We start from the raw sequence: 72,089 nt of genomic DNA on the forward strand, positions 1-72,089 counted from the left end.
ACAAAAACAAAAACAAAACAAAACAAAAAACTAATGATGTACTGTATGGTGACTAACATAACACAATTAAAAAAAAAATGTCTATACTGCCTAGAGCAACCTATACTTTGAATGCCATTCCAATCAAAATTCCACTGGTATTTTTCAAAGAGCTGGAGCAAATAATCCAAAAATTTATATGGAATCAGAAGAGACCCCGACTCACTAAGGAAATGTTGAAAAACAAAAATAAAACTGGGGGCATTATGTTACCTGACTTCAAGGTTTACTACAAAGATGTGATCACCAAGACAGCATGGTATTGGCATAAAACAGACACATAGACCAGTGGAACAGAGTAGTGATCCCAGATATGGACCCTCAACTCTATGGTCAAATAATATTCGACAAAACAGGAAAAAATATACAGTGGAAAAAAGACAGTCTCTTCAATAAATGGTGCTGGGAAAACTGGGCAGCTATATGTAGAAGAATGAAACTCGACCATTCTCTTACACTGTACCCAAAGATAAACTCAAAATGGATAAAAGACCTCAATGTGAGATAGGCAAACTCTTTAAAAACGTTAGTTTATACTCTTTTATTTTTATACATGGCAGGTATTTCTGCAATGGTTAGATTTTACAAGAGCACCATAAGATCTTGGTTTTTATTTTCAAAGTCATTCTTTTTTTTTTTAAAGATTTTATTTATTTATTTGACAGAGAGAAATCACAAGTAGATGAAGAGGCAGGCAGAGAGAGAGGAAGGGAAGCAGGCTCCCTGCTGAGCAGAGAGCCCGATGCGGGACTCGATCCCAGGACCCTGAGATCATGACCTGAGCCGAAGGCAGCAGCTTAACCCACTGAGCCACCCAGGCGCCCCATTCAAAGTCATTCTTAAATACTCTTGATTTTCGTGTGGCAGCAATGACATCTTTACAAGTTAATACCTTTTCAGATACACAGGTGACAAAATCCCACTTTCTGTCTCGTCCAACTTAATGTCTGTTTGTAGAATGACTTCACATTAAATTAATCCATGGTCTAACTGACACAGAAGATACTATTTCCTGGGCATGTTCACATTTTGTTCCCATCTCCTCAGCATGAACTGTCTCTCAATCATTTCTCCTTCACTTTCCAACACCCATGAAAGTCTCCAGTGGATACCTGAAAGTTGCACAGATGTCCACGCTGGAAGCTCTACTATTGCTTATCTCCAACTCCCCCTGCTGGGAGCCAAAGCAACAGTTTGTTGTGAAGAGTTGTACAAACAGTAATTATTTATAAATTCTTTTTTTGCACTTTCACGTATTTTAAAACCTCGTGTAGAGGGTGCTTTCAGGCAGCAGGCTTGAGTCCTGGAACTCTGAGTAAGGAAGAAGGACCCGCGGTGACCGCCATTCTGAGGGCAAACGGGCATATCAGGAAACCCATCTTCAAACAGCCAGAAGCCCTAACTTCTGACCAATGGGCTACTTATGTCTGGGCACAGGTACCAAAAAAGAAAAATTCCCTATGTTTCCATACCTCCTCACTCCCCCACTTCCAAGCAGCCCCACCACCACTGCTTCCTGGGCAACAGTATCTCCTTTGCTGTCCTGCCCACTGCTCCCTTGCAGCGTATTCCATAAACTTGTATTTCCTCTGTCCAGCTTGGCTGAATTCATTTACCACTGGAGCTGCTGGTCCCGCACTGGGACTTCTACAACTGCTCTCTAGAGTCTTTTCTGGATGGTAGTAGAATATACAGTAGCACCAAATGACACTTAATTTCCACAGGAAGAAAAAGGTTTAGCATACATGTGTGCATCGTATAAATTGTAATAAAAAATTGAAATGCCCCAGAACAATGAATTTTTATCAACCAGGCATTTTCCTACAAGAAGAGAACCACAAAGACATCATTGGCTTGGCTTTCAGTCAATTAGGAGTCGCCATGGTTGTATAAGTGATTCTCTGAAAAAAGCACCAGATAAAACTCACACTTTTAAAAGCAAAATAGTGACTAAGAACAGAACACACAGCTCCACACCCTTATCCATCTGCTCAAGGTCAAATAACCAGCAATTCTCTAGAAGGACTCTACTCATATTTTGGTATTATTACCACAATAACTACAATTTTCAAGCAGGAAAAAAAAAAAGTGTAATCACAAATAAGAGAATGGCAGCCTGATGAAAAACTGTTCATCATCACTAGCCCTCAGGGAGATTCAAATTAAGACCACATTGAGATACCACCTTACACCAGTTAGATTGGCCAAAATTAGCAAGACAGGAAACAACATGTGCTGGAGGGGATGTGGAGAAAGGGGAACTCTCTTCCACTGTTGGTGGGAATGCAAGTTGGTGCAGCCTCTTTGGAGAACAGTGTGGAGATTCCGCAAGAAATTAAAAATAGAGCTTCCCTATGACCCTGCCATTGCACTACTGGGTATTTACCCCAAAGATACAGATGTCATGTAAAGAAGGGCCATCTGTACCCCAATGTTTATAGCAGCAATGGCCACGGTCGCCAAACTGTGGAAAGAACCAAGATGCCCTTCAACAGATGAATGGATAAGGAAGATGTGGTGCATATATACTGTGGAATATTATGCCTCCATCAGAAAGGATAAATACCCAACTTTTGTAGCAACATGGATGGGACTGGAAGAGATTATGCTGAGTGAAATAAGTCAACTATCATATGGTTTCACTTATTTGTGGAACATAACAAAGAGCATGGAGGACATGGGGAGTTAGAGGGGAGACGGGATTTGAGGGAAATTGGAAGGGGAGGTGAACCATGAGAGACTCTGGACTCTGAAAAACAATCTGAGTGGTTTGAAGTGGGGGGGAGCTGAGAGGTTGGGGTACCAGGTGGTGGGTATTATAGAGGGCACGGATTGCAAGGAGCACTGGGTGTGGTGAAAAAATAATGAATACCGTTATGCTGAAAAAAAAAAAAAAAGTGAATGGCAGCCTGAGTAGAGTTCTCTCTCTTTTTTTCTCTTTCTTTCTTTCTTTCTTTCTTTCTTTCTTTCTTTCTTTCTTTCTTTCTTTCTTTTTTCACCTGAGTATAGTTTTATTGCTACAATGTCCAATTGTCTGGTCAACCCACACTGCAGAGACACTGCAGAGACACAAGGAAAACCACCATTTTTGTTCTCAAGTTTCACACAAGAACTCTAGATTCTGATGAACTAACTGAGAATTTTGGAGGGGAGGGGTTTGGGAGGTTGAGTGAGCCTGGTGTGGGTATTGTGGTGGACAAATATTGCATGGATCACTGGGCGTGGTGCATAAATAATGAATTCTGGAACACTGAATAGAAATTTAAAAAATAAATAAAAATTAAAAAATAGCAACAACATGGCAAAAATTAAAAAAAAAACAGAGGAAAACAGAAAAAAATAAGAAAGAAGCATACAAGAAGTAAAAAAGAACAAAACAATACACTAGATTCTGGGTGTTTGGTGTGTTTGTTAAAAGACACAAGGACCGGATGAGTATGAGGGGAGGAGTCAAGATGGCGGAGAAGTAGCAGGCTGAGACTACTTCAGCTAGCCGGAGATCAGCTAGATAGCTTATCTAAGGATTGCAAACACCTGAAAATCCATCGGGAGATCGAAGAGAAGAAGAACAGCAATTCTGGAAACAGAAAAACAACCACTTTCTGAAAGGTAGGACCGTTGGAGAAGTGAATCCAAAGCGACGGGAAGATAGACCCCGGGGGGAGGGGCCGGCTCCCGGCAAGTGGCAGAGCAATGGTGCACAAAATTAGGACTTTTAAAAGTCTGTTCTGAAATGCCAATTGAATATTACCCCCACCTTAAAAGACCACCAGAGACGTGAGTCAAAGCCAATCAGCAAGGGTCGTTTATTGCAGGTTCGAACCTGGACCTCTGCTGCGCTTGTTGCTGATAACGCCGAGAGGTCCAGAGCTGGGTTGGTGCAGGGATTTTATAGACAGGTACAAACAAGTTTCGGGTGGGGCTGAGCTGACTGATTGACAGTTTGAACAGGCATAATTGGCGTCAGTGAATTGGGTCAGGGGACCCCGCGCGAAAGCAGACAAAGCAATCTTACAGAAGCAGAACTGGCCAGTTAGCGCACGCATGCGGAAAAAAGCACTATCAGGATATTGAAGGACTGGTTACTATCAAGTAAAGACAACTGGGAGTCTCCTGGTGGAATGTTACATTCCTGCTATCAAGCATCCTTGTTAATGAGATTTAGGTTTAGAAGAAATTTAACTTTATTTACTTTTCCTTCTACCTCTGCCTCCTTCCGTTTTTCATGGAGGGGAGGGTGACACTAGGGCTATTGATAAGGAAACTTCTTTGTTGTAAATCTCAAGGACATTTGCAAACCACGGGAGACTCCTACCTTGCAGGACTGTGATCTTTGCAAGTTAACTATTTATCATTTTATGGCAGTCAGGGGTGCCTGAGGAATGGTACACATATGGAGGGGAGCGAATGAAGGGGGGGGTGCAAGGCTCCAGCCTTTCTTTGTCCTCAGGCATACTCCTGCTCCTTCAGTTCCGCTGAGGGACATCGCTCCAGAGGCTAAACCGGGGCAAAGCCCACGCGGGGTCAGCGTGGCCTCAGGTCCCACAGGGTCACAGAAGGATCGGGGTGTCTGAGTGTCGCAGAGCTTGCGGGTATTGGAACGGGAAAGATGGCTACAGAGACAGAGCCAACAGTAAGCTCACAGCTCGGTGTTACCTTGAACCGGTCGCAGGCTCGGTGAGCTCGGAGTGCGGCCGGAGGTCAGGCAGACGGCAGTAACTGGGTGCTGTTCTCTGAGGGCGCACTGAGGAGTGGGGCCCTGGGCTCTCGGCTCCTCCGGGCCTGAGACCAAGAGGCCGCCATTTGTATTCCCGTCCTCCGGAACTCTACGGAAAGCGCTCACGGAACAAAAGTTCCTGAAAGCAAACCAGAGCGGATTACTCACCTCGGGCCCTGCTAAGGGCGGTGCAATTCCGCCTGGGGCAAAGACACTTGAGAATCACTACAACAGGCCCCTCCCCCAGAAGATCAACAAGAAATCCAGCCAACACCAATTTCACCTACCAAGCAGTGCGGTTTCAATACCAAGGAGAGCAGCAGAATTCCAGAGGAGGAGAAAGCAAAGCACGGAACTCATGACTTTTTCCCTGTGATTTTTTTTAGTCTTGCAGTTAATTTAATTTTTTTCTTTTTCATTTTTTTCTCACCTCCTTGTAAATATTTTTTAACTTTTACCTTTTTCTTTTTTGACGTTTTTTAACTAGTTTATCAAATATATATATTTTTTCTTTTCTATATTTTTCTTATTTGTTTTCTTTTTTTAAATTCTTTTCTTTTCTTTTTTTTCTTTTATTTTTTTCTCTTTCTTCCTTTTTGAACCTCTTTCTATCCCCTTTCTCCCCCCTCACTATTTGGGATCTCTTCTAATTTGGTTAAAGCACATTTTCCTGGGGTTGTTGCCACACTTTTAGTATTTTACTTGCTCCTTCATATACTATTATCTGGACAAAATGACAAGACAGAAAAATTCAACACAAAAAAAAGAACAAGAGGCAGTGCCAAAGGCTAGGGACCTAATCAATACAGACATTGGTAATATGTCAGATCTAGAGTTCAGAATGATAATTCTCAAGGTTCTAGCCGGGCTCGAAAAAGGCATGGAAGATATTAGAGAAACCCTCTCGAGAGATATAAAAGCCCTTTCTGGAGAAATAAAAGAACTAAAATCTAACCAAGTCCAAATCAAAAAAGCTATTAATGAGGTGCAATAAAAAAATGGAGGCTCTCACTGCTAGGATAAATGAGGCAGAAGAAAGAATAAGTGATATAGAAGACCAAATGACAGAGAATAAAGAAGCTGAGCAAAAGAGGGACAAACAGCTACTGGACCACGAGGGGAGAATTCGAGAGATAAGTGACAGCATTAGATGAAACAACATTAGAATAATTGGGATTCCAGAAGAAGAAGAAAGAGAGAGGAGAGCAGAAGGTATACTGGAGAGAATTATTGGGGAGAATTTCCCCAATATGGCAAAGGGAACGAGCATCAAAATTCAGGAGGTTCAGAGAATGCCCCTCAAAATCAATAAGAATAGGCCCACACCCCGTCCCCTAATAGTAAAATTTACAAGTCTCAGTGACAAAGAGAAAATCCTGGAAGCAGCCCGGGAAAAGAAGTCTGTAACATACAATGGTAAAAATATTAGATTGGCAGCTGACTTATCCACAGAGACCTGGCAGGCCAGAAAGAGCTGGCATGATATTTTCAGAGCACTAACCGAGAAAAACATGCAGCCACGAATACTATATCCAGCTAGGCTATCATTGAAAATAGAAGGAGAGATTAAAAGCTTCCAGGACAAACAACAACTGAAAGAATTTGCAAATACCAAACCAGCTCTACAGGATATATTGAAAGGGGTCCTCTAAGCAAAGAGAGAGCCTACAAGTGGTAGATCAGAAAGGAACAGAGACCATATACAGTAACAGTCACCTTACAGGCAATACAATGGCACTAAATTCATATCTCTCAATAGTTACCCTGAATGTGAATGGGCTAAATGCCCCTGTCAAAAGACACAGGATATCAGAATGGATAAAAAAAACAAAACCCATCTACATGTTGCCTCAAAGAAACTCATTTTAAGCCCGAAGACACCTCCAGATTTAAAGTGAGGGGGTGGAAAAGAATTTACCATGCTAATGGACATCAGAAGAAAGCAGGAGTGGCAATCCTTATATCAGATCAAATTATATTTTAAGCCAAAGACTCTAATAAGAGATGAGGAAGGACACTATATCATACTCAAAGGGTCTTTCCAACAAGAAGATTTAACAATTTTAAATATCTATGCCCCAATGTGGGAGCAGCCAACTATATAAACCAATTAATAACAAAATCAAAGAAACACATCAACAATAATACAATAATAGTAGGGGACTTTAACACTCCCCTCACTGAAATGGACAGATCATCCAAGCAAAAGATCAGCAAGGAAATAAAGGCCTTAAACGACACACTGGACCAGATGGACATCACAGATATATTCAGAACATTTCATCCCGAGGCAACAGAATACACATTCTTCTCTAGTGCACATGGAACATTCTCCAGAATAGATCACATCCTCGGTCCTAAATCAGGACTCAAACGGTATCAAAAGATTGGGATCATTCCCTGCATATTTTCAGACCACAATGCTCTAAAGCTAGAACTCAACCACAAAAGGAAGTATGAAAAGAACCCAAATACATGGAGACTAAACAGCATCCTTCTAAAGAAAGAATGGGTCAACCGGGAAATTAAAGAAGAATTGACAACAATCATGGAAACAAATTATAATGAAAATACAATGGTTCAAAATCTGTGGGACACAACAAAGGCAGTTCTGAGAGTAATGTATATATAGCGGTACAAGCCTTTCTCAAGAAACAAGAAAGGTCTCAGGTACACAACCTAATCCTACACCTAAAGGACCTGGAGAAAGAACAAGAAAGAAACCCTAAGCCCAGCAGGAGAAGAGAAATCATAAAGATCAGAGCAGTAGTCAATGAAATAGAAACCAAAAAGCAATAGAACAAATCAACTAAACTAGGAGATGGTTGTTTGAAAGAATTAATAAAATTGATAAACCCCTGGCCCGACTTATCAAAAAGAAAAGAGAAAGGACCCAAATAAATAAAATCATGAATAAAAGAGGAGAGCTCACATCTAACACCAAAGAAATACAAACTATTATAAGAACATACTATGAGCAACTCTATGCCAATAAATTTGACGATCTGGAAGAAATGGATGCACTCCTAGAAACATATAAACTACCACAACTGAACCAGGAAGAAATAGAAAGCCTGAACAGGCCCATAACCAGTCATTAAATATCTCCAAACAAACAAAAGCCCAGGGCCAGACGGCTTCCCGGGGGAATGCCACTAAACATTTAAAGAAGAACTAATTCCTATTCTCCTGAAACTGTTCCAAAAAATAGAAATGGAAGGAAAACTTCCAAACTCATTTTATGAGGCCAGCATCACCTTGATCCCAAAACCAGACAAGGATCCCATCAAAAAAGAGAGCTATAGACCAATATCCTCGAGGAACACAGATGCGAAAATACTCAACAAAATAGTAGCCAATAGGATTCAACAGTTCATTAAAAGGATTATTCACCACGACCAAGTGGGATTTATTCCAGGGCTGCAAGGTTGGTTCAACATCCGCAAATCAGTCAGTGTGATACAACACATCAATAAAAGAAAGAACAAGAACCATATGATACTCTCCATAGATGCTGAAAAAGCATTTGACAAAGTACAGCATCCCTTCCTGATCAAAACTCTTCAAAGTGTAGGGATAGAGGGCACATACCTCAATATCATCAAAGCCATCTATGAAAAACCCACCGCAAATATCATTCTCAATGGAGAAAAACTGAAAGCTTTTCCGCTAAGGTCTAGAACATGGCAGGGATGTCCATTATCACCACTGCTATTCAACATAGTACTAGAGGTCCTAGCCTCAGCAATCAGACAACAAAAGGAAATTAAAGGCATCCAAATCGGCAAAGAAGAAGTCAAATTATCACTCTTCGCAGATGATATGATACTATATGTGGAAAACCCAAAAGACTCCACTCCAAAACTGCTAGAACTTATACAGGAATTCAGTAAAGTGTCAGGATATAAAATCAATGCACAGAAATCAGTTGCATTCCTCTACACCAACAGCAAGACAGAAGAAAGAGAAATTAAGGAGTCAATCCCATTTACAATTGCACCCAAAACCATAAGATACCTAGGAATAAACCTAACGAAGAGGCACAGAATCTATACTCAGAAAACTATAAAGTACTCATGAAAAAAATTGAGGAAGACACAAAGAAATGGAAAAATGTTCCATGCTCCTGGATTGGAAGAATAAATATTGCGAAAATGTCTCTGCTACCTAAAGCAATCTACACATTTAATGCAACTGCTATCAAAGTACCATCCATCTTTTACAAAGAAATGACATTTAATGCAATTCTTATCAAAGTACCATCCATCTTTTTCAAAGAAATGGAACAAATAATTCTAAAATTTATATGGAACCAGAAAAGACCTCGAATAGCCAAAGGGATATTGAAAAAGAAAGCCAACGTGGGTGGCATCACAATTCCGGACTTTAAGCTCTATTACAAAGCTGTCATCATCAAGACAGCATGGTACTGGCACAAAAACAGACACATAGATCAATGGAACAGAATAGAGAGCCCAGAAATAGACCCTCAACTCTACGGTCAACAAATCTTCGACAAAGCAGGAAAGAATGTCCAACGGAAAAAAGACAGCCTCTTCAATAAATGGTGCTGGGAAAATTGGACAGTCACATGCAGAAAAATGAAATTGGACCATTTTCTTACACCACACACAAAAATAGACTCAAAATGCATGAAGGACCTCAATGTGAGAAAGGAATCCATCAAAATGCTTGAGGAGAACTTAGTCAGCAACCTCTTCGACCTCAGCCACAGCAACATCTTCCTAGGAACAACGCCAAAGGCAAGGGAAGCAAGGGCAAAAATGAACTATTGGGATTTCATCAAGATCAAAAGCTTTTGCACAGCAAAGGAAACAGTTAACAAAATCAAAAGACAACTGACAGAATGGGAGAAGATATTTGCAAACGACATATCAGATAAAGGACTAGTGTCCAGAATCTATAAAGAACTTAGCAAACTCAACAGCCAAAGAACAAATAATCCAATCAAGAAATGGGCAGAGGACATGAACAGACATTTCTGCAAAGAAGACATCCAGATGGCCAACAGACACATGAAAAAGTGCTCCATATCACTCGGCATCAGGGAAATACAAATCAAAACCACAATGAGATATCACCTCACACCAGTCAGAATGGCTAAAATAAACAAGTCATGAAATGAGAGATGCTGGCGAGGATGCGGAGAAAGGGGAACCCTCCTACACTGTTGGTGGGAATGCAAGCTGGTGCAGCCACTCTGGAAAACAGCATGGAGGTTCCTCAAAATGTTGAAAATAGAACTGCCCTATGACCCAGCAATTGCACTATTGGGTATTTACCCTAAAGATACAAACGTAGTGATCCAAAGGGGCACGTGCACCCGAATGTTTATAGCAGCAATGTCCACAATAGCCATACTATTGAGAGAACCTAGATGTCCATCAACAGATGAATGGATCAAGAAGATGTGGTATATATACACAATGGAATACTATGCAGCCATCAAAAGAAATGAAATCTTGCCATTTGCGGCAACATTGTTGGAACTAGAGCGTATCATGCTTAGTGAAATAAGTCAAACAGAGAAAGACAACTATCATATGATCTCCCTGATATGAGGAAGTGGTGATGCAACATGGGGGCTTAAGTGGGTTGGAGAAGAATAAATGAAAGAAGATGGGATTGGGAGGGAGACAAACCATAAGTGACTCTTAATCTCACAAAACAAACTGAGGGTCGCTGGGGGGAGGGAGTTTGGGAGAAGGGGGTGAGATTATGGACATTGGGGAGGGTATGTGCTTTGGTGAGTGCTGTGAAGTGTGTAAACCTGGTGATTCACAGACCTGTACCCCTGGGGATAAAAATATATGTTTATAAAAATAAAAAGTTAAACAAAAACAAAAACAAAATACAGTCTAGCAGTGGAACAAAAAGATACGTATCAACCCATAAAGCAGAATAGAGAGTCCAGATTTAAATCCCAACATAAATGGCCAGCCAATATTGTATAAAGAAGCCAAGAATACCCAATGGAAAAGGGATAGTCTCTTCAAGAAGTGGTGCTCAGAAAACTAGAAAAACACAAGTAGAACAATGAACTCTTTGGATCTTGCACACTTTTGGAAAAGATATAAAATGCAAGAGAATATACATAAAACATCAGGGAAGGATTAACAAACACATTGTTATAACATTGTACAGATTATAAAAAGGAACACAACCAATATGTTTAAAAGAGATAAGATTAAAAGCTTATATGATAGAAGTTCTTACATAACATTAAAAAAAGAAGTCCTAATATGATTTCTTTCTATCCCCCTTCCCCCTAGATTTCTGGAGCAGTCCTAGTGCTTGTATCCCCCATTTGGTGCCATTTGATTAGAGCTCAGCTGAGCTGTGGCATGACCTTGCTCCTGCAGGTGTTGGCCACCTAACCATGTGACTCTGGGCAAGTCCCCTCCTATTATTAAGCTTCTGTTTCACAACAATCAAATGAGGAAAGACTCTCCTCTCAGGTCTCAAGGAAGTAATTTGCTGAAATAAATTTACCTAACATTCAGAATAAAATAGTGCCAGCATATAGTAGGCCTGAATATTTGGTGAAGGTCAGCAACAATTGGGAGCCTGGTCTCAGGACTTTATCTACAGCTCAGTCTATGGAGACACGTCTCCCTGACAGGGAGGAACAAGGTGTGCAACATCTTGGGGACTGTTGGTGTCAACCTCTCAGGGTTGGTCAGGGACTCTCCTGCCTTTTCTGTCCAAGGCCTCCCTCCTCTCATTCTTTCAAGGTGAAAGACCAAAGTGCCAGGCCTGCAAGCCCTTTCCCATAACTCGGCACTCACATCCTTCCCACCAGGACTTGCTTGCTTCAGTCTTAACAAAGGGAGAGTGAATAAATTCATCCCAGGTCACTGACTTGGTCACCCACGTGGGCAATTGGTGCACTCATTCTCAGCAAATCATTTACTGACATCGCAGCGCCTGGGGAATGTGCTTGAGACACTTGAGCAGATCTGAGTCTGATCCAGGTGCTTGTCCCCAGATATATCAAGGATGAATGCCAGGAGGAATTTGCTACTTCTTTTTTTCCCTCTTCTCCCCTCCTTCCCTCTGTTCTTTCTACCTCCCTCCCTCCATTCTCCTTTAATCCCTCCCTTTCTCCCCCTCCTCCTATTTCCATTCTTACATCATCTTTATTTCTGCTTCCTTTTCTTGAAATTTTTTATTTGCCTATTGCTGACTAATGAGTATAATAAATTTATTGAAGTTTCTATCACAATGACTTTGTCCTTGGTCTAAGTCCTTTGCCTTCATAAACTCAGGGCTTGAGTGGGAATGTTGTCTTCTCACTTTCTCTGGAAACTGAGACTTTGGGAGCAGAGTGGATGGCCCACTTATAGAGTACTGGGGCAGGAGCCCCTGGCCTTGTGCACCTGTAGCCTATCTCTAGGTCGGTCTGAGCAGGTGCCAACCCTTGGGAGTGATAAGGATCTTAAGGAGTTCTTAAAGGTACCTTTGATGGGTTATTTCAGTTATGGGATGACAGTCTCCATTGGGAGTGTCTGTGCACACCTGAGGGGCAGATTTGTGGACTCAGAGGATCCTGATTCTTCCTGTTGTGCCCTTGAGCTTCTCCTTAGCAGGCTTCAAGGATAGAATTCAGCTTGCTAATGAGGTCATACTGGTTAAAAGAGGAGGATGAACCCGAATGTCCAAACAGATACTATCAATGTGCATGTATGTGCGTGTGTGTGTGTGTGTGTGTGTGTATCCTGTCATATTCCACCTGTTTCCAGATAGCAAACAGAAACCAGTTCTTTTTTTTTTTTTAAGATTTTATTTATTTATTTGAGAGAGAGACAGTAAGAGAGAGCATGAGCGAGGAGAAGGTCAGAGAGAGAAGCAGACTCCCTGTGGAGCTGGGAGCCCGATGCGGGACTCGATCCCGGAACTCCAGGATCATGACCTGAGCGGAAGGCAGCCATCCAACCAACCGAGCCACCCAGGCGTCCCAGAAAACAGTTCTTTAAACATTTGCCTGCAGTGGGAGATAATCCAGTGAATCCTTCATCTTCACAGGGTCAAAAGAAATGAAGTTCTTTGCAAGTCAGAAGCAAGTGACATAATACATACACAATGTTGAAAGGGGAAAAACAAAAACCCTACAACCAAGAATAATCTATCCAGTAAGATTATCATTCAGATTTGAGGGAGAAATAAATATTTTCCTAGAGAAGCAAAGGAAATAGAAATCTATTACCAAGAAACCAGCCTTACAATAAATGTTAAAGGGACTTTTTTCCACTGGAAAAAATGTTCATAAATTGAGTGCAGTATAATGAATAAAAGATTTAAAATACAAAGAAAAGATGTGAAATACAATAACATATACATAGAACATGAAGGAGTGATTAAAAAAGTTCTTTTTTTTTTTTTGAAAGATAGCATGGAGGGCATTAGGAGAAGGAAGGGAAAAATGAAGGGGGAAAATCAGAGAGAGAGATGGACTATGAGAGACTATGGACCCTGGAAAACATAATGAGGGTTTCAGAGCGGAGGGAGTGGGGGCATGGGTTAGCCTGGTAATGGGTATTAGGGAGGGCACATATTGCAATGATCACAGTGTGTTATATGTAAACAATGAATCATGGAACACTATATCAAAAACTAATGAAATACTGTATGGTGACTAACATAACATGAAAAGAAAAAAGAATAAGGAACTTACATAGCAATAAAGAAAAAAAAATACAAAGACTGTATTTGACTGAGTGACCGTTCAATTAATATAGACTGCTATAATCTAGGATATTATATAAAATCCTCATGGTAACTATGAACCTAAAACCTATAATGAATAGATGAAATTAAAGAAAAAGAAAGCCAAGCATAACACTATATAAAGTCATCTATCATGAAGAAAGAGAGGAAGACATGGAGAAAACACAGAGAAGAATTACAAAATCAACCACAAAACAAATAACAAAACAGTAGTAAATATCTACCTATCATTAATTACTTTAAATGTAAGTGGTGTAAATGTTGCAATCAAAATACAAAGTGTAGAGAAGATTGAATAAACAAGATCAATCTATTTGGGGTCTATAAGACTCATCTCAGATGTAGAAACACATACAGACCAAAAGTGAAAGATGGAAAACAAACACCATGCAATTGGAAGCAGAAAACCGAAAAACAATACACACATACACACACACACACACACACACACACACACACACAAAACGAAAAAAATAGAAAGCAACCTGGAGTAGGAATACTTAAATCAAACAAAACAAAACAAAACAGAGTTTACAAAATAGAGTAAACAAAGGTAGAGTATACAAAATAGAGGTTTTTTTTTTTTTAAGGTTTTATTTATTTATTTATTTGACAGAGAGAAATCACAAGTAGATGGAGAGGCAGGCAGAGAGAGAGAGAGAGGGAAGCAGGCTCCCCGCTGAGCAGCGAGCCCAATGCAGGACTCGATCCCAGGACCCTGAGATCATGACCTGAGCCGAAGGCAGTGGCTTAACCCACTGAGCCACCCAGGCGCCCACAAAATAGAGTTTAAAACAAATTAGAGTTTAAAACAAAAGAAAATTAAAACACAATACTAAACAAGAGACAAAGGCAGTAACAAGAGATAAAGAAAGACATTATTTAATACAAAGGGATCAATTCTACAAGAGTATATAACAATTTGAAACATCTTCCCATCCAACACTGAAGCACCTAAATACGTAAAGCAAATATTAATAGACATAAGGTGACAAAGCACTATAACACAAAAATAGGAGGGGATTTTAACCCCCCCACACACATTAACTGATAGATCATCAAGGCAGAAAATCAATAAAGAAATGGTGTCTTTGAATGACTAATTAGACCAGGTGGACACAACAGACGTATAGAGATGACCAGCCCACAAAAAAAGTAAGATGCACATTCTTTTCAAGTACACATGCAACATTGTCTAGAACATATCGCTTCTTAGGGAAAAAAATAAGCCTTAATTAATTTAAAAAAGATTGAAAATGGGGCACTGGAGTGCCTCAGTCTGTTAAGTTTCCAAGTCTTGATTTCGGCACAAGACATGATCTCAGGGTCACTAGATTAAGCCCTCTTTCAGCGCTGCACTGGGCATGGAGTTAGCATGCGATTCTCTGTCTCCCTCTCTGCCCCTCAGCACTCCCTGCTCATGCACTCTGTCTCTAAAATAAAATAAAATAACTGAAAGTATACCATACAAGGTTTTCTTTTTGAATCTAAAGGTATGGAACTGAATTTAATCACAAGAAAAGAAAAAAAAATCTGAAAACCAAAGAAACATGATACAAAACAATTAGTGTGTCAAGAAAGAAATCAAAGAAAAGAAAAAAAAAATACACAGAAACAAAAGAAAATTAAAACACAATACTAAAGTCTCTGAAACAGCAAAAGCTGTTCTAGGTGGAAAATATTGATGGGTACAGCCTATTTCAAGAAACAAGAAAAAGCTCTAATAAGCAAGCCAACTGTTCCCATAAAGGAACTCGAAAAAGAAGTACACATGAGGCTCAAGGTGAGTAGATGAAAGCTCAATGAGACCAAGAGCTGGTTGTCTGAGAAGATACACAAATATTGAAAAATCTGTTAGCCAGACTCTTCAGGAAGATAAAGGCCCAAATAAATAGTCATAAGTGAGAGAGGAGAAGGAACAACTGACAGCACAGAATGCAAGGGATTATAAAAGAACACTATGATAAACTCTCTGCCAACAGTTGGACAACCTAGAAGAAATGGATAGATTCCTAGAAGCATACAATCCTCCAAAATAGAATCAGGAAGAAATAAAAATTTGAACAATCCTATTACAATTGAAATAGAAATAGTAATTTTAAAAAACTACCAAACAACTAGGGTCCAGGAGAGGTGGCTTCATGGATGAGTTCTACCAAACATTTACAGAAGATTTATCAACAATTCTCCTTCAAATTATTCCAAACAACAGAAGAGGAAGTAAACTCCAAATAAACTTGATGAGGGCAAAATTAAGCTGAAATTGAAGTCAGGGTAAAAAATCATAGAAAAAGAACACACAGGCCAATATCCCTAATGAACATATAGGCAAAATCTTCCAAGAAGATATTAGTTAACCACATTTAGCAATACATTAAAAGGACCGTTCACCATTATGAAGTGAAATTTAGTTTGGGGATGCAAGGATACTTCAATATTTGCAAGTCAATCAGTGTGATAAATTTCATCTACAAAATGAAGGAAAACATTGTATGATCATGTCAATAGATGTAGAAAAAACTCATTTGGCAAAATTCAACATCATTTTATTCTTTTTTTTTTTAATTATTCATTTATTTGTAAGAGAGAGAATGTGAACAAGCAGGCAGAGTGGCAGGCACAGGCAGAGAGAGAAGCAGGCTCCCCACTGGTCAAGGATCCTGATGTGGGATTCGGTCCCAGGACCCTGGGATCATGATCTGAGCCAAAGGCAGCTGTTTAACTGACTGATCCACCCAGGTGTCCCCTTTCATTCTTTTAAAAAATATTTTATTTATGAGAGAGAGACACACACACAAGAGAGAAAGAGAGAACAAGCAGGGAGAGTGGGAGAGGGAGAAGCAGACTCCCCACTGATCAGAGAGTCCTATCCAGGGGCTTGATCCCAGAAGTCTAGGATTATGTCTTGAGCCAAAGGCAGATGTTTAACCAACTGAGACACCCAGCTGCCCCTCAAAATCCATTTTGATAAAAACCCTCAACAAAGCAGGTTTAGAGGGATTGTTCCTCAACATAAAAAAGGTCATCTATGAGAAACTCACAAATAATATTTTAATGGAGAAAAATTTAGAGGTTTTCCTCTCAGATCAGGAGTAAGACATGGATCATCACTCTCTCCACTTTTGTTCAAGAGACACTGAAAGTCCTGGTTATAGCAATCAGACAAGAAAAAGGAAATAGAGGCATAAATATTAGTAATGAAGAACCTACACTGTCATTCTTTGTAGATGAAATAATAATGTACATAGAAAACTCTAACAGCTCCACCATAAAACTCCTAGAAATAAGAAATGAATTCAGTCAAGTTGCAGGATCCAAAATTAATACCTACAGTTCAGTAGAGTTTCTGTTACACCAATAACAAGTAACAGAAAGAGAAATCAAGAAAACAAATCCATTTACAATTGTGCCTAAGAGGCTTAACCAAAGAAGTAAAAGACCTGTACTCTGAAAACTACAATATATTGATGAGAGAAAAATAATATGACAGAAACCAATGGAAAGGGAGACATGTTTGTGATTTGGAGGCATTAATATTGTTAAAATGTCCATATCTACTACCCAAAGCAGTCTACAGATTCAAGTAAATCCTTATAAGTATTATGGACATTATAAAAATATCCATAGCATTTTTCTCAAAACTGGAACAAATAATAATAAAAATTTTATGGAACCACAAAAGACCCTGATAGCCAAAGCATTCTTGAAAAAGAAGAACAAAGCTGGAGGTATCACAATTTCAGATCTCAAGACATATTACAAGGTTGTAGTAATGAAAACAGTACACTACTTTGAAAAACATAGACACATAGGTTAATGGAAGAGAATAAAGAGCAAAGAAATAAACTCACAAATCTGTGGTACGTGAACCTATGACAAACAAAGCCAGAACATACAATGAAGAAAAGACAGTCTCTTCCCAAAAAGATGCTTGGAAAAGTGGGCAGCTGCTTATCATTGAATGACACTGGATCACTTTGTGGCACAGTATACAAGAATAAAGTCAAAGTGGATTAAAAACTGATTTCGGTGAGACCTGAAACAACAAAACTCCTAGAAGGAAATACAGTAGAGTGCCTGCATGGTTCACTCAGTTGAGAGTCTGCCTTTGGCTCAGGTCATGATCTCATGGTCCTGGGATCAAGCCCTGCTTTTGGATCTTTGCTCAGGAATGAATGTGCTTCTCCCTCTCCCTCAGTGCCTTTTCCTCCACTTGTGCTCTGTCTCTGCTTCCTCCTTCTTTCAAGTAAATAAATGAAAAAGAAAACATATAGAATAATTTCTCTGACATCAGCCATAGAAATAATTTTTCTAGATATTTCTCCTCAGACAAGGGATAGGGTAAGAAATACAAAGTATTGGGAATACATGAAAATAAAATGCTTTTGCATAGCGAAGGAAACCATCTTCTTTGGGAGAAGATATTTGGAAATGATCTATTCCATAAGGCATTAATATCCATTATAGATAAAGAACCCATACAATCAACCCCCCAAAACCCCCAGTCAAACCAATCAACCAATGCACAGAGGACCTAAACAGATATTTACCAAAGTAGACATACAGATCACCAGTGGTTACATGAAAAGATGCTCAACATCACTCATCATCAGGGAAATACAAATCAAAACCATAGGAGATGATCACCTCACACCTGTCAGAATGGCAAAAACCAATACAAGAAATAAGAAGTATTGGTGAGAATGAGGAGAAAAAGGAACCATTGTACACTGACGGTGGGGTTGTAAGATGGTACAGCCAGTGTGAAAAACAGTATGGAGTCTTCTCCAAAAATTAACAATAGAAAAACCATGTGATCCAATAATAATGCTATGGTTATTGATGTGAGGCCAGTGAGCAAACAGTCAAAAAATAATTCTTGAAATGCTTTTGGTGCAAAAAGATGCTTAGCACAAGGATAGGACCCATGGGCAGAAAGAGGTCATGGGTATTGTGAGATGCAACTGATTATATATATATTTTTTTATTTAGTGGTGGTTAGGAATAGTGTTAAGTCTCTAAGGAATTTGGAAGCAAGACTTCCAGGACCTTGAGGGGCTTTCTACTATTAAGATAAGATGATTTACTACTGTCACAGGGAAACAAAACTAAGAAGAACAGAGCTATACCGTTAAAGATTGAAAGGAAGTCCTTGAGGGAGCTGCAGGAGTGTTACCTTCTATAAGCCTGGAGACACAAGCTGAAGCAAAGTCGAGCCTTTGTTCTGTTTTCTCTCATCAGGTATTTACCTAAAGGAAATGAAAACACTAATTTGGAAAAGATGTATGCATCACTATGTGTACTGCATCATTATTATCATAGCCAAGATACAAAAGCAACTTAGGAGTCCACTGACAGATGAATGGATAAGGAGGAGGAGGTCTATAACCAATGGAATATTATGTATGCAGCCAAGAAAAATGATGAAATCTTGCTGTTTGTGACAACATGGATAGACTTAGAAAGTATTAAGCTAAGTGGAAGAAGTCAGACTGGGGAAGACAAATATCATATGATTTTACTTATATGTGAAATCTAAAACACAAAACAAATGAATAAACAACAAACAAAAGCAGAATCAGATCTATAAACACAGAGAACATGCCCACACATTTTGATTTAAGTCAATTATGAGTTGCCATGGTTATATAATTGATTCTCTGAGAAAAGCACCAGAAGAAACTCACACTTTTAAAAGTAAAATGGTTGAACCATGAGAGACTATGGACTCTGAAAAACAATCTGAGGGGTTTGAATTGATGGGTGGGTGGCAGGTTGGGGTACAAGGTGGTGGGTCTTATAGAAGGCACGGATTGCATGGAGCACTGGGTGTGGTGAAAAAATAATGAATACTGTTATGCCAAAAATAAATAATTAAAAAAAAAAAAAGTAAAATGGTTGGAGCACATGGGTGGCTCAGTGTGTTGAAGCCACTGCCTTCGGCTCAGGTCATGATCCCAGGGTCCCAGGATGGAGCCCCACATCGGTCTCTCTACTCAGTAGGGAGCCTGTTTCCCCCCCTCTCTCTGTCTGCCTCTCTGGCTGCTTGTGATCTCTCTCTGTCAAATAAATAAATAAAATCATAAAAAAAAATTTGGTGACTAACTACAGAGCATACAGCTCCACACTCTCTTATCCATCTGCTCAAGGTCAAATCACCAGCAATTTTTGCTAGAAGGACTCTACTAATATTTTACTAGTATTGTAGTAAACTACAATTTTCAAGCAGGAAAAAAAAAAGTGTAATCACAAATAAGAGAATGGTGGACTGAGTAAAGTTCTCTTTTTCTTTTCTTTTCTTTTTTTTTTTTCTTCCTGAGTAAAGTTCTATTACTACAATGTGCAATTTTCTGGTAAACCCACACTGCAGAGAATCAATGAAAACCACTGTTTTGGTTCCCAAGTTTTACTCAAGAACTCTTATGAAATATTTCAGATAAATGAGTTTTAATCCTCCCCTTCCTCCACTTCCTCACGCTGGTTAATCTGGAAGGTAACACAATTAGCAACTCTCTTTGCTGTTAGCAACTATGTGCACACAATCACGTAGATGATTATTCTTCAAATACTTTTTAGTGAGATATTTCAAATACCTTTTTGGAAAAAGGCACCTCAGAAGCTACAGTGATCTTGCTCCTTTTAATGGTTACAAACCCACCACCAAGACTCCCAGCTTTTCCATTCACTGATTGTCTCTTGAAGAAAATGTTTAAAATTGGCAGCATCCAAGATTCCATCTTCTACTGCGTGGGTGCACTCAAGGGTAAACTTCAGAACTTGCTTCTTTCCCCTTCTCCCCCTTAACCACAAGCTTTTCCAAGGATTCAATGGCAGCAGCAGAGGCAGAAAGGAAGTTCCCTTCTGAGCTTTTATCCACCTCCAGCCTTGTTGGAAGCCCCTCCTCTATCCTGCCTCCCCCACTCCCTTCTCCTGTATCTGCACCACCATGGGTGTAGCTTGTACAACCAGCTTCTATACAATACTAGGTGCCTCCATCACCCATCGGCTGCTGCTTCTCCTACTCTCACTATCTGGGAACGAACAGCACCCTCTTGGACTTAAACCACCTACTTCAGATTTCCCTATAGGTGCCCCCAGGTTGAAAAGAAATGACAGTGGGGAACAAATTGATTGACTTTTAAGTGGACATAGGTGCAACATATTCTGTATTAAAGTTAATTTGAGGATGGGACAAGATGGCGGGGAAGTAGGAGGAAGCGCCTTTTAAAGCTGTACCCTAAAGTGAGCTGATTACCTGCCAAAGAACTCCAATCACCCATGAAATCAACCTGAGATCAGAATTATACACATCTGGATCTCTACAGGGGCAGAAGACGCCAGTGGGCAGGTAAAGCCCAGTGGGAAAGGCGGACTGATATCGGAAGATAAACAAAAGGGGGAGGGAGCCACCAAAGGTGACCCTTTGGAAAGTAATACCCCTAATACGAACAAGAGTGCCCTGCGTCTGGGGACCAGCATTAACTTGGAGACTGGTTGAAAGCACTCCAAAAGAGCAAAGGATTACGGGGAGGAAATTGTGGGAATTGGGGAGGCCAGGGACAGGGGCTTAAGTGCCTGGTCCCAGGACAGCCTCCCCTGGTGCTGAGTCAGAGAGAGTGAGGTGGAGAAACCAGGTCTTGGTCCCTGAACCACCAGCGCACCTGAGATTGCATGGGTTCTGGCTCCTGTGAGGGGAAGGGAGCCACACTGGATGGCAGAACACGTGAGCCCTGCTTCAGAGCCTGAGACACGTGTGTTCCTCATCCTCTCCTGAGAGAGGTACAAAGGCCCAGCCAGCGCTCTTTGCTACGCGCCATTGTTTCAGAGCCTAAGACGCATGCCCCAAACTCTCCCCCGAGAGAGGTGCACAAAGGCCCAGACTGGTGCTTTCGGATCTGCACCCCATTCTCAGAGCCTGAGATGCCTGTGACCCACAGCCTCCCCTGAAAGAGGTGCACGCAAGCCGGGTGCTCTTAGACCCAGAAAGACCAGGCACTCCCAGCCCAGGCCAGCGGGAAAATATCAGTGTGTGATCACTGCTTGGAACCTCTCTGGCAGTCTGGATCTCCCAGACAGCCACTGCTGCCGTGGTTTTGGGTAAAAGCAGAAGATCCTGCGTCCCCAGGGACCGCGACTTGGAACCTGCTCTGCCAGCGGCCAAGGGGAAATTTATATGGGCTCTGCAACACCCACAGAAGAACAGACTGAGGCTTCTCTCTGAGAGGGAGGTAAGAGTGCAGTTTGCTTTCCTCTAAACCTACAAAAACCATCAAAAGCGGTCAAAGCGAGGGGAAGGGGGGAAAGGTGAACAAACATAAAAACCTCCAGAGAACAAAATCCTGAAAAACTGGTTTCCTCAGAGCCCACCCCCTAGAGGAGGGCTGGAGGACTTCACTCAGGGAACATCATTGACTGAAAACACACGTGGCAGGCCCCTTCCCCAGAAAACCAACCAGGAAAAAAAAAAAAAAAAAAAAAAGACTACAAAAAAACCACTACCATTACTTCATAGGACAACTTTTATTTTTAATTTGTTCCCACTATTCTGGCTCATTTTTTTATATAAATATTTTTTAACCTATTTGCCATCACAGTCAGCTGTCCAGTACATCAAATTCCATAATAACCTTCTAAACTGAACTTTTTGATGCACATACCTGTGTTTCTCTTTTGCATTTTATTTTTTGAATTTTTTTTAAATTTTAGTTTAGTTTAGTCTCGCTTATTCCTTTTTTATTTTCTAATATTCATATAGAGTTAAACTTCAAAGTAATCCCCTTTTCCCAATAAATACTACCCCTATAGGTAAACCAATTTTTAATCCCCCTTTATCCCAGGAAAGTTGAGTCCTTTAACAAAGATACCAAGATACATCCAGGAAGGATCAAAACAACCTTCCTCGCTGACACTGAGAATTTATAACCACTCTCCCATCTTTTTGTTTTTGTTTGTCTGTTTTTGTTTGTATACCTCATAAATCTTACCTTGGGGCCCATTTTCATCTTCCCTTTCTTTCCTGTCTGTCTGTCTCTCTCTCTTTTTTTTTTTCTTTTCCTTTTCTTTTTTTCTCTCATTTGGGTGGGGAATCCTGATTGCTCATAAGTGTTCCCAGGTACACCCTGACTGCACCACGGTCGATACATCCAGCTATATCTGTTCAGTCATCTCTCACAAAAATGACTAGGAGGAGAAATACCCAACAGAAGAAAAATACAGAGGATGGACCTTCTGAAACAGAGCTAATGGCTATCAACATAGACAATATGTCAGAAAGAGAATTCAGGCTAACAATTATCCAGGCAATAGCTAGGTTGGAGAAAGCCATGGATGACAAAACGGAATTGATTAGGACCGAGCTGAAAGCGACCAGACAGGATGTTCACAATGTTAGGGCAGAGCTAAAAGCTACCAGGGCTGAGGTTCACAGTGCTCTAAATGAGTTCCAGTCTAATCTAAATTCTCTCAAAGCTAGGGTAACTGAGAGATTTGCAGGACAAACAGATAGAGAGAAAGGATCAAGAGGAAGCCTGGAACAAACAGCTTAGAAGCCACGAAAACAGAATCAGGGAAATAAATGATGCCATGAAACATTCCAATGTCAGAATTATTGGAATCCCTGAAGGGGAGAAGAAAGAAAGAAGTCTAGAAGATATAGTGGAACAAGTTCTTCATGAAAATTTTCCCAATCTTGCGAATGGAACCAGCATTTTTGTACTAGAGACTGAAAGGTCTCCACCCAAGATTATAGATTCCAGAAAAACATCAAGACACCTGATAGTTAAATTGAGGAATCATAATTGTAGATACAATCTATTGAAAGCTGCTAAGACAGAGGCTCCTTACTTAGAGAGGACAGCCCATCAGAATAACGTCAGACCTGTCCACAGAGACCCGACAAGCCAGAAAGGGCTGGCAAGATATTTTCAGGGCATTAAATGAGAAGAACATGCAGCCAAGAATACTTTATCCAGCAAGACTGACATTCAAAATGGATGGAGAGATAAAGAGTTTCCAAGACCGGCAAGGATTAAAAGATTATGCAACCACCAAGCCAACACTGCAGGGAATATTAAGGGGAGTTCTATAAAAGAGGAAAAATCCAAAGAATAGCATTGAACAGAAATACAGAGACAGTCTACAGAAAGAAAGACTTCAAAGGTAACATGATGTCAATAAAAATGTATCTATCAATAATCACTCTCAGTGTGAATGTCCTAAATATGCCCATAAAATGGCATAGTGTTGCAAATTGGATAAAACGACAGGACCCATCCATATGTTGTCTACAAGAGACCCATTTTGAACCTAAAAATACACCCAGACTGAAAGTGAAGGGATGGAGAAGCATCTTTCATGCCAATGGGCCTCAAAAGAAGGCTGGGGTAGCGATTCTCATAACAGATAAATTAGATTTTAAACTAAAGACTGTAGTCAGAGATACAGAAGGACACTACATAATCCTTTAAGGGACTATCCACCAAGATGATCTAACAATTGTAAATATCTATGCCCCCAATATGGGAGCAGCCAATTACATAAGAAAACTGTTAATCAAGATAAAGAGTCATATTGATATGAATACATTAATAGTAGGAGATCTTAACACCCCTCTCTCAGAAATAGATCACGGAAGCATAAAATCAATAAAGAAACAAGAGCATTTAATGACATTGGACCAGATGACTTCATGGATATATATAGAACATTCCACCCTAAAACAACTGAATACTTATTCTTCTCAAGTGCACATGGAACCTTCTCAAGGAGAGACCACATATTGGGTAACAAATCAGGACTCAACCGATACCAAAAGATAATAATAATTGAGATTATTCCTTGCATATTCTCACAATACAATGCTTTGAAACTGGAGCTCAATCACAAGGAAAAGATCAGAAGGAACTCAGACACCTGGAAACTAAAGACCACCTTGCTTAAAAATGCTTGGATCAACCAGATCAAAGAAGAACTGAAATAATTCATGAAAACCAATGAGAATGAAGACACATCGATCCAAAACCTATAGGATACAGCAAAGGTGGTCCTAAAGGGGAAATACATAGCCATCCAAGCATCCCTCAAAAAAATTAAAAATCCAGAACACACCAGCTGTCTCTACACCTTAAAGAACTGGAGAATCAACAAGAAATCAAAACAACTCCACTCATCAGAAGGGAAATCATCAAGATTAGAGCTGAGATCAATGAGGTAGAAACCAGAGATACAGTAGAACGTAACAATGAAACTGGAATCTGGTTTTTTGAAAGAATCAATAAGATCGATAAACCATTGACCACACTATTTGAAAAGAAAAGAGAGAAAGCCCAAATTCATAAAATTATGAATGAAAAGGAAGAGAACACAACTAACACCAAGGAAGTAGAAACAATCATCAGAAGTTATTATCAACAGTTATATGCCAATAAGCTTAGCAACCTAGATGAAATGCATGCATTCCTGGAAAACTATAAGCTCCCAAAATTTAACCAGGAAGAAATTGACAACCTGAATAGGCCGATATCTAGTAACGAGATTGAAGCAGTGATCAAAAACCTCCCAAAAAACAAAAGCTCAGGACCTGCTGGATTCCCTGGGGAATTCTACCAAACTTTCAATGAAGAAATAACACCTGTCCAGTTTTTCCAGCACCACTTATTGAAGAGACTGTATTTTTTCCACTGTATATTTTTTCCTGTTTTGCCGAAGATTATTTGACCATAGAGTTGAGGGTCCATATCTGGGCTCTCTACTCTGGTCCACTGGTCTGTTTCTGTTTTTGTGCCAGTACCATGCTGTCTTGGTGATCACAGCTTTGTAGTAAAGCTTGAAATCAGGTAATGTGATGCCCCAAGATTTATTTTTGTTTTTCAAGATTTCCTTAGTGATTTGGGGTCTCTTCTGATTCCATACAAATTTTAGGATTATTTGCTCCAGCTCTTTGAAGAATACCGGTGGAATTTTGATAGCAATGGCATTAAAAGTATAGATTGCTCTAGGCAGTATAGACATTTTAACAATGTTTATTCTTCAAATCCAAGAGCATGGAATGGTCTTCCATCTTTTTCTGTCTTCTTCAATTTCTTTCATGAGTGTTCTGTAGTTCCTCAAGTACAGATCCTTGACCTCTTTGGTTAAGTTTATCCCCAGGTATCTTATGGTTCTTGGTGCTATAGTAAATGGAATTGATTCTCTCATTTCCCTTTCTGTATTTTAATTATTAGTGTATAAGAAAGCCACTGATTTCTGTGCATTGACTTTGTATCCTGCCACGTTGCTGAATTGCTGTATGAGTTCTAGTAGTTTGGGGGGGGAGTCTTTTGGGTTTTCCATATAAAGAGTCATGTCATCTGCGAAGAGAAAGAGTTTGACTTCTTCATTGCCAATTTGGATACATTTATTTCTATTTGTTGTCTGATTACTGTTGCTAGGACTTCTAATACTATGTTGAACAAGAGTGGAGAGAGTGGGAATCCTTGTCGTGTTCCTGATCTCAACGGGAAGGATGCAAGATTTTCCCATTGAGGATGATATTTGCTGTGGGTCTTTCATAGGTAGATTTGATGAGGTACAGGAATGTTCCCTCTATCCCTATACTTTGAAGTGTTTTAATCAGGAATGGATGCTGGATTTTGTCAAATGCTTTTTCTGCATCAATTGAGAGGACCATGTGGTTCTTCTCTCTTCTCATATTAATTTGTTGTATCACATTGATTGATTTGTGAATGTTGAACCATTCTTGTAGCCCAGGGATGAATCCTACCTGATCATGGTGGATAATCTTTTTAATGTGCTGTTGTACCCTGTTTGCTAGGATCCTGTTGAGAATCTTAGCATACATATTCATCAGTGATATTGGTCTGAAATACTCCTTTTTGGCAGGGTCTTTGCCTGGTTTGGGGATCAGGGTAATGCTGGATTCATAGAAAGAGTTAGGAAGTTTTCCTTCTGCTTCAATTTTTTGAAACAGCTTCAGGAGAATAGGTGTTATTTCTTCTTCGAAAGAATTCTCCGAGGAATCCATCAGGTCCTGGGATCTTGTTTTTTGGGAGGTTTTTGATCACCACTTCAATCTCGTTACTAGATATGGGTCTATTCAGGTTGTCAATTTCTTCTTGATTCAATTTTAGGAGTTTATAGTTTTCCAGGAATACATCAATTTCCCTATGACCCTGCCATTGCACTCCTGGGTATTTACCCCAAAGATACAGATGTAGGGAAAAGAAGGGCCATCTGTACCCCAATGTTTATAGCAGCAATGCCCACAGTCGCCAAACTGTGGAAAGAACCAACATGCCCTTCAACGGGCGAATGGATAAGGAAGATGTGGTCCATATACACTATGGAGTATTATGCCTCCATCAGAAAGGACGAAACCCAACTTTTGTAGCAACATGGACGGGACTGGGATTATGCTGAGTGAAATAAGTCAAATAAGTCAAGCAGAGAGAGTCATTACCATATGGTTTCACTTATTGTGGAGCATAACAAATAGCATGGAGGACATGGGGAGATAGGAGAAGGGAGTTTGGGGAAACTGGAAGGGGAGGTGAACCATGAGAGACTATGGACCCTGAAAAACAATCTGAGGCATTTGAAGTGGAGAGGGGGTGGGAAGTCAGGGTACCAGGTGGTGGGTATTATAGAGGGCATGGATTGCATGGAGCACTGGGTGTAGTGAAAAAATAATGATACTGTTATGCTGAAAATAAATAAATAAATAAAAATAACTCACTATTATTCTGCGTGAAGATACTGATTTAAAGTCCCTTGGGATGGTTTCAAGTATTATTGAGCAATTGGTAATAATTCCATTTATGATTAACCTACCTCCGGTTAATGGGAATGTAATTTTTTTTTTTTTTGAGACTGTAATTTTTAAAAGAAATCGACAGGAAGCAGAAAAGGTATTTGAGATATTTGAACCTGTTGCAAATCCATTTATGTGCCACGGTTTAATTCTTCAGAGCACATTGAGAGTAAAGGTATGAAAATAAAGGACATTATGTATTTTGCTCCATCTGTGAAACACTTCACTCAGTACATATTCACAGAAATGCCCAGAGTGTCTCAATCTCATTCCTCAATCCCTGGGATGTCAGTGAATCTTTTGCAGAGAGCAAGTGTGACCTGGAAGAATGTACTCACTCTCTCAGTCCCATGCAGGTCAGGCCCATCCAAGGTCAAGGCTGAAATGGGAACATCCTGGGGGGAGGGATGTAGGTGCCAAGTTATGGGAAAAAGCCTAGAGAACTGGCACTTTGGCCTCTCACCTTGATAGCATCAAGGGAGCGAGACCTGGGTCAGAAAAAGCAAGGGAGACCCTGACCAACCCTGAGAGGCTGATTGGAATCACCCTGTGTCAGAGTCTCTGTCAGAGAAACTTATCTGCAGAGGCTGGACTATAGGCTGAAACCATGAGGCCAGAATCCTGCTCTCTGCTGACCTTCATCAAATAATCAGGCCCACCATTCACCAGGTGCCATTTCACTCTGAACGTTATGTACTTTATTTTAATAAATAATTTACTCTAATCCTCAGAGGAGAGTCTTTCCTCATTTTAAATCTGAGTGACAGAAACTCAACAATAGGAGAGAACCTGCCAAAGGTCATTTGGTTGTGTAGCCAAATCCTACAGGAGCCAGGTGCACCCCAAGCTCAGCTGAGCTCTAAACAGAGGGCATCAGATTGGGAGCACCAACAATAGGAGTGCTCCAGATCAGACAGGCAGGAGGGGAGACAGAGATCATATTCGAACTTCTACTATAAAAAAGGGAACTTCTATTAGAAAGCTAGCAACTAGCGTACTTAACTCTCTTAACATGTTGCTTCAATTTCTTTTTATAATCTGTATAATGTCTGTACATATTTACTAGTTGCACATTGAAAATATATTCTGAAAGGAGTAGATGATCCAAAGAGTTCATTGTTCTGCTTGTGTTTCTCCAGTGTTCCCAGCACCATTTCTTGAAGGGACTATACTTTTTATTCAGTCTTCTTAGCTTACTTACCTATTATTGGTTAACCACACGTGTTGGGATTTAATTCTGGGCTCTCTATTCTGTTCTATTGGTGCATATGTTGCTTTTTTTTTTTTTTGCCATTACCACGTTGGATTCTGTTACCATGGCTTTGAGGTATGGTTTGAAATGAGGAAATGTGCTACCTCCAGCTTTGCTCTCTTTTTGCAGGATTACTTTGGCTATTTGGAGTCTCCTACTCTTCCACACAAATTTCAGAATGATTTCTTCTATTTCTATAAAAAATGCCTTTGGTATTTTGATTGGGATCAGATTGACTCTGTAATGGCTTTGTGTAACATGGTCATTTAAAAAGTATTAATTATTCAAATCATAAACATGGAAGTGTTTCCAATTGTTTGTGTCTTCAATTTCTTTCAGAAAAGTCTTGTAGTTTTCATTGTACAGGTCCCTCACTTCCGTGGTTTCTTATATTCCTATTTTATTGCTTTTGATGCTGTTTTCATTTTCTGATGCTTCACCATTAGCGTACAAGTATGCCACTAATTTTTGTAAGTCCATTTGTAATATGTCACTTTATTGAATCATTGATTACTTTCAACAGATTTTTTTATCGACTCTTCAGATTTTTCTGTATGTAAGATGATATTTGCAAAGAGTGAAATTTTCACTTCTTCTTTCCTGATATGGAAGGTTTTTTATTTCTTTCTCTTGCCTAACTGCTCTAGCTAGGACTTCCGCTACCATATTGAATAGAGGTGGGGAGTGTTCTTCCTTGTTATGTTCCTGTTCTTAGAGGAAATGTTTTCAATTTCTCTTCATTGAGTAGGATGTTTGCTGTGGGTTTCCTGTAGGTGGTCTTTATATGTAGAGGTATGCTCCTTCTATATCCAATCTATTAAGACTTTTATCATAAAAGAATGGTATATTTTGTCTAATTTCTTTGGGCAACTTTTGAGATGATTATATGATTTTTACCTTTCATTTTCTTGGTGTATTGAATTACACTTATTGATCTTTGTAGGTTCAGCTACACTTGCATCCCACAGATAAATCCAATTTAGCCACGGTGTCCAATTTTTTTAATGTGTGAACTCAGTTCGATAACACTTTGCTGAGAATATTTCCATCTGTATTCATCAAGGATACTGGTTTATTGCTTTTTTCTTGTGGTGGTATCCTTATCTGGTTTGCTATCAAAATAATACTGCCTTTGTAGAATGAATTTGAAATTGTTGCCTCTTCCTTAACATTCTGGAAGAGTTTGAGGAGTATTGGAGGAGTATTGAGGAGTATTAATTTTCCACTGCATGTTCATTAGAATTCACTAGTGAAGCCATTTGACCATAAGTTTTTCTTTTGGGAGTTATTGGGTTTTTATTTTGTTTTGTTTTGTTTTTAAATTTTTAAATTTTTTTAATAAACATATAATGTATTATTAGCCCCAGGGGTACAGGTCTGCGAATCATCAGTTTGATACACTTCACAGCACTCACCATATCACATATCATCCCTGATGTCCATAACCCAACCACCCTCTCTCTACCCCCCTACTCCCAGTCACCCTCAGTTTGTTTTGTGGCAGTAAGAATCTCTTATGGTTTGTGTCCCTCCCGATCCCATCTTCTTTCATTTATTCTTTTCCTACCCCTCTAAATCCCCCACATTGCATCTCCACTTCCCCACATCTTGGAGAGAATATGACAGTTGTCTTTCTCTGATTGACCTATTTCGCTAAACATAAAACCCTCTAGTTCCACCACATTGTTGCAAATGGCAAGATTTCATTTTTATTTGATGGCTGCATAGTATTCCATTGTGTATATATATATACCTCACCTTCTTTATCCATTCATCTCTTCATGGACATCTAGGTTCTTTCCATAGTTTGGCTACTGGGGAGATTGCTGCTATAAATATTTGCGTGCATGTACCCCTTCAGATCACTACATTTGTACCCTTAGGGTCAACACCCAGTCGTGCAATTGCTGGGTCATAAAGTAGCTCTATTTTCAAATTTTTGAGGAACCTCCATGCTGTTTTCCAGAGTGGTTGCACCAGCTTGCATTCCCATCAACAGTGTAGGAGGGTTCCCCTTTCTCCACATCCTCACCAGCATCTGCCAGGCACTCCAGCCAGGGCTGCCACAATCTCATTACAATAACCTGGGAAGGACTCTTCTGGGAGGATGATGTTGGGCCCTGAGCCATGGTAGGAACAGAGGGTCAAGTTCTGGTGGTGGAGGGCATGGGGGTCCTGTAGGCTGCTAAATGGCCCCCTGTCCTCTAAAAATAAAGGTCCCTCTGAAAAGCTGGGAGGTCCAACACCAGGCTGATTGATGGGCTTCAATGCTAAATAGTTCTTGCTGCTGAGACAGAGTGTGTGCATGCCAGGGGACAAACAAGTCAGAGCAGCAGTCATCAAAGAGTACACTGTGAGGAAACAGGTTTCCCAGGCTGAAGTCCTTCACCAGCTGATGGTAAAATGCTTGTTCATGCCCATTAAGCTGGGTGGGTATAGTGTCCCACAGTGTGGTGAGCTTCCCAGATTCTGCCCACCTGAAGGTGCTTTGAGCACGCCTGAGAGGACATCAATGGATGCTATAGAGGCTTTGAGGTAGGTGGCTGGGTGTGCAGAATCAAATTTGAGGGGGCTGTATGGGTATGGAGTCAGCCTCTGGTCAATGGACAATGTGCTGATATCCAGGGGACACCCTGAATGAGGCAGGACAAGGCATGTGTCATTGTTGTCAAAAACTTTTTGGGCAGCTGCTCTTGGGTGTCAACTGAGCCCTTGGGCAACTTCGGGCAGCTGAGGGGCACATGGTAGTGGCAGGAAGGGATTCCAGGTGAAGAAGCTGGGTAGGGTGGTACCCAGCACAGGAGAGGAAGTTGAGGGGGAGGAATTGGATGATGCGAGAACCAGAGCAGTGAGTGAGAAGGGAGGAGGCTGACAGTGAGGGGTAGCTATCAGAGCCTTGAACATGGGGGTGGGGAATGCTTCAAGAAGCCTAGGGGTTCAGATTGCTCAGGGAAGACCACAGGATGGGTAGCTGAGCAGGGAATAAAGTCCTGACTCATCATAGCCCAAGCTTGGTCCAGGCACTGGCTCCCACTGATCCTGAGGTGGATCAGGCTGTGTCTTAATTTAGAGGTACTGATGCCCTCACTCAGGCTAGGGTAGACTGTCTCAGTGCCCGGGGGTTGGGAAGTGCCAGGGGAAAGTGCAGGTTGGTGAGATCAGGTAAGGAGCTTCCTATGTTCGTGGCTGTTGGAAGGCAGGCACATTGGCAGGCTGGTCAGAGAGCACATGGTGCCCTGATGAACATGAGAAAGGTGTTAATTGCAGGGAGTTCACAGGACTGAGATCAGGAAGAACATAAGAACAGCTTCCAAGCATGGCATGGCTTCAACAATCCTTTGTCGTCTAATAAGTAGTCTTCAATAACAGGGACTTTGGAGTGTACTTTGCCATTCAGGAAACCTCCATGGTGGCTGTGCAGGATGCTAGAAGAGGCGGGGCCTGGATAAGTGTCCTGAAGGCTGGGGTTCCTCACACTGGTGTGAAGGCAGAGTCAGTGCTTGTCCTATTCAGTCAGATAGTAGTAGAAAGCCCTTCTCTTCTCTGCAGGGACATTGTCCCAGGGCACATCCTCCACCAGCTGGGCTCTGGGGGAAGAGACAAATAGGCAGGACCACAGGGAGAGCTGTCTTTCTGGCAGGGATAGCGATGGAGTGGGGGCACCATTTTTCTGGAATCTGACTGTAACTGTTCCAAAGCTCCTGGTGCCCAGGGCTCCACAATGAATACAGAGGCAAGTTGAGGGGGCTTGTGGAACTCAGCCAGGTCAGAGCTAATCTGTTTATCAACGGGCAGAGAACGGCCATAAGGAGAGATCCTTGTGTATGCCAGTCGCAATCTGGGGGCCTGTAGGCCCCATGTGTTCCTCAACCCCAGGCTCTCTGGTGTCTGTGCCTCCCCTACAAGCCTGTCTTCCTGCCCTTCAGCCTCCACCTGTGCCTCTCAGATGACTACACTGGTCTGTTCAGGTTTTCTGCGTCGTCCTAAGTCAGTCTTGGTAAGTTGTGTTTCCTTTAGATACATAATTTGTTGGTATGAAATTATTCATAGTCTTTCATGATTCTTTCATGTTTTCATTTTCTTGTCCTATCCATTACAATAACCCTCTTTTATTTCTTCTTTTTTTAATTATATTAGTCACCATACAGTACTATGTCTCTTTTTTTTTCTTAGACTAGCTAACTTTTTGCCAGTTTGTGTTCATCATCATCTAGAACCAGCTTTTAGTTTCATTGATCCTTTCTATTGTTTTTCAGGTCTCTATTTCATTTACTTCTGCTCTGATTTTTAGTATTTCTTTCCTTTTGTTAACTTTGGGCTTAATTTGTTCCTCTTTTTCTAGTTAATTGTAGTGTACAGGTAGATCGTTTATTTCAGATCTTTCTAATTTTTTTTTTTTTGCTCTAAACTTCCTCTCTGAACTGCTTTTACTGCAACCCACAAAATTTGATATATTGTATTTGATTTTCACTTGTTGGAGACCATTATTTTATTTCCCTTTTGATTTCCTCTTTGACCTATTGATTGTGTTACCAAACTCAGACTAGTTGAGCACCCAATGCCCAGTAAGCCAATGTCTGAGACATGGGTTTTGAGGCAAAGAAAGCCTCATTATCACAAGGAAAGCCCAGTGAGAAGGCTGGCTATCATTCCCAAAGCTGCATTGCCCTCTGGAGGAAAGGGGACAGCCACTACTTGTTTTGGGAAGGAGGTGAATGTATGAGAGGAGGATGAGGTGTTTCTGGAAACCTTAAGACATTGGGCCTTGAAAGAATCTGGAGCTGTATATTCCTCTGGAAAATAAGGCACCCCATTCAAGACCTGGAATGATCAGGTATGTCAGATAATTTTGAGACAAATGTTTCTTTCCACTCCCCATTAGGTTCCTATAATCAGTGGGTAAACAGAGAGTCGGGGTAAAAAGCAAAGTAAATGATTGATCATGCATGAGGTTAAGAGATGCAAAAACATTCTCAGTAGGGAATAAAATATGAAATGCAGCTAAGGTAATAATGCAACTAATACAATATAGTTCTGCATATGCTTTCAAGACTAGTCCAAGAACCAGGTGTCTCGCCTCAGATGTTTAAAATTTTGTCATCTCGTTCCCACATATTTTTAGGTCTACTCAATTTCCTCTTATTCATTTTTACTTTCATACCAACGTGGTCAGAGAAGTTGGCTAATATGGTTTCAGTCTTCTTAATTTTGTTAAGATTTCTGGTTTTCATCAGGGGATCGATCCTGGAGAATGTTCAATGAGAAGAATATGCATTTCTCTGCAACTGGACAGAATGTTCCGTCAATGTCTATCATTTTTTTTCTTGAAGTGTGGTTACCTTCTGTTTCCTTGCTGATTCTCCATCTGGATGATCCATCCATTGTGGACTGTGGGGAATTAAGGTCTATTTCTCCCTTAAGATCTGTATTTGTTTAATGTATTTCAATACTCAGGTGTTAAGCTCATGTATTTACAACTGTTATATCTTCTTTTTGGCTTGAAGTGTATCTTGTATGATGTACACATGGCTCCACCTGCTTTCTTTTCAGTAACATTTTCGTGGGTTATGCACATCCGTTCCTCCACTATAAACCTACATTTGTCCATTGTACAGCAAAAGACCCTTTTGGAAGGATCACAAACTTGGGTCTATGTTTTTAATTTATCAAGGCACCCTCTGTCTTTTGATTGGTAAAGTCAATCCACTTATGTTTAAATGATTATTGATATGTAAGGACTTACTATTGTCATTTTATCTTTTCTTTTCTGGTTGTTTTCTATCTTTATTATTTCTTCTTCTTTGTGTTTCTGTCGACTTTTATCACTTGCTGGTTTTCCATGATGATTCCCTAGTTTCCCCCTTTTTAAGGTTCTCTCTGCTGTAGACCTCTAGATATTCTTTTTTCTTACCATTAGTTTTGTATAAACTGTTTCATAGATTAAATGGTGATTTCCTGCTGTTGGCAACTTTTCTTCATTTGCCTACATATCAGTTCTCATTTTCCTCTTCTGCTTTTACATTTTTGCTGTCACAAACTCTTTTCCTGGTATGGGTTTGTTACCAACTGTAGTAGCTCTAGTTATTTTTAATAACTTTAGCCATTGCTGTTATCATTAAGTGTTTAATGCCCTATTCTAAAATAAGGTTACAGTTTCTGACTCTATCTGCCAGCTTACTCAGAGGCTCTGTACCTTCATCTTTTCATTACAGTATTAAAATTCTGCTCAATATGTCTTGGAGGCAGGACTAGTGGTGGTGAATTCCCTCAAGTTTTTTCTGGGAAAGTCTCTATTTCTCCTTCATGTCTGAAAGATAAATCCTGGATACAGATTTCCTGTCTGGCAATATTTATTTGTTAATGTTATGAGTATGTCATTCCACTCTCTCCGGGTCTACAGAGTTTCTGCTGAAAAATCTGCTAATAATCTCTCCTGGCGGGGGGGCTCGTTTTTACATTAATTTCTTTTATACTTTCAAGATTCCTTCTTTATCTTTTTTTTATTAATTTTTTTTATTTTTTATAAACATATATTATTATCCCCAGGGGTACAGGTCTGTGAATAACCATGTTTACACACTTCACAGCACTCACCAAAGCACATACCCTCCCCAATGTCCATAATCCCATCCCCTTCTCCCAAACCCCCTCCCCCCAGCAACCCTCAGTTTCTTTTGTGAGATTAAGAGTCACTTATGGTTTGTCTCCCTCCCAATCCCATCTTCTTTCATTTATTCTTCTCCTACCCACTTAAGCCCCCATGTTGCATCACCACTTCCTCATATCAGGGAGATCATACGATAGTTGTCTTTCTCTGCTTGACGTATTTCGCTAAGCATGATACGCTGTAGTTCCATCCACGTTGTCGCAAATGGCAAGATTTCATTTCTTTTGATGGCTGCATAGTATTCCATTGTGTATATATACCACATCTTCTTGATCCATTCATCTGTTGATGGACATCTAGGTTCTTTCCATAGTTTGGCTATTGTGGACATTGCTGCTATAAACATTTAGGTACACGTGCCCCTTTGGATCACTACTTTGTATCTTTAGGGTAAATACCCAATAGTGCAATTGCTGGGTCATAGGGCAGTTCTATTTTCAACATTTTGAGGAACCTCCATGCTGTTTTCCAGAGTGGCTGCACCAGCTTGCATTCCCACCAACAGTGGAGGAGGGTTCCCCTTTCTCCGCATCCACACCAGCATCTGTCATTTCCTAACTTGTTGATTTTAGCCATTCTGACTGGTGTGAGGTGATATCTCATTGTGGTTTTGATTTGTATTTCAATGATGCTGAGTGATATGGAGCACTTTTTCATGTGTCTGTTGGCCATCTGGATGTCTTCTTTGCAGAAATGTCTGTTCATGTCCTCTGCCCATTTCTTGATTGGATTATTTGTTCTTTGGCTGTTGAGTTTGCTAAGTTCTTTATAGATTCTGGACACTAGTCCTTTATCTGATATGTCGTTTGCAAATATCTTCTCCCATTCTGTCAGTTGTCTTTTGATTTTGTTAACTGTTTCCTTTGCTGTGCAAAAGCTTTTAATCTTGATGAAATCCCAATAGTTCATTTTTGCCCTTGCTTCCCTTGCCTTTGGCGTTGTTCCTAGGAATATGTTGCTGTGGCTGAGGTCGAAAAGGTTGCTGACTGTGTTCTCCTCAAGCATTTTAATGGATTCCTTTCTCACATTGAGGTCCTTCATGCATTTTGAGTCTATTTTTGTGTGTGGTGTAAGAAAATGGTCCAATTTCATTTTTCTGCATGTGGCTGTCCAATTTTCCCAGCACCATTTATTGAAGAGGCTGTCTTTTTTCCGTTGGACATTCTTTCCTGCTTTGTCGAAGATTTGTTGACCGTAGAGTTGAGGGTCTATTTCTGGGCTCTCTATTCTGTTCCATTGATCTATGGGTCTGTTTTTGTGCCAGTACCATGCTGTCTTGATGATGACAGCTTTGTAATAGAGCTTAAAGTCCGGAATTGTGATGCCACCCACGTTGGCTTTCTTTTTCAATATCCCTTTGGCTATTCGAGGTCTTTTCTGGTTCCATATAAATTTTAGAATTGTTTGTTCCATTTCTTTAAAATGATGGATGGTACTTTGATAGCAATTGCATTAAATGTGTAGATTGCTTTAGGTAGCAGAGACATTTTCGCAATATTTATTCTTCCAATCCAGGAGCATGGAACATTTTTCCATTTCTTTGTGTCTTCCTCAATTTCTTTCATGAGTACTTTATAGTTTTCTGAGTATAGATTCTGTGCCTCTTTGGTTAGGTTTATTCCTAGGTATCTTATGGTTTTGGGTGCTATTGTAAATGGGATTGACTCCTTAATTTCTATTTCTTCTGTCTTGCTGTTGGTGTAGAGGAATGCAACTGATTTCTGTGCATTGATTTTATATCCTGACACTTTACTGAATTCCTGTATAAGTTCTAGCAGTTTTGGAGTGGAGTCTTTTGGGTTTTCCACATATAGTATCATGTCATCTGCGAAGAGTGATAATTTGACTTCTTCTTTGCCGATTTGGGTGCCTTTGATTTCCTTTTGTTGTCTGATTGCTGAGGCTAGGACCTCTAGTACTATGTTGAATAGCAGTGGTGATAATGGACATCCCTGCCATGTTCCTGACCTTAGCAGAAAAGCTTTCAGTTTTTCTCCACTGAGAATGATATTTGCGGTGGGTTTTTCATAGATGGCTTTGATGATATTGAGGTATGTGCCCTCTATCCCTATCCTTGCTGATCTTTTGCTTGGATGATCTGTCCATTTCAGTAACGGGAGTGTTAAAGTCCCCTACTATTATTGTATTATTGTTGATGTGTTTCTTTGATTTTGTTATTAATTGGTTTATATAATTGGCTGCTCCCACGTTGGGGCATAGATATTTGAAATTGTTAAATCTTCTTGTTGGAAAGACCCTTTGAGTATGATATAGTGTCCTTCCTCATCTCTTATTAGAGTCTTTGGCTTAAAATATAATTTGATCTGATATAAGGATTGCCACTCCTGCTTTCTTCTGATGTCCATTAGCATGGTAAATTCTTTTCCACCCCCTCACTTTAAATCTGGAGGTGTCTTCGGGCTTAAAATGAGTTTCTTGGAGGCAACATGTAGATGGGTTTTGTTTTTTTTATCCATTCTGATATCCTGTGTCTTTTGACAGGGGCATTTAGCCCATTCACATTCAGGGTAACTATTGAGAGATATGAATTTAGTGCCATTGTATTGCCTGTAAGGTGACTGTTACTGTATATGGTCTCTGTTCCTTTCTGATCTACCACTTGTAGGCTCTCTCTTTGCTTAGAGGACCCCTTTCAATATTTCCTGTAGAGCTGGTTTGGTATTTGCAAATTCTTTCAGTTTTTGTTTGTCCTGGAAGCTTTTAATCTCTCCTTCTATTTTCAATGATAGCCTACCTGGATATAGTATTCTTGGCTGCATGTTTTTCTTGTTTAGTGCTGTGTAAATATCATGCCAGCTCTTTCTGGCATGCCAGGTCTCTGTGGATAAGTCAGCTGCCAATCTAATATTTTTACCATTGTATGTTACAGACTTCTTTTCCTGGGCTGCTTTCAGGATTTTCTCTTTGTCACTGAGACTTGTGAATTTTACTATTAGGTGACATGGTGTGGGCCTATTCTTATTGATTTTGAGGGGCATTCTCTGAACCTCCTGAATTTTGATGCTCGTTCCCTTTGCCATATTGGGGAAATTCTCCCCAATAATTCTCTCCAGTATACCTTCTGCTCCCCTCTCTCTTTCTTCTTCTTCTGAAATCCCAATTATTCTAATGTTGTTTCATCTTATGGTGTCACTTATCTCTCGAATTCTCCCCTCGTGGTCCAGTAGCTGTTTGTCCCTCTTTTGCTCAGCTTCTTCATTCTCTGTCATTTGGTCTTCTATATCACTAATTCTTTCTTCTGCCTCATTTATCCTAGCAGTGAGAGCCTCCATTTTTGATTGCACCTCATTAATAGCTTTTTTGATTTCAACTTGGTTAGATTTTAGTTCTTTTATGTCTCCAGAAAGGGCTTTTATATATCTCGAGAGGGTTTCTCTAATATCTTCCATGCCTTTTTCGAGCCCGGCTAGAACCTTGAGAATTGTCATTCTGAACTCTAGATCTGGCATATTACCAATGTCTGTATTGATTAGGTCCCTAACCTTCGGCACTGCCTCTTTTTTTTTTTTTTTTTTTTGTGTTGAATTTTTACGTCTTGTCATTTTGTCCTGATAAGAGTATATGAAGGGGCATGTAAATACTAAAGGGGTGGCAACAACCCCAGGAAAATGTGCTTTAACCAAATTAGAAGAGATCCAAAATCGTGAGGGGGGAGTAAGGGGATAAAAAGTCGTTCAAAAAGGAAGAAATAAAAAAAAAAGAAAGAAAAAAAAAAAGAAAAGAACAGAATTAAAAAAAAGTAAACACCTTTCAGAAAGTGCTTGTTTTTCTGCTTCCAGAATTGCTGTCCTTCTTCTCTTCGATCTGCCGATGGATTTTCAGGTGTTTGCAATCTTTAGATAAGCTATCTAGCTCATCTCCGGCTAGCTGAAGTAGTCTCAGCCTGCTACTTCTCCGCCATCTTGACTCCTCCCCCTCCTTCTTTATCTTTGACCATTAACAGTGTCATTGGAAAGTGTCTTGGAGATTCTATTTTTGTATTGAGATAATAAGGTTTTCTATTAACTTCACAGACTTCTCTGTCCAGGTGTTTCCCCAGGATTGGGAAGTTCTCTGACAACACTTTGTAATAACAGCTCTGCCCCTCTTCTCCTTCTCTTTTCCTTTGATATACCCACTATTCTTAACTGGCTCTCCCAATGGAAACTGGTAGCTCTTGCAGGATTTCTTCATTTTCTTTTTTTCTTTTTTTTAAATTTTTTAATTTTTTATTTTTTTTATTAATTTTTTATTTTTTACAAACATATATTTTTATCTCCAGGGGTACAGGTCTGTGAATCACCAGGTTTACACACTTCACAGCACTCACCAAATCACATACCCTCCCCAATGTCCATAATCCCACACCCTTCTCCCAAACCCCCTCCCCCCAGCAACCCTCAGTTTGTTTTGTGAGATTAAGAGTCACTTATGGTTTGTCTCCCTCCCAATCCCATCTTGTTTCATTTATTCTTCTTCTACCCACTTAAGCCTCCATGTTGCATCACCAATTCCTCATGTCAGGGAGATCATATGATAGTTGTCTTTCTCTGCTTGACTTATTTCGCTAAGCATGATACGCTCTAGTTCCATCCATGTTGTCGCAAATGGCAAGATTTCATTTCTTTTGATGGCTGCATAGTATTCCATTGTGTATATATACCACATCTTCTTGATCCATTCATCTGTTGATGGACATCTAGGTTCTATCGGGATTTCATCAAGATCAAAAGCTTTTGCACAGCAAAGGAAACAGTTAACAAAATCAAAAGCCAACTGACAGAATGGGAGAAGATATTTGCAAACGACATATTAGATAAAGGACTAGTGTCCAGAATCTATAAAGAACTTAGCAAACTCAACAGCCAAAGAACAAATAATCCAATCAAGAAATGGGCAGAGGACATGAACAGACATTTCTGCAAAAAAAAGACATCCAGATCGCCAACAGACACATGAAAAAGTGCTCCGTATCACTCGGCATCAGGGAAATACAAATCAAAACCACAATGTGATATCACCTCACACCAGTCAGAACGGCTAAAATCAACAAGTCAGGGAATGACAGATGCTGGCGAGGATGGGGAGAAAGGGGAACCCTCCTCCATTGTTGTTGGGAATGCAAGCTGGTGCAGCCACTCTGGAAAACAGCATGGAGGTTCCTCAAAATGTTGAAAATAGAACTGCCCTATGACCCAGCAATTGCACTATTGGGTATTTACCCTAAAGATACAAACGTAGTGACCCAAAGGGGCACGTGCACCCGAATGTTTATAGCAGCAATGTCCACAATAGCCAAACTATGGATTTGTTCATTTTCTAAGCTTGTTTTTCTTTTAAGTAACCTCTACCTGCAACATAGGGCTCCAGGTCACAACCCAAAGATCAAAGGTCAGATGCACCACTAACTGAAGCAGCCACACACCTCAAGGTTTCTTCACTTTAAAAAATAATAATAAACCTTAGTTCTCTTCACTTCTACCTGAATCGTTTCTAGATTCCACCTTTCGGATCAAGTATTCTCCCTTCCACCTGATCTGCTCTATTTCCAATGTTTCTAATGCATTCTTCAACTCATTTACTGAGTTCAGCTCCAGAATTTCAGTTTGGTGCTTTTTTAGAAATTCGGTCTCTTTGGTAAAGTGCTCCTTCTATCCATTCATTTTATTACTGAGTTCATTGAATTGCCTGATTCTCTTGTATCTTGTTAAATTCCGTTCTGGCCGTTATTTTGAATTCTCTATTACTTAGATCACAGTCTTCTGTAAATGTACGTTTGGTGGCTGGAGAACTGTCATTTCCTTTTAACAAAACGATATTACCATGATTTTTCATGCTGTTTAATGAGATTTTTCTCTGCTAAATAGTTTGAAGTAGCCAACACCTTTTGTATGTAGGCAAAAATTTGTTAACTATGATTCTAACATTTCATGGGTGGGAGGTTAGAGGCCCTTCTTTAGTATTACAGCAGGTTGAAAAAGAGCACAAGTTTTTGCTTTTTCTTACCATAGTAGCCCTGGTAGCTGTATAGACCAGGCTCAAAGGAAAAAAAAAAAAAAAAAAAAAAGAAGGAGACTGGCAACTCTATGGGGGGCTAGTATGTACTATGTCCCTTGGATTTGGGGCATGCCCCACACTCCAGGAGGAGGATCCTCAAGTTCATGAGTCCCATGGAGCTGGGAGCTCTCTTGCTGAACTCTCAGGGCAGACAGTGAATAAAGTGTTTCTTCTTCTCTGCCTCCTTCCTTCCCTTGCCTTTTTCTTCCCCCCACTGTCCCCTCCTGGTCACAGATGTCCTACCTCAGAGGACCCTGCTCTGTGGCTTCACAGCAGGGGGTCCTCCAGAACATCCCACAGGACCAAGTAGCCTTTCACTCACTCATTTTCACCCTCACCTTCTCGGTCACAGGAGTTATTGGTGAGTGTTACCACTACTTTAAAAGCCAGGGTAACAGGCCCCACCATGCTGCCTGGGCTCTGGTCTCCCTGAAGACCAATCCACACCCTCTCAGATGTAAACATGAATGGATCTCATTGGTGTCTCGTGTGCTGTCCAGAGGAGCCTTTGTTGGCTTTTGGAATCCTACTAGTTGTAAAGAGAAAGGGGGAGACAAAGGGAAGGACTCATTCAACCATGATGCTGACCTCACTCCTCCCAAGAATGATGGTTTTAACCATTCTTTCTGGAATTACATGGGCAGCTGGTCCACTAGTTTCAAAAGATTCCTCTTTTTTTGTGTGAATAATTCCTATCACATGCATACCTTCATTTCCTCTCCATTTCAAAGGAAACATACCCATAGCCCATCTAAAAGGAATCCAGTGTCATAAAGCCACAAGGTAGACTGTAAGAGGAGATGAACATGTCAGATAATATATTAACACATAGAGTGTTTTAAAAAATATACAAAGGTCCCAAAGAGTATATTTATGACTTTATTGTTGGGATAAATATTTTAATAAATTTGAAAATTCTTCTACTACTCTTTCCCATGTACTGTGAGCAATGCAGTGCCCTCCTCCAACATACAGTTCAGTTTAAATGTTTGTATCACTCAGTGTTCAGTCAGGAGGCAGAAACCACATCACTCATGTTAACAGGGAAAATATGATATAAAGAATTATTAAGAAAGAGGTATTTAATTATGAAAGAGATAAAAGAAGCCCTATGGAAAGCAGAAGCAGAAGATATAGGAAGCAGACTTTACATCTAGGGCTGAGGTAGAGCATCCAAAAGACAATACATTTGAAAGAATAAGACTGACATTCTGTTTATTGGACAAGGTGGGACCAGAGTCCCCAGGAAGGAAAGAAATTCACCAAGACACTGCAGAACAAGCCTGTTGGGTAGGAAAACTCTCACTAGAGAACTGACAAGAGTCCCTGGGAGGCAGCACTCTAGTACATAACTTGTTACAATGCCATACTCATTCACCCAAAGGCAAAGGAAACTAAGTCTTCTCCGGCCACTCTCAGTAGCATTGTAAGGTCAAGGGGGAAACAACACCAAAAGTGGGACACCTAGGTGGCTCACTCAGTTAAATGTCTTCCTTCAGCTCAGGTCATGATCCCAAAGTCTGGGGATAGAGTCCTGCTTTGGGTTCTCTGCTTAGCTGGGAGTCTGCTTCTCTCTCTGCCTGCCACTCTTCCTGCTTGTACTCACTCAATCTCTCTTTGACAAATACATAAATAAAATATTTTTTTTAAAAAACACGAGAAGAAAAAAGCTTTTTCTCCTGCTATGTCTTGCTGTGTTCCCTCTGGTGCTATGTAGGAATTCAGTGTCTGCACAGATGAAATATGACTTGCATACACCTCCCTGGATGAGACTAACTGAAAAACAAAGGAGGAATGCCTAGAAATTTATGCCTCCATTGAAATTTCTTGGCTGAAATTGGCCACATTCTTACTGCAGCTCAGTTCTCTCATCTAGGAATAAATGTTTAAGTTTCAAGGAAAAACAGGCACATGTGGTGCTCATGTACTTCATGAACTCCTACCTCCTTGCCCTTACCACATGCTGTCCCATATATTACTGTCCTTTCCATTAAGGCTACACTTTCCTCCTTGCTTTGTGCTTGCACGTGCTGTATTGATATGACCCCAATGAAACTGGAGACAAAGCTTGGCTGGAGGCCTTTTGCCGCTAGAGTGTCTGGTCCCTAGGCCTCTCTTTTATCCTATGAAGTTGTCTGGAGTAATCTTTTCATTTGCCATCTCAGGGTTTGCTGGCCAAAACCAACAGTGCACTGACTGACAAAGGTGATGCCAAATGTGCCACATGGCAAAAATGAAACATTTATGACCTCCAGTATCAACAATTAGGGCACATACAGGGTAGATTTGAATCAAAAGACAATTAATTGAAAAGGGGCAGATTTCACACTTTTAGTTCCTCAACTTCCACATAAACCATTTGCTCACATTGGAACTTGCATATAGCAACACAACAACTCCACATTTTCACCCATCTGCAGGGCTACACTTAAAAGTGAAAAAGTTCTCACTCTTTTCCCAAAATGTAATAAACAGGCAGTCTCAGGCATTGAATCAGTTATATTTATTCCTTAAGTCCAGCCACACTCATTTGACTCCTCTGTTATCTAGAGATTACATTTGAAATATTACCATGGACAACTTGCATAAAATCACACTGGTAAGAAGGGAGTATGAAAATAGATAATTAATACAAATGACAAATCTACATGACAAGATAGAAAAATATGCAAAGGGACTCCAGTCCTTTTCCTACTTTTGGTCACAGGAAGGAATTGAGATCTGTGACCTCCTTCTTCCACTTCCAATTCCGTGTCTTCTCATCTGTCCCAGAACTACAACAAGTCGGCGTTCTCTACTTCAGGAGCCAACAAACCTTTATTCATCAAGGTCTGAGTCCTCAAGAGTCTGGCTTTCTTCTGTTTCCTGTGGGTTCCATCCACCTTTACAATTGGACTAAAAGTACTGAGAAGCCGTACATAGATCCTGGAACTGTGCTTATAGTCAAAGCTTTGAAAACATACATTTTCATTTACCTCTTTATTCTGGTAGTAGTTCTGTTCTTTCCAACTGCTGCTGACTCACAAGGAAAACCAAACTCTCATTTTTCCATTCCCTGAATTAATGCAACACCAGTATTTCAGAAAAAAAACCCAAATATTTACTAAGTTTCATTAAGATAAGTATGTCTCATCCATTCCAAAATAGGAAGCCTCTACAATAGAATTCTACACTCCACTACAATAGAATTCTTCAAGTCCATTAGCCATACATTTCTTCAGAAATGTTCAGATGGACAATGTTTTTTAGTCAGAGTGCACATTTCCTAAATAGAGCTTGTAACCCACCCATAGTCTCTGGGTTTAACTGCATGGCTCAAACTATATAAAATAAAAACTACTTAATTCTTCAGAATAATTCAGACCTCATCTCATTTCATATCAAAACAATACAAAGACTCCATGAAATAATGCTCATGATCAAAAGAAACATGACTTCCAATAGCAAAATTCAGCCAACCCCATTACAGCTGAAAAAGTCAACATTTATCTTCTAATACCTGAGCATAAGGCATGAACCAACTATTCTCATAACCTCACCCCAGCAGTCTATACCCAGAAAAGAAGGGCAAGACACCCGGTCATTCAGGACTAACTTCAGAGGCTATTACCCCTGGGAATCTGCAGCCCCAGGAGGAGCCACCATGAGGAATCTGGGACAGTGTTGGAGCATTATGGGGACATAGCTTCAGGACCAGAGGGGAGTAATGGAGATTCATCAACACCACAGTCTGAACTGAGCCCCTGCCCTGAGAGGCTCACAGGCTCCTCTGAAGAACAAGGAGGGTTGTTAACGGGTACAGGGGTCTGCATGGGCCCACCCACCCCAGAGCAGATGGTCAGGGACACAACTCCTGACCTCAACCTGAAGTATGGAAACAGAGTCCCAGAGGAGGAAGCAAGAGGGAAGGAGAAAAGGTGGGAACCATCAGTCATGTTGTAGAATGAGACATCCCCTTCATTCAGGTCCAGGAAAACCCCTAACCTCTGGGGAATTGGCACAATGTGTTCTCCATTAGCAGGGAGGGAACCGAATATATTATCATACATCCCCACAACCCAGAATCCCTTTTCTGGGGATTCCCAGTACCAGCCTTTCCTCTCCACATCTCTCCTACAAACCCCCAGGGCCCACTCACTTCTTTCTGCATTCCTGATCTCTACCTCCCAGTAACAACACCCTGAAGTGATGCCTTCATGACTCAAGACACTATAGACTCCATCTTCTGAGCACTTGGGTGAGTCCTTGAATGTCACACTAGTCTTGTCATCAGAGACAGCAAGCCTGGAGTGGGCAGACTCTGGATCCAGACTGACAGTCACTGCAGAGACAGTTAACAATCATTCAAGGACTTGTCCTACCACATAACAAGACACATAACCACCACCCCACCACCCCCAGACACCCAGCTGCATGCAGGGAGGACTAAACCTCATGAAATGAGAGCCTTAGACATGTCACAGGGCACTTGAGGGCCAGACAGGACTCCAACACTAAAGAATACCTATTTATATCCAGTATCAGTTACACCCAGTAATCTCAGCTACATGACTTTCACTGCTCCATCCCACCCCACCACCATTGATGATGCCAGCATCTGTATCACCAGAGCAAGCTGAAGGAGATGTCAGCAGCCATAGAATAGCAGTAGGAGCACCCAAACAATAGAAGTAACTCACAGGCCTGGAAATTCTCCTTCCGCCAATCTACAAAAAAACCACATTGCACAAATGTGAACAACAAGTCATGAGGACTTGAGGAAACTGTACAGGCCATTGTTGGTACCTATCTCTGAAATACACTGAACCAAGAGTTATAGGGGAAATTGTTTTGGAAGCATTCACCTGATGAATTTATTGTTCATGCACGTTTATTTTCTTTCTAACACACTCTCCTTCCCTCTCTCTGTCTCTCTCTGTCCTCTCTGACACACACACACACACACACACACACACACACACACACACACCCTCTCTCTCTCTCATACATCCAGCCATCATGCTACACTGTTTCCATGAAACTGAGGCCATAAAGCTTAACACCACTGAGGTACTGGGTACTGACCTAAAAAGAAGGCTCTTTGCACAGATTTCATTATCAAAGTAAGCTTTCTCAATCCCTAGCCACACATCCATCCTGAAAAGTAAGTTTTCTTTTGAGAAAGAACTGAGGAGATCAAAATTTCTGAGGCCTCCATTTAATTATAACAAACTGGCTGAACAAAACTTGCAGGCTGACTCAAAACCATGGTAGAGGCAATACAGCTGGGTGGAGCTGTACTTGGAGGATGACTATCAGCCATGGGTGAGGAGAGCTCAGGACATGGCACCAGAGAAATCTTGCCCCATCAAGATGTAATGGAGAAGATTCAAGGAAGGAGAGAGAGAAGTTCAAAGCAAGAAAGTAATGTATTTGCTTCCCTTTATCATGGAGTATTGCACGGAAAAACATCCCTGTGTGTAAGGGGAAACCCAAAAACATTGAGTTTAGTCATCTTCTTCTCCTTATAATCACCTAGATAGTTCAAAAGCAGCAAGAGACACCACACATGATCAGCCCCCAAATATGGCTGTGTCCTATGTCCCAGAAACTGTAAATATGTTTTGGCAGAGAGGACTTTACACATGTGAGTAAGGTTAAGGAACTGGAGATATGAATGGGGCAGGGGTAGAATTACAATTTCTCCATAAACCTAGATGGAACCTCAAACCCAATTATCCTAAAGACCATATCAAGCTACCCTCTATAAAGTGAGGTCCTGAAATGAGCAAGAGAAGAATACAGGGACCCTGTCTCTCAGTGATGCAAAGTATGAACTCCTCCAACCTTCATACTCCCCTTTGGGAAGAAGAAAGGAAGCTAACTGATCCCAGCAAATGTATATCTGTCATAAGACCCTGATAAGTCTGCATGGTAAAGCTGTTACCTCCAATAGGACAGAGACTCCAGAACAAAATTAGAATGATTATAAAATAAGAGCAGGACACTTTCTTGAATATTTGCCAACAATATGGGACTCCTATTCTCCCACAGGTTTATTCAGATAAAGTAGTATGTCCAGCTCTGTTGATTTGCTTATACCAACAGATCCCATGAAATGGGTGGACATGTCACATTTTGGGAAAAGGGAACTTTACTTGTTCTTCAGTAAGACATTAGCTGACAGCAAACTCTACATTTCTACATGACAACTGACACAGATTAGCAAAGAAGAGGAATCAGGAGGAGAAGAAGGAAGAGGAGAAAGGGAGTTGGTGTTCCATTCTGAGACTCTACAGAGCTATGCTGTGCACCTCCATGGTCCAACCACACTCTTCAACTCATTTCCACAGCAAGCTGTTTATTAGAAATTACTCTTCCAATTTCATGAATAAGTTCAGATCAGACATTTGGTCACATCACATTATGAGCCCAGCAATGTGAAAGTGCTGATTTTATTGAAAGGGTGTCTGTCTTTACAAAATAAAATGAATGTATATAAGGTATACTTTGAAAAACAGGCATTTCAATCCAGCAGAGAATGGGGTGATGCTAAAAGAAGACTATTTAATCCACATTTTTAACTGATAAGTCCCAAGATTCAGTGAAGCTCTCTAAAGAGTTTTTCTCACACATCTGGTCCCCATAGATTCTTACACCCCTGTCTCCCCCTTCTCTGTTCTCACAGGATGTATCCCTCATCAGAAATAGAAACAGCCAGGACAGAAAAGGCACACATTATGGATTTAAATGGCCTAGATTTATAACCCACCCCAGTGCTAGAGGGTGCTCTGGATAACCTTTCATTGCATTAGCAACTCTAAGATCACACTCCTCCCCCGAGCTACTACAGCAAGGGTGAGATGGTCTCCTTATCTGAAGCAAATCCAGTCAGAAAATTACTTCCAATATTAAATACATATTTAATATTAAAATAAATATGTCTTTTCAGAAAACTCTCAGACGAGTATCAAGGAGTTTATTACTTTTTGCTCATCCAATAACTTGCATGCCCTTTGTGTACTTCCAGTTCTAACCACCATGGCTTTCATTTGTGGTCTCTCTTCTACCCAAAGCCACCCAAAGTGTCTCTGAGAGGAATCACAGGCTCTCTACTTTCCTTCTCATCTCCTCCACTCTTCTCCAACCAGCTATTCTTTCCCTGATTTACTCCCAAATTTTCTCTGGTAAACAATTTTCACTTCTCTGAGCTTCTCCTATTGCAATCCTCACACATTGCCTCTAATAAATCTAACCAGTACTGAGCCTATCAGGCAACCCAGAATTCTCCTAAAAGGAGAGATAATGGTTGTGAACAACTATAAGTTACTGTCCTTTAAAAAATTAATTTCTTAATGCTGTAATACAAACATGTACATAAGATTTCGTATATAATGGCCAGTATCTCACAAATCCACTACCAGGACTGCCTAAACATCCTGGAGGCTCTGGATCTGAGAATCAGAAGAGCTGAGCTAAAGATAACTACTTCCAAAACAAACATGGAGGTTTAGAGGAAGATACCTGGCTCGGACAAGGAGTCAGAGCACGCAGAAGCAAAATGAAGACTACCATTCCGGAGAAACAGCAAAAAACCAACCAAACAAAAAAACCAAAAACAAAAACAAACAAACGAACAACAAACCAGGAAAACCAAAGCAAGATCTAAAAGAGATAGGAATTTCAGGGTAAAATGGATTCAGAAAAAGGATTCCTTATGGAAATACTGAGTCCTAAGCAGGCAAGCTTGATTTCTGAAATCTTCCAGAGACAGCAAATTCTGAAGTACACCGTCAATGCCACGGTCCAACTGCCCTTACAAATGACCACTTTGCTGTCACTGGACCAACAAAATATCAGTTGAACAAGGTGCATTCAGATGTTGCTAATTCTAACAACATCCTACAGTAGAGGATGGGTCAGAATAGAGGCAGATCTGTGTTCCCACGGACAGTCCCTACAGTCCTCAGAAGGATACAACAAACATAACAAGGAGATCAGGGACACCAATCCCATCCTGGTGTGAGGTCCAATGACAGAGAAGGTGGCACAGTGGAAGCTGGGGAGGTAAAGCCACGGGAAACTGAGTCACTTACCTGCATACAGTTTTGCCTTCTTCAGGGCTGAAAGGGAACACACCCTGGTGAGACATGGGCCAGAACAAGTCTGCATATTATTGATCTACTGGCACTTGACTCCTCTCTGTGCTGCAGGTAACACTATAACAGGGTAAGGAGAGAGGCTAGAGAGGAGATGCCCTTCTGACATGGGAAGACAATAGGATGTTCTGGGAGTTCCCTGGACCGCAGGTCAGAGAGTTGGCATTGCAGGCTGAGTTCCATGCCTGCCAGTTGCTGCTGTGTGACCTTTGCCAAGTTAGTGCCCTGAGTCTTAAAAACCACAACATTAAAATACAAACTCTGAGAAACAAACTGAGGGTTTGGGAAGGGGGAGGGGTGGGAGGTTATGTGAGCCTGGTGATGCGTATTATGGAGGGCATGTGTTACATGGATCACTGGGCATGCTGCATAAACAATGAATTCTGAAACACTTAAAAGTTTAAAAAATTAAAAAAAAATAAAAGATGTCAAAAGCTTCTACACAGCAAAGGAAACAGTCAACAAAACAAAGAGGCAACCCACAGAATGGGAGAAGATGTTCACAAATGACAGTATGGCCAAATTTTTGATACCCAGGATCTACAAAAAACTCCTCAAACTCAACACACACAAAACAGATAATTATATCAAAAAATGGGTTGAAGACATGAAGAGGCACTTCTCCAATGAAGACATACAAATGGCTATCAGACACATGAAAAAATGTTCATCGTCGCTAGCCATCAGGGAGATTCAAATTAAAACCACATTGAGATATCACCTTACACCAGTTAGAATGGCCAAAATTAACAAGACAAGAAACAACATGTGTTGGTGAGGATGTGGAGAAAGGGGAACCCTCTTCCACTGTTGGTGGGAATGCAAGTTGGTGCAGCCCCTTTGGAGAACAGTGTGGGGATTCCTCAAGAAATTGGTGTTGGGTATTATGGAGGGCAAGGATTGCATAGAGCACTGGGTGTGGTGAAAAAATAATGAATACTGTTATGCTGAAAATCAATTAATTAATTTAAAAAAAATTGAACTTCCCTATGACCCTGCAATTGCACTACTGTGTATTTACCCCAAAGATACAGATGGAGTGAAAGAAGGGCCATCTGTACCCTGATGTTTATAGCAGCAATGGCCACGGTCACAAACTGTGAAAGAACCAAGATGCCCTTCAATCAATGAATGGATAAGGAATATGTGGTCCATATACACTATGGAGTATTATGCCTCCATCAGAAAGGATGAACACCCAACTTCTGTATCAACACAGAGGGGACTGGAAGAGATTATGCTGAGTGAAATAAGTCAAGCAGAGAGAGTCAATTATTATATGGTTTCACTTATTTGTGGAGCATAACAAATAACATGGAGGACATTGGGAGATGGAGAGGAGAAGGGGCGGGGGGTGGGAGGTTTGGGGGAGCCAGGGGGTGGGTATTATGGAGGGTACATATTGCATGGAACACTGGGTGTGGTGCATAAACAATGAATTCTGTTACACTGAAAAGAAATTAGAAAAAAAAAAAAAGATGCTTTTTATCCCATACAGCTGAATTGGCATCTTTAGGAAAAATTTTTAAAAATAAATAAATAAATAAAGGATACATGTAGTTGAATAGTAAAACCATCAAAATAAGAGTTATATTAGAAATCAAAAGCACTTTTAACTATTAAATTTCTATTCTCCTACAGACAAGAAGACATAAAGGTTAACCAAGAAAAACAATTTTAACCAGAAGAGACAAAATTAAAAATATAATCTAAGGTGAAAAAACTCTTAAGTTATTCATTCAGTTTTAGAAACACAAGCATTGCAAGGCCAGTTATCTATATGCATTTGATTTTATGAACAATAGAAGAGACACAACTTCTGTGGAAACACTGAACCCATAAGAGTCAGGTAGATCTCCTGGGGCCAGTGGAGAAGAATTTTAATCTCTAAAGAAATTTCATGTTTAAAAAAAATTGGTAGCAGTGTGGGAGGTACTTAGCTTAAATACAGTCAACATCTAAATCTGTTTCTTCTCTTTTTTATGGGGTGCAGCAGGATTCAACAATATGTCAAAACGTGCATTTCAAATAAATTTTTGATAAAAAAATAGTATTCCTTCAAAGAACAATACACTATGTCCAACTATTCTTGATTACCAAAAGAAAATACATAATACTAACAAATATCATCCACAGAATTTTTCTGAAATGAATGCCAAATCAATTGCATCCCAAATAAAGAAATTGTCACATGGAAAGAAAAACATGCAAAATTGTTATTCCATCTGCTTTCAATTTGGTTTAAAGGTCAAAAATTATACAATGTATGAAAATGTTTTAGGGAATAAAGTATACATTATTCCATGAATGTAAGAAAACATTATTACATCCAATGATTTCCAGGAAAGAGAGATATGGGAAATAACAGGGGAAATGAAATAAGGACTGGGATGTTAGGTGAGCTCTATGGTAAAAGTGGCCCGACATTCTCAGAAAACACATCACTGGACCAGTAACAACTTATCCCATGACATTTCCACCCAAGCTCTTCCCAGTCCTCTACCCAACACTTTGTGATCAGTACCTCCAGGAACTGGAAAGAAAAGACTCTTCCACGATGGTGTTGAATGGAGGGATCACAATCCTGAATTTAATGACCCCCATTTATTTATATAGTTTCTCTAAAATATTCCAGAGTATTCAGAACAAGCTGCATTGAAAATTAAAAGCTACAGAGGGGAGGAGTCAAGATGGCGGAGAAGTAGCAGGCTGAGACTACATCAGCTAGCAGGAGATCAGCTAGATAACTTATCTAAAGATTGCAAACACCTGCAAATCCATTGGCAGATCAAAGAGAAGAAGAACAGCAATTCTGGAAACAGAAAATTAAAAGCTACAAAGGAGGCGGGTAGATCAACCCAAGATGCACAACAGACTCCAGTGACCACCATCATTCCAGGTTTCAAAGCACCATGTGCGAAAAAATAGCCCAGATGGGGAAAGCCCATGGAGCAAGTTTTGCCTCCCACAAGTTTCCACTTGTCTCTGCATGAAACAGAGAGGGGACACTATGGCTTAGGGGACAAGAGACCCAAGGATATCCGGACAGTCACTCACCGGCCAGGAAAACAGATTTCCTCCAGTCTGAAAGGCAACACAGGAAACAGGTGAGCTAAGAACCAGAATGTGTCCTACAAACATGACACAGAAACTTCTGGGAAAAAGACACAACATACCAAGATCTGCCTGGAGTTCATCTGAAAAAAAAAAAAAAAGTGAAAAATATACATAAACTCCCATCACTAAGAACAGCAAAGGCTGCACCTTGAAAACCCACAAAAGCATCTATATGTCTCCATGAAGATTTAACTCCAGACCCCTCAAGCCTCCACAGACCCACCTGTCCTCTCTGGTCCTCCTCAGCCCCCCTCTTCCTGGCCAAGGGCCTACTGTCTGCTTCTCCTCTGCACCAGTTTCCACACTTGTCGGCCTTGGCCCTGTCCTGCCTTACCTCTGGCGTTCAGTGCCTCTTCCTTTATCTGCTGGTCCTCCTCCTTGTCTCTGTGCAGTTTCTCCCATTCCTGCATCTCCTGGAGCTTTGCAGTATGTTCTCTCATGATATAGAAGACAGCCCCAAGGTGTAGGATCATCAGCGCAGTCAGGATCACCATGAAAGCCAGCTTCCAGGGAGAACTCCGAGGGAAGAAGGGTTCTGTGCCCAGCCAGACACCCCATCAGGGCACTGCTCAGGACGGCCCAGCCCGGCATACACAGGGACCCACAACCAGATAATCCCATCCTTCTAGGAGTGGGAAGTAGTACTGACCTGGGATGTAAATGGCCATTGCCTTCTCCTGGCCCAGGATGGGGTTGAGGACTGAGCAGGTCACATTCCCTAAAGAGCTGTCCCTCACCACAAGAGTGGCCTCTATGGTGAACAGCCCTTCAGCATCTTGGGCTTGAGTCTCAGAGAACATCAGGAACTTCTCTCCACTTGGAGCTCTCCACTGCACTTGGGGATTTGGGAACCACCCCGAGGCCATGCACACAACTTGGACCCCATCCTCCTCTGGCCCTGTGATGTGCACATGAGGGGCAGAGCCCACACCTGAAGAGAGAAGGTAGAGAGCACAAGGAGGACACCCAGAGCCCAGGGATTCCAGCAGAACCTTCCTGTACACAACTCCATGCACAGCACTGCATTTTGGGGGCTCTTTGTTGGGAGTGGTCCCTACAAGGATTATTGTAAGGGGTCCTGCCATGGAGAACAGAAGGAAGGATCATGGAGACCTGTGGCAGGCCCAGAGAGCAGGCTCTTTTCCCCAACCATGAGGGTGGGAATTCCATCACCCAGAGGGATAGAAGGAGAAATTTGTTTCCAGGATCCATCCTTCTCTACTCTTCTCAACTCACACACTCTCCAGGGAGTCTGCGGGCACACCCACTGCCACTCAGTCATCACTTCCACCAACCTACATACCTCCTGAGCTCGCTCCCTAATATCCACATCTCTGGTTTAGCTGTGCCAGGATTCCTCACAGATGCTTCAGACTCAAATCATGAACTAACTCATGTTTGGCTCCATCTCTGAGGATAAAGATGAAAATACCCCCAATCTTTCAGCCTTCTTTACATCCAGCCAGCCCTCTGCCACCTACTATTAAGCCTTCACACTCTGCTTCTGGGCTCCATCCTGTGACTTAACTGAGCCACTGAGAGTTCAGGGAATGTGACTCTAGTAGAGGTTGGAAACTGCTTGAGCCATTGCCCTGTACTCTGCCACAGGACAGACATCTTCAGGCTAGCACCGCCTTTCCAGCTGAAGCTGTCCTAGATCAACAAATAGCCACCTGGACAACACCAGCTGAGCAAACCCAGCCAAGGTCCACTGTCAGAACAAAATATATTAAAAGTACAAGTTTAAAAAAAAAAGTACAAGTTTTATTGTCCCTATTGAAAATAGGGAAAGAAAGCCCCTTCCCATCTTTTTCTTACAGCATTTATTTGAGGAAACTTGTGATTCTGGGTGTTTTCTCTCCTCTTTGAAATGTATATAAGTACTTAAAAAAAAAAAAAAAAAAAACAGAAACAAAAACAAATAGGCCTTTGGCAGCTCCATAAGCTAAGAATGTGTTTCTCAAGGACCTGGGAACCCTCTCTTTGAACTACTCACACCAAAGAAGACAGCAACCCTCTCTCCCCCTTCTCTGCCAGGGTAGGAGCCTAACCTCAGTGGGCACCATGATCCACGTGTAAAATCACCGCCCATCATCATAATGGGAGAATTGGTAAAAAAACACACAAGCAAACAAATACCAAAAACCAAAAACAAAAAACAAAAAACAAACAAGCAAACAAAAAAACTCCACTACTTTATCATTTATTTGTCTGGGAAACTCTTCATTTCTCCTTATATTCTGAATGATCCCCTTGCTGGTTTCATGGCTACAATTTTTTTTTTCTTTTTAGCACATTGAATATATCACACCACTCCATCTCCATTCTGGCCTGCAGAGTTCCTGTTGAAAATTCCACTGAGTATATGTGAAAGTGTTGAATCACTATATCACACACCTGAAATGAATATAACACTCTATGTTATCTACACTGGAATTTTTTTCTTATTTTTACAATAGGTGAATTTGTTTTTCCTCAGGATAAAGCCAATTATCTAGCTTACATGATCATCCAATTTCCAAGCAAATATAAGGTGAACCATCTAGAACAAATGGTGCTGGCAAGTCCACCTACTTGAGGGCTCATAACTGTTGATCCTGAGAACGTGTATGGAATGAGTTCTGTCTGAATATGGAAAAGATGAGATTTCTTCTGTCTTTGCATTTCTTGATAGAATCTCTGTGATGCACAGCACATTGTGGTTAATGCTAATTTAATAATAAAAAGGATCTTTCTTCCTACTATCTTAGAAACAAGATTATGGGTTGAAAGATTATGTTTTTAATTATATTTCCCCTACATGACTGAAGATTTATGAGTAAGACCTGTTAAGATTAGCCAAACACAGCCCAGATGAGCTGAACTCCCTGAATGCCAGATTTTAAAAATGCTCTTTGTTATAGGCCACTGAGATTTCTATGTCTGTGTTACACAGAATTGTGGCAGCAATCTATAGCTTACACATAAAATCAATATTTCTACCACTAAACAACCAAATTTAAAAAAAAAAAAACTGTGAGTACCTAAAGTCCCTTGTCCCCAAATGTCCTCACTCAGCTGGGTCTACATCCAAACCTCTCTGATGCTGGAGTGCTCCTTTCCCACCACACTGCCTCTACATGAATGCAGGGGGCCATCCTCTTCACCCCATAACTACATCCAGGCCTCCAATCTTGCTCACCTTCCATACACCTTCCATTACAGCTGCCAAAGCAAACCTGCCCTCACACACCTCGCTCCACTGCTCTGTTGAAAATTCCCTCAGCCCTGCATCTAAACGACATAAGAGCACACAAAACCTTTGATGGTCTGGTATTACCACCCCCACTACCCCACAAATGAAACTCCTATCCACTTCCGCCCCAATCCCACCATCTGCACGTGTCAGAGAGTACACAGTCCAGGCCCGGGACAATTCGGTTGATTGCTCAGAACCACAATCACCATGCTGTGTATGCCCCACACAGATCCATCAACCAGAAGGCCATTTCAGAACACTGTCCACTTCACTCAAATGTCTGCTCAAGTGTGCATTACTCATGGGCTTCTCCTGATAAACCCTTTCTCTGTGCAACTGGACCTAGAACACCTCTATATTCTGAATAGTCACTTCTCACCACCCTCCCATTCACCTTCACACCAATCATGTGGCCTCTCTCTCTGCCCAGACTCACCAGCCACACTCCTCCCTCAGGTGGATTACATGGGTTGTTCTTTTGCTTGGAACTCTCACACCTAAAATATTTATTTGGCTAAATCTCTACTCACCATCATCTAACATTGTCTATATCCTATCTATTTCTTTATTTATTGTCTGTATAATATAAACTCTACAGGTCAGGGACCTTTATTTGTTACACTGAGATATCCAGGTGCAGAGAACATTGCTATCACGTACCAGAAGTTCTATATATTTAAACTGAATAAATGAAGAGTGAAAGACCCACTTTCTCTCTTGTATAAATTGAGGGCTATTAATTTAGATCCTGAGGTGGCTCCAAATTCCAGTACTGCAGGTGAATAAACACCAATCAGCAACCCACCTGCCACCTTCAGTTCCAAACCAGCCTCTTCATGGAAGATTCCCATTCTGAAGAAGCAGGTATACAGCCCGTTGTCGAAAGCCTGGACATTGTGGATGCGCACAGCAGCCTCCCCCTGGGTGAGGAAATCCTTCACAAGTGAGGTTCGCCCTCTGTACTGAGGCAACTGCTCTTCTCTCTGCTCCCGCTGGTTTTGATAGATGAACACTGCTTCTGAGAACTTGGAGCGGAACCACCGCAGCTCCATATTCTCCACATCCATGGTTGGGGACACAAGACATGGCAGCGTGACGTCCGCACCCAGCACTGCCACGATGGGTTCGGAGGGGCCAATCACCATAAACTCCTCTGTGGACACAGACAGAAGTGAGAGAGCTCCATAGATGCAGGACAGGAAAGGAAACGCACTGGCAGGAGGGAGGCCCTAACTGAGGGACTCAGCTGTCACAACTCCTAATGGGACAATTTTATCCTACAACAACTTTGAAACACACAAATGGTGTCAAAGAGACTCCTCAGCAGCCTGTGCTCCTGACTCCAGGCCCTTCCATGAAGGACTCTCTAACTTAGTAGGTCCAACCTTACCACAGGCATCACAATCACCAGGAAAGCCTGTGAAACACAGACTGGTGGGCTCTACCCCCAGGCCTCCTGGTTCAGTAGGTCTGGAGTGGGTCCAAGAATGTACATTTTAAGGAGGTGGTGAGAAGCTGATACTGATGTCCAAGGGACCACACTCTGAAAACCACAACTCTAATCTGCCTCCTCTTAGGACAGGACTGAAAACTCACCAAAAAACACTACTGTGGCCAGGTGGTAACATCCTATTCACTGCACCACACCTGAAACTTTCCTACACCTGCTCCTAAATTTATTATTTCTGCCTATGTCTTTGTTCTCTGCTGAATTTTATGTGCACTAAAAACTAGTCCTCACAGCTACTTCCATTAAAACCTGCCTTCACTCCACTGCTCCCAGAACCCAAATCACTACTTGTTCCCAAAGAAGGTTCATCCCACTGTCCCCAGCCCCTCGGAGGCCTTGGTCTTCTAAGACCTGGTCGATATGTCACACCAGGACACTTCTGCAGGACAAACCCTACCAGACAACCAAACACTGACTTCTCAGCTCCTGTGCTACTCAAATTTGGCTGAGTCACTATCTGTCTCACCTGGGGGATGACAATTACTAGTCTCCCTGTGACATCCTCCTTCCAGTCAATGTCTGTGAACCTTTAAACCTGAAACCAAAACCATTTCCTTCCTCTACCAAAGCCCTTCAATGCTTCTGCAGTTGCCCAAGTGATCCCGAGCCCATTAAGGAAAACCCTCCCTGCTCTCTGATCCCCAACTTCTGCTTCTCTCCCCCTCATTCACTCTGCTCCGCCCAACATTCACCTCCTCTGCTCCTTGAACAACCAGGCACACTGCCAGCTTTGTCTGGCTGCTCCTCACTGTGGAGAACCTCTTTCCATGGGATCCAGACAGGCTCCTCCCCGCACCTCCATGACTTTGTTTCCATCTCACTGCATACAGTGACCACCTTATGGAGCACTGCTGCCAGCCCACTTGCCATCCTGCAGCCCTGACTGCCCCACCTGCTCCACATCCTTGTCCCATGCTCTCCACTCTTCTAACAGACATAGACTGTACGGGGTTGTGGTGTTCAGTACTCGCTGTCCCTGCCAGAATGTAAGCTCTATAAAGACAGAGACTGTCTGCTTTGTACAAAGTAGCACCTAACATGTACTCAGTGCCCTATAAATATTTATGAAATGGAAGTACCAGTAAACCCAGGAAACAAAAAGCCAATAAAGCCAGGAAACAAAAAAAATAAAGAGAAAATTATTTTCATACTATTCATAGTGAAATTCACATTTTTTTGCTTTAGAGACATAAACTCATTAGAGCACTGCCATGCTCCCCTGCCCTTATTTTGAAGTTCTGGGATTCTTCTTATGTGTTTAATTTCAAATAGCAGTTGGGGATCTCCAGAATCTGTATAGAGCCAGGGACTCCACCAATAGCCATTTGTCCTGATGGAGACAGCAGCAGAGTTCCGGGGGCTCTCACCCACCCCAGGGAGACACAGAAAGGGGGAGGGGACACACTCACCTGCAGAGCCCCCAGCAGGCACTTGCAAGAGGAGAAGCAGGGAGGAGAGATGGGAAAGCAAAGAGCCCCTGCAGCAATTCTCCATTTCCTCAGACCTGGGGTGACACAGGGCAAGGGGCAGGTGACACATCCAGAGGAAGGAGGGCCAACTCAGAGCTCTGGGCCTCAGAGCAGACAGGAGGGCTCAGGGCTGGCAACAGTCCACAGCAAGAGCACAGCCTTTCCTACTGCTCAGTATGCTGATGAGGTGGGGGACCCACAACCCTGATGCCAAGAAAGCCCTCCCAGCCCTTTTGAAACTTTCCCAGCCTGATCTGCCCACAGGACCAGACCCTTCCCGCCTCAGCACAGAGGCCTCCTCCATGTCTGCCTAAGTCACAGGCCACTACAGAGGTCCAGGGACACAAGGTGTAGACTCAGGGCCCTCCCCATGAAGGACACACAAGCTCCTGTGTGCTGTTCTTCTGTTGACCCCTAATTGTGACCAGGGAATGACTAATAAGCATGACAGTCAGACTGCGTCCTCCTCAAGGACACTGTGGCTCCCACCACCTGCACGTTGTTCTAGGGTCCTTTGATAAGTGGGTTCACCCTGATTTCAGCTTCTGCCTCTTGCAGCCTTTTTCTGCTCAGGGTCAAGGACGTAGACTTGCTCATAGCTGAAGCAGACAATTCCCCATAAACAGTTAATCCTCATCTTCTCTATCTTTGAGGAGTATCTGACTCAGGATAAAAGATCCCAGCAGAGCCGTGAGAAGCACAGGATAAAATGAGACCTGGTCAAAAAGAAGGGCTTCAAACCACTGACCCTGAGAGGGGAGGGGGTCAGCCAGTGGTCCTGGGAAGGACAGATTCTGGGGCTGACTGCTAAGATCTCCTCCATACTAAGCCACCTGCTGTGGGAATCACCTGAGGCAAGTTTCTTGACCTACTCTGCCCCACGTCCTATCTGCAATATGGAGAGAGTAATAAGATCTCGTCCTACTTATGTATAAGAAGTATCCTATGAATGTATGTATGGAGAGTCAGTGCACTTTAGAACAGTGCCTGTTCCTAGGAAAGCTACAGAAATGTCATTAAGTAAATGGGTAAAGTGGAGTCCCCACTGTAGTTGTCCTGGGTCATCTCAGAGCCTCATTATTATTCGTACCAGGATCTCAGTGTCCTCCTCCCAAGCATCTGCCCCCCGCCTTCCCTCTTCTTGTCCAGCAACTGTCTTCCGAAATCACTCACCTGCTTGAAAACCTGGGGCTTCTGGAACGTCTCTAACTCAGTACTGTGAGACCTCAGCCAGCCCCAAATCTGCTCTCAGAAATTGCACATGCGATTCACTGCTCAAGCCCCAAACCCTGCTTCAAGATTCAACATTGGTGCCATAGGCTCCTCTTGTGAGAGGCAGGTGGTTCCAGGAGAGCGGAGAAGCGCAGCCCGGCACAGGTTGCAGAGGTCTCAGCTGAAACAGGGACCTGGGGCACTTAACACTCCCAGACAGAAGAATCCTGCGCTGACTCCTTCCACCATTTGAAAGTGAAAGCTTACAAAATGCAACCCTAGCAGACTCTGCCCTGCCCTCTGGACGGTGCACCCTAGTTACCAGGAAGGAAACAGCATAATCAGAGCCACAGAAAAAGGGCAGGTACAGATACACAGACCCACTCTGCTGGGGGACACAGAGACACAAACTCTGTAGTCCTTTGTTGAACAACTGCCACTCTCCGGGTTGGCTAGCTTCTAGACCAGAAGTAAGGAATGTATGTGGCACAGCCAAGATTACAAAAGCCTTATTCTTGTGGCTACTTGTACTTTGTGTTCACTACCAAAACTATTCTGTTGGTTGGTGAATGCTGTCAGCTGGTTAATACTATGTGGCAGGAGCCTTTGAAATGCTCCAGTGTAGCTGCTTTGCTTTTCTTCACCAGAAGATGACCCCAGTGCTCCCCACAGCATGGCAATGGAGGGGTTAAGCCTGAGCATCACAGAATCTTCCAGGACCAGCTACAGAACCCTGGCACTTCCCCAGCCAAATGGGCAGCACCCAGTGGTTTCTTAATACTATAATATCACAGAAGGCCTGGGTGGACCATTCAGCCCCTTCCCACCAGTGAGCCCCAGGAAAGGTGGATTCCGTGGTCTCTGAAGGAACACTGTGGAGCACTAGGGCTTCCTTTCCAGCCCTTCCCTTCCTGCCCTTCCCCATCTCAGTAAAGGACACTGGGTTCACCCAGTTATGCCTGCCAGAAACTGGAGGGTCATTCCACCACACTCTCCACTTTCCCACCCAGTCTGCTGTCAGTGCATCAGAGTTCAAGACTTTTCTCTAATTCATATCCATGGCTACCTTCTAGCTCCACACCCATCTCACTACCCCCCCTCACCCAGACACAGTTTCCCTGCTTCCCCATGGGCATCCCCTGCCCACTTCCAGCCCAGGCCTCTCAAGTTCATTTTCCATCCAAGGTTATAACCTCTCAAATCATCTTATATCAGCTCTGCTTCACCCCTTCCAGGGATCCCCCTGCTAAACCTCAGCCAGCCCCAGTTTCCTCTCTGACCTCATTCCACTGCTCCCAGTGCTCCCTCATGGCCTGGCAGTGTTCCTCCAGTTCATGGAGCTTTCCCAGCCTCAGGCCTTCTCACAAGTCCCCGGCTGTTCCTGTTCTCTGTTGTCCTCCAAACTGGTCACCATTCCAGTCTCACCTAAAGTGACCTCCCTCAGAGGGGCCTTCGGCAACCTGCTCATCCCCATATGTGCCCCATACATGTATGTGCTTGTTGGGGTTTAGTGGTGCCCTGTTCTCCTCCACAGCCCTAATGTGTGATCTGTGGAATGTCCGTGGCATCCACAAAGGGAGGTACTGTGTGCCCTGGTCACATGTCCAGCACACAGCAAACACACAGGAAACTTTGCTCAAGCTCATGTACAGAGAAGTCACCTCAGCAGCACGTTGGCTTCTCTGTCCAATTTGGAAAGCACTTCAATCCACTTAGAAATAGGAAGACTTAACTCTGACCTAAACAAGTCAGCCTCTGGGTGGATGCAACAACTGCACCAACTTCCCCACTCTTTTGTTCTTCCTACCCCAAACATATATGTGGCACCGTGGCACCGGGCTAGAAAAATGTCAGACTCAGCTACCTTGTTTGCTCCTTCAAGCCCGCCCAGTGCTCGGGTGTTCATGTGTTAAGTGACTGGCGATAAGACACCAGTTTGGGCTAGAGCCTCCCTGGCCCCACTTCTGCAAGGTTGTTGTCATTATTGTCTTTATTCTATGGGTGAGGGAACCAATGTCTCAGAGATCCACAACCATGCACCCAGCAAAGCCTCTCGCAGCCTGTGTTCACTCTCAATTGTTCTGAATAATCCACTCTATCTGTTTTTATGAAGCAAGGACTGATTGACCCATTGGTGCATGGGAGTGATTGGTTTCCACCCAGATGTCTTGTCTGAGATATTAAACTCTGGGCAAACCCAGGACTTCTACATATACCTGAATACATTCCATGTTATCATCCCCAAAGGTCTATTCTGCCAATATCCACTTAGATTCAGGAATATTGGGAAAATCCATCTCCAGTGTGGGGGGGGGCAGACAAGGGCCAATATCATCCTCCAGGTCCACCCTCCACTGCCACCACCAATCTCTTCCCAATGGGGAGATTCTTCAAGGCCTGAAAACACAGTGGAATTTTGCAAAAAGTCAGAGGGAAGAAAACCAAATGTTATTGAGTACCTACTAAGTGCCAGGAACTGCACTATACAAGTTGTACTTATGACACTTCATTCTCACACATGCAGAGATGAAGGAAGACAGGAGTCCTATCATCTAGTAAACTTTCATCCAGGACCAGAAGAGGGAGGGCTGGAGTTGCAGGGACACAGCTCCCCACACCCTCACACGCCCCAGTCCTCAAGCCCAGCCCAGCCCTGGCTCCACACAACTCAGGGTGAAAGAGGAATAGGAAGGGGACCTTGGACTCAGACATGGCCCAGCATGACTGGGCCAGAAATCTTATCTCCCCTGAATGCAGCCTCTGGATCCTATGTTGGGAGAAGAGGGGAAGGAATGACAAAGCACAGGGAAGGTTTTCCTGAAGGACGCTGGAAGGACACCTGAAGATGGTGCAGGAAGAACACCATACAGCTGGCTTCACTGCCCTCCCCCTGCTCAGCAGGCTCAAATTCCAGCTGCTTTATCCACAAACACTGTTCATTGTCCATGAATGATTTTTCTTGCTCAAAATAAATTATCCTGATGGAAGTAGGATTAACATTATACTTTCTACTTTCATATAATACATCTTATTTGTTTCAAGTTCTTCTGAGCAGTTCCAGAAAACATGCCATAAAACATGGACTCCAGTAAAATGAAGTGTGATTTCATAACGTGCCAGTTGGAGGAAAGGATTAAACCCACTTATTACAGACATCCAATAAAACAATGTTTAATTATGGTTTGGTGGCAGGAGAACTGTCATTTTCTTTTAGCAAGATCATGTCACCACAATTTTTCATGGTCTTTCATGAGATTTTCCTCCATCAAATCATTGAAGTAGCCAACACCTTTTTCATGTAGGTCAAGATTTATTAACTTGAATTCTAACAGTTCATAGATGGGCAGTTAGAGACCCTTTGTTAGTATTACAGCAGGTGGCAGAAGAGCACAAGTGTTTGGTTTCTCTTCCCAGAGCAGCCCTGATGGTTTAGACCAGGCTCAATATAAAGAAAAAATAGGGGGCTGGCAACCGACTAGGGCAGCATGTACTAAACCCCTGGGCTTGGGACGTGCCTCACACTCCAGGAGGAGGATCCCCAAGTTCAGGAGTCCCATGGAGCAGGGAGTTCTCCTGCTGAACTCTCGGGGTAGACACTGCATAAAGCGTTTCTTCTTCTCTGCCTGCTTCCCTTGCCTTTTTCTTTCACCCACTGTCCCTTCCTGGTGACAGATGTCCTTCGTCAGAGGACCCTGCTCTGTGGCTTCATAGCTAGAGGGTCCACCAGCCACAACCCACAGGTTCAAGTAGCCTTTCACTCACTCCTTTTCACCCCCACCTTCTCGGTCACAGGAGTCACATGTGAGCATTACCAATACTATAAAAGCCAGGGTAATAGGCCCCACCAAGCTGCCTGGCTCTTGTCTCCCTGAGAACCAATCCACACCCTCTCAGATGTAAACATGGATGGATCTGTTTGGCATCTCGTGTGCTGTCCAGAGGAACCTTGGTTGGGTTTTGGAATCCTACTAGTTGTAAACAGAAAGGGGGAGACAAAGGGATGGACTCATTCAACCATGATGCTGACCTCACTCCTCCCAAGAATGATTAACCATTCTTTCTGGAATTACATGGACAGCTGGTCCACTAGTTTCAAAAGATTCTTCCCTTTTGTGTGGATAATTCCTATCACATCCATACCTTCGTTTCCCCTCTATTTCAAAGGAAACATACCCATAGCCCATCTAAAAGGAATCCAGTGTCATAAAGCCACAAGGTATACTGGAGGAGGAGATGAACATTTCAGAAAATATATTAACATATACAGTATTTAAAATACATACAAATATCCCAAAGAGTACATTTATGACTTTATTGTTGGGGCAAACATTTTGATAAATTTGAAAATTCCTCCACTACATTTTCCCACATACTCTGAGCAGAGCAATGCCCTCCTCCAAGATACAGTTCAGTTTAGATATTTGTATCATGCAGTGTCCGATCAGGAGGCAGAAACCACATCACTAATTTTAACATGGAAAATTTGATATAAAGAATTATTATTATTATTATTATTATTAAATATTTTGTTTTTTTATTTGTGAGAATGAGAGAGAAAGATCATGAGAGGGGTGAGGGGTACAGAGAGAGGTAGACTCCCCACCAAGCAGGGAGCCCAATGAGGGACTAGATCCTGGGAGTCCAGGATCCTTACCTGAGCCGAAGGCAGTTGCTTAACCAATGGAGTCAAACAGGTGCCCTGATATAAAGAATTATTAAGCAAGGGCTTTAACTATGAAAGAAGTAAAAGAAAGCTCTAAGGAAACCGGAAGTAGGAGATACAGGAAGTAGACGCTACCTCTAAAATCAGAAGACATTTGAGAGAATAAGTCTGATGCTCTGCTTATTGGAGAAGGTGGAACTGGGGTTGTCACGTAGGGAAAGAAGTTCACCAACATGCCGCAGACCAAGGCTGCTGAGCAGGAAAACTCTCACTAGAGAACTGGCAAGAGTCGCTGGGAGGCAGCCTTCTAGAACTACTACAATGTACAATTGTAGCCTGCCACAATGCTATACTCATTTACCTAAAGGCCAGAGAAGCTAGGTCTTCTACAGGCTACTGGCAGTAACATGGTAAGATAAAGGGGTGAAAACACTGAGAGTGGGACATCTGGGTGGCTCCATGGGTTAAGCAACTGACTTTGGCTCAGGTCGTGATCCCAGAGTCCTGGGAGCAAATTCCGCATGGGGCCCCTTGCTCAGTGGGGAGCCTGCTTTTCCCTCTGCCTGCCACTCCCCCTGCTTATGCTTGCTCACTCTCTCTCTCTAACAAGTAAATAAATAAAGTCTCTTTGAAAACATAGCAAAAGAAGAATAAAGCTTTGTCCCTGGCTACATCCTGCTGTATTCCTCTGGTGCCCACTAGGAATTCACAGTGCTAAGACAGCCAAAATCTGACTTGTATAGGCCTCCATGGATGAAACCAACTGAAAAAAGGAGGAATGCCCAGAATGCTGGCCTCCTGAGAAGATTCTTGGCTGAAACTGGCCAGATTCTTACTGCGGCTCAAGGCTCTCATCTAGGGAGTAAATTTTAAATTTCAAGGAGAAACAGATACATGTGGTGCTCATGTACTTCATGAACTCCTAGCCTCCTTGCCCTTACCACACGCTGTCCCATATATTACTGTCCTGACCATTAAGGCTCCACTTTCCTCCTTGTTTTGTGGTTGTGCTGGGTGTATTGAAATGACCCCAATGAAGTGGGGACAAAGCTTGGCCTGGTGGCCTTTTGCCACTAGAGCATCTGTCCCCAGGCCTCTCCTTTCTCCTATGAAGGTGTCTGGAGTAATCTTTTCATTTGTTGTCTCAGTGTTTTCTGGCCAAACCCAACAGTGCACTAACTGACAAAGGTGGTGCCAAGTGTGCACATGGCAAAAATGAAATGTTTATGACATCCAGTATAAACAAGCAAGGCACATAGAGGGTAGATTTGAATCAAAAGGAAAAGAATAAATAACGGGCAGATTTCACACCTCTAGATCCTCAGCTTCCCCATACACCATTTTACTCGTAACAGTACTTCCATGTAACAACATAACAACTCCACATTTTCACCCGTCTAGATGGCTACACCTACAAGTGAAAAACTTTTTACTCTTTTCCCAAAATGGAAAAGACAGGCAGTCCCAAGCATTGAATTGAACAGTTATATTTAGTTTCTTAAGTCCAGGCACAATCATTGGACTATTCTGCTACCTAGAGATTACATTTGAGATATCACCATGGACAACTGGTGTAAATCACACTGGTAAGAAGAAGGAAGAAAGAAAATACATAATTGATACAAATGACCTGACAAGAAAGAAAAAAAAATATACAAAACTACCACAGTCCTTTTCCTACTTTTGCTTACAGTCAGGAACTGAGATATGTGGCTTCCTTCTTCCATGTCTGATTCTGTGTATTCTCATCTCTCCCAGAACCACAGCAGGTCATAGTCCTGTACTTTGGAGGTGGATACACATTCATTCCTGAATGTCTGAGTCCTCAATAGTCTGGCTTCCTTGTGTTTCCTGTGGTTTCCATCCACCTTTAAAAGTGTACTAGAAGTACTGAGAAGCAGTACATAGATCCTGAAACTGTGCTCATGGTCAAAGCTTTCTTTAATACATCTGGGGTCTGAAAACGCTCTATTTCATTCACATCTTTTTTGTGGTAGCAGTTCTGTTCTCTCCAACTGCTGTTGACTCACAAGGGAACCCAAATTTTCATCTTCTCATTCCTGAATTAAAGCAGCACTAGTATTTCACAAATAACAGATATATACAAAGGTTCATTAAGATAAGTACATCTCATCCATCCCAGAATAGAAAAGATATACAATAGAATATTACGCCCCACTCCTCTTAAAGTCCATCAGCCATACATTTCTTCAGAGATGTTTAGATAGACAATATCTCTAGTCAGAATGCACATTTCCTAAAATAAAGCTGATGACTCACTCATAGCCTCCGGGTTTATCTGCACAACACAAACTGCATAAAATAAACACCCTTTAATTCTTCAGAGTAATTCAGACCTCATCTCATTTCATATCAAAACAATATGAAGATTCCACGAAATAATTTTCATGACCAAAAGAAACATAACTTCCAATAGCAAAATTCAGCCTATCCCATATAAGCTCCAAAAGTCAACATTTATCTTCTAATACCTGAGCTTAAGGCATGAACTGACTATGCTCATAACCACACCCCAGCAGTTTACACCCAGAAAAGAAGGGCAAGACACCAGGTCTTCCAGGACTAACTTCACAGGCTATTACCCTTGGGAGTCTGAAGCTCCAGGAGGAGCCACCATGAGGAATGTGGGACAGTGTTGGAGCATTATGGGGACATATCTTCAGGGCCACAGGGGATTAATGGAGATTCATCCCCTAGGAGAGCACCATCAACACCACAGCCTGAACTGAATCCTTGCCCACAATCTCCTCTGAAGATCAAGGTGGGTTGTTAAGGGGGTACAGGGGTCTTCACAGACCCACCCACCCCAGGGCAGAGGACAGGGACACATCTCTTGACCTCAACCTGAAGTACAGAAAGAGTCCCAGATGAGGAAGACAGAGGGAAGGATAAAATGTGGGAACCACCAGACATGTTGTAGAATGAGACATCCCCTTCCTTCAGGTCCAAGAAAACCCCTACCCTCTAGGTAATTGGCACAATGAGTTCTGCATTATCAGGGAGGGAACAGAGTATATTTGCATACATCTCCACAACCCAAATCCCCTTTTCTGGGGATTCCTTTTACCAGCCCTTCCTCTCCACATCTCTCCTACAGATCCCCAGAGCCCACTCACTTCTGTCTCCATTCCTGAACTCCACCACCCCATAACAGTGCCCTGATTGATGCCCTCCTGATCTAAGATGCTACACTGTTTTTCTGGGTCCTTAGTTGTATACTTCCAGGTCACACAAGTCTTTTCATCAGAAACAGCAAGGTTTGGATCTGCAGACACAGGATCCAAAGTGACAGACAGAGAGAATTGCCAATCATTTGAGGTCTCTCCTTGCCCTATAACAAGGCACACATCAACCACCCCCACCATCAGACACCTAGATGCATGTCGCAGGGGTAAGCCTCCTGAGATGAGAATCTTGTGACTCAAGAACATACCCTACCCACCAGGAGAAGTAATTAAAGACTGATTCAGGATTTTGATATCTCACAGGCATTTGAGGACAAGACTGGACTCCAACACTGAAGGGTATCTCTTTAGCATCCGATATCATCCACACCCACCAACCCCACCTATGTGACTTTTACCACCCCATCTTCACCCACCACCACTGATGGGGCCAACATCTGTATCACCACAGCAAGCTGAGGAGAGGTCAGCCACCCTGGAGCAGCAGTAGGAGGACCCAGAAAGAACTCAAAGTAAGTCACAAGGCAGGAACTTCTCCTTCCACCAATCTACAAAAGAACCACATGTTTCTTGTTAAGGCTTTGAGAAGTCTGAACACATTGGGGTCTCTATCTAGTTTTCTGAAATACACTGAAACAAGAGTTACAGGGAAATATATTTTGGAAACATTCCCTGATGCATTTATTTCTTACACATGTGCGTGCACACACACACGGCCATCATGCTACAGTCTTTCCATAAAAGCCAAGCCATAAAGCTTAACACTACTGAGAGGCTGTATAGCAACCTGAAAAGAAGAATCTATGCCCAGATTTTACTCAAATTATGTTTTCTCAAACCTTAGCCACATATCCTTCATGAATGCTAGGTTTTCTTGAAAAGAATGGGGGAGATCAAAATACAAGTATACAAGGCATAATTTAAAACACATACTTTAAAACACTGGCAGCTGCAACAGCCAGTTAAGCATCTGGCTCCTGATTTGGGCTCAGGTCCTAATCTCAGAGTGGTTGAATCCAGCCCCACATCAGGCTCCAGATTCAGCATGGAATCAGCTTGAGATTTTCAACACTCCACCCACTCCAATGGCTCTAAATAAATAAATACATACATACAATCTTTTTGTAAAGATTTAATCTATTTGAGAGAGGTACAGAGATAGTGAGAGATAGCAAGAGCAGGGAGAAGAGGGAGCAGCAGAGTCCCCACAGAGCAGGGAGCCCAATATAGGGCTCAATCCAAAGACTCTACATTTATAAACTGAGACAAAGGCAGCTGCTTAAGAAACTGAGCCACCCGGAGACCCCTATAATCTTTTTTTTTTTAATTTAAAAAAAAAAGAAAAAAAAAGTGGACAGAGCCAGGATGTCCTTCAACAGATGAATATATAAAGAAGGTGTGGTTCATATAAATAATGGAATATTATTCAGCCATCAGAAACGATGAATACCCACCATTTGTATTGGCCTGGATGGAACTGGAGGGGATTATGCTAAGTGAAATAAGTCAAGCAGATGAAGATCATATGGTTTCACTCAGATGTGCAACAGAAGGAATAGCATGGAAGATATGAAGGGAAGGAAGGGAAAACTGAAGGTGGGGGAATAAGAGAGAGAGACAAACTATGAGAGACCATGTACTCCTAGAAACCATGTGAGGATTTCAGAAAGGTGGGGATGGGAGGATGGGGTAGCCTGGTGATAGGTATTAAGGAAGGGATGTGCTGTGATGAGCACTGCATGTTAAATGCAAATAATGAATCACAGAACACTAAACTAATGTACTGTACGATCACTAACACAACATAATAAAAAATATTTTACTAGTATGCTTCATGGGAAAAGACCTCAACGTGAGACAGGAATCCATCAGAATCCTAGAGGAGAACATAGGCAGTAATCTCTTCTATATCAGCCACAGCAACTTCTTTCAAGATATGTCTCCAAAGGCAAAAAAAAAAAAAAAAAAAAAAAAGCAAAAATAAACTTTTGGGACTTCATCAAAATCAAAAGCTTCTGCACAGCAAAGGAAAGAGTCAAAAAAACAAAGAGGCAACCCATGGAATGGGAGAAGATATTTGCAAATGACAGTACAGACAAAAGGTTGATATCCAGGATCTACAATGAACTCGTCAAACTCAACACACACAAAACAGACAATCACATCAAAAAATGTGCAGAAGATATGAACAGACACTTCTCCAATGAAGACATACAAATGGCTATCCGACACATGAAAAAATGTTCATCATCACTAGCCCTCAGGGAGATTCAGATTAAAACCACATTAAGATATCACCTTACACCAGTTAGAATGGTGAAAATTAACAAGACAGGAAACAACATGTGTTGGAGGAGATGTGGAGAAAGGGGAACTCTCTTCCACTGTTGGTGGGAATGCAAGTTGGTGCAGCCTCTTTGGAGAACAGTGTGGAGATTCCTCAAGAAATTAAAAATAGAACTTCCCTATGACCCTGCCATTGCACTCCTGGGTATTTACCCCAATGATACAGATGTAGTGAAAAGAAGGGCCATCTGTACCCCAATGTTTATAGCAGCAATGGCCATGGTCTCCAAACTGTGGAAAGAATCAAGATGCCCTTCAATGGACGAATAGATAAGGAAAATGTGGTCCATATACACTATGGAGTATTATGCCTCCATCAGAAAGGATGAATACCCAACTTTTGTAGCAACATGGACGAGACTGGAAGAGATTATGCTGAGTGAAATAAGTCAAGCAGAGAGAGTCAACTATCATATGGTTTCACTTATTTGTGGAGCATAACAAATAGCATGGAGGACATGGGGAGTTAGAGAGGAGAAGGGAGTTGGGGGAAATTGGAAGGGGAGGTGAATCATGAGAGACTAAAGACTGTGAAAAACAATCTGAGGGGTTTGAAGTGGCAGGGGAGTGGGAGGTTGGGGTACAAGGTGTTGGGTATTATAGAGGACACGGATTGCATGGAGCACTGGGTGTGGTGAAAAAATAATGAATACTGTTATGCTGAAAATAAATAAATAAATAAATCTTTAAAAAAAAAAAGTGGGAATTTCAGGAGAAATTGGATACAGAACCAAGATTTCACCTAGGAAGACCTGAGTCCTAAGCAGGCAAGCTTGAATTCTGAAATCCACTACACACAACAGTTTCTGATTTATAAAGTCACAATCCTGTCCCAGACTCTCCTTATAAATGACCTTTCTGTTGTCAATACACCAATTAAATATATGAATTAAGCAGTGGACTCAGAGGTTTTTGGTAACCCTAACAGTGAGCTGCAGTAGAGAATGGGTCAGAATGGTGGCAGACCTGTCATTCCAAGGATAGTCCTTATAGTCTTAAGAGAAAGAAGACAAAAGTGACAAGGGGAGCATGGACACCAACCCCATCTTGGTGTTGGGTCTGTGACATAGAAGGTGGCTGAGTTGAGCCTGGGGAGATAAGGTAAAAGGAAACTGAGCAGCTTACCTACCTACAGATGTGCCTTACTCCAGAATGAAAGGGAACACACCCTGAAGAGACCTCAGTCAGAACAAGCCTGCTCAACATTCATCTACTGACCCTTGCCTCCCCTCTGGGCTACAGGTGACACTGCAGAGTGGGGAAATGCTGGAAAGGAAATGACCTCCTGCCGGGTGCTGACATACACTGTATAAAAAGTTACAGGGATAAAATATATAAAATTCCATAAGTATAAAAACATCATTACTGTACCTGGTGATATTGAACACAGAGATATTTGAGAAATAACCCAAAAGGAGAGATAATTTCATGCCAGGGTGTGAGGTGAACTCTGGGGAAACAGTGGTCAATCCTTCTCAGATAACACAATCACTATTTGGGGGCATTGACAGCTCATTCCACCCATTCTCACACATAGTCTATCGAGTCCTCTACCCATTACTTTGTGATCACAACTTCTAGGAACTGGAGAAAACACACTCTCCCTGGTTGGTATTATGGAGCTAAGGTCACACTCCTATCCTTAGTGACCCCATTAATTTATATAGTTCTTTTCTTGAAATCTCCGAGCAGCTCGCTTCTGGATTCCAAGTGCTGACAGAACTAGTTGGACTGAAGGCTAGAGAGGTAGCAATATGGCATGCAGGTCAGCATTGGAATAAACCCAAGATGCACGACAGACTCCAGGAACCACCATCACCCCCAGGTTCCCAAGAACTGGGTGGGAAACAGTGGCTTAGATTGGAGAAAGCTCACGGAGCAGGGTTCTTCCTTCCAGCAGCTT

At 41.8% G+C, this 72,089-nt stretch overlaps 1 protein-coding gene and 2 pseudogenes across 3 annotated transcripts; all 3 read right to left on the minus strand.

Annotated features, from left to right (window-relative positions):
* Positions 1–19,951: 19,951 nt before the first annotated feature.
* LOC131834679 (large ribosomal subunit protein eL22-like) lies at positions 19,952–30,692 on the minus strand (annotated as a pseudogene).
* Positions 30,693–30,948: 256 nt separating this feature from the next.
* LOC131834680 (CREB-regulated transcription coactivator 2-like) lies at positions 30,949–32,070 on the minus strand (annotated as a pseudogene).
* Positions 32,071–43,771: 11,701 nt separating this feature from the next.
* Positions 43,772–60,236, minus strand: LOC131834294 (butyrophilin-like protein 1). 3 transcript variants are annotated; one of them, XM_059178767.1, is made up of 10 exons: positions 59,933–60,236; positions 58,700–58,794; positions 56,586–56,933; positions 53,192–53,440; positions 52,877–53,077; positions 52,602–52,622; positions 52,483–52,509; positions 49,363–49,389; positions 45,967–45,993; positions 43,772–45,608 (listed from the first exon to the last, which is right to left on the minus strand). In XM_059178767.1, exons 2-10 carry the CDS (start codon positions 58,782–58,784, stop codon positions 44,959–44,961), a joined length of 1,635 nt encoding a protein of 544 aa, XP_059034750.1. In that variant the 5' UTR covers positions 58,785–58,794; positions 59,933–60,236; the 3' UTR covers positions 43,772–44,958. The 3 variants fall into 3 exon arrangements, with proteins under 3 accessions (XP_059034750.1, XP_059034749.1, XP_059034751.1); XM_059178766.1 differs by having other exon boundaries at positions 53,192–53,473; positions 59,933–60,235; XM_059178768.1 differs by lacking the exon at positions 58,700–58,794 and having other exon boundaries at positions 53,192–53,473; positions 59,933–60,235.
* Between the last annotated feature and the right edge of the window lie 11,853 nt (positions 60,237–72,089).

This window comes from Mustela lutreola, chromosome 6, assembly GCF_030435805.1.
Source record: "Mustela lutreola isolate mMusLut2 chromosome 6, mMusLut2.pri, whole genome shotgun sequence".
Lineage (NCBI taxonomy): Eukaryota > Metazoa > Chordata > Mammalia > Carnivora > Mustelidae > Mustela > Mustela lutreola.

Bases quoted from the DNA above. Each gene is read 5' to 3' on its own strand.
- LOC131834294 (XM_059178766.1), bottom strand. From the start codon at position 58,784: ATGGAGAATTGCTGCAGGGGCTCTTTGCTTTCCCATCTCTCCTCCCTG. The intron at 49,390-52,482 runs GTGAGTGACTGT...GTTCCCTTTCAG, and splicing joins GAAATCTGTTTTCCTGGCCG to CCCTGAAGAAGGCAAAACTG. The intron at 45,994-49,362 runs GTAAGTGACTCA...GTTTTTTTGTAG, and splicing joins GAAGGCAAAACTGTATGCAG to ATTGGCGGAAGGAGAATTTC.